The sequence below is a fragment of the Nicotiana tabacum genome, chromosome 10 (assembly GCF_000715075.1).
Source record: "Nicotiana tabacum cultivar K326 chromosome 10, ASM71507v2, whole genome shotgun sequence".
Classification (NCBI taxonomy): domain Eukaryota; kingdom Viridiplantae; phylum Streptophyta; class Magnoliopsida; order Solanales; family Solanaceae; genus Nicotiana; species Nicotiana tabacum.
The window spans coordinates 84,230,913-84,303,001 of NC_134089.1; the positions used below are offsets into that span (position 1 = coordinate 84,230,913).

The 72,089-nt window shown below is 37.5% G+C and overlaps 2 protein-coding genes and 1 pseudogene across 3 annotated transcripts; all 3 read left to right on the top strand.

Moving 5' to 3' along the window:
- The first annotated feature begins 10,248 nt into the window (after nucleotides 1–10,248).
- LOC107791183 (uncharacterized) lies at nucleotides 10,249–15,964 on the top strand (annotated as a pseudogene).
- Nucleotides 15,965–16,224: 260 nt separating this feature from the next.
- LOC142165225 (uncharacterized) lies at nucleotides 16,225–17,466 on the top strand. Its single transcript, XM_075223825.1, has 3 exons — nucleotides 16,225–16,670; nucleotides 16,818–17,177; nucleotides 17,229–17,466. The coding sequence occupies exons 1-3, from the start codon at nucleotides 16,225–16,227 to the stop codon at nucleotides 17,464–17,466; spliced, it is 1,044 nt and encodes a 347-aa protein (XP_075079926.1).
- A 31,025-nt stretch (nucleotides 17,467–48,491) lies between these two features.
- Nucleotides 48,492–52,761, top strand: LOC107800948 (putative protein phosphatase 2C 10). Of its 2 annotated transcripts, none has more exons than XM_016624219.2 (6): nucleotides 48,492–48,789; nucleotides 48,887–48,989; nucleotides 49,974–50,207; nucleotides 50,343–50,619; nucleotides 52,052–52,229; nucleotides 52,306–52,761. In XM_016624219.2, exons 2-6 carry the CDS (start codon nucleotides 48,951–48,953, stop codon nucleotides 52,307–52,309), a joined length of 732 nt encoding a protein of 243 aa, XP_016479705.2. In that variant the 5' UTR covers nucleotides 48,492–48,789; nucleotides 48,887–48,950; the 3' UTR covers nucleotides 52,310–52,761. The 2 variants fall into 2 exon arrangements, with proteins under 2 accessions (XP_016479705.2, XP_016479704.2); XM_016624218.2 differs by having other exon boundaries at nucleotides 52,052–52,206.
- Nucleotides 52,762–72,089: the final 19,328 nt, after the last annotated feature.

The following is a 72,089-nucleotide window of genomic DNA, read 5'->3' on the forward strand; positions in this document are numbered from 1 at the left end:
CGGATCCAGATATTATTATAGCACGTGAGTTGTCCGTGCAACACGTGAGTTGTCCGTGCAGTTTATAGCGCTTGGGCTGAAGGAGCCCCTCTGGCGTCTGCACACCTCCAGTGAGCGCAGTCGACTATATATATATGGATTGGGCTGCACGTCGCAGCGGTTATTATGAGGTACATGTTGAGTGTGAGTGCTGATTGATGAGAGTTGAGTCATGAGGGACTGAGAGGCTTGCTCGAGGGGCTATATATACATACATACGAGTGATGTTTTGCCCGATGTACTTGTTTTGTGAAATTTCTGTCTTCACTCATCTTTATACTGAGCCTCTATTAAAAATGTTAAACAAATATTTTGAACAACTTTCATTGGAACTGAAGTTTTTTTTACGAGATGTTTGGAATTAAATTACTGATTTGGTTTTGTTATTTCCACTGAAATTTTTAAGTTATGAGATAAGCTGAGTAACTGTTGCCTTGAGAGGCTATATTTGTTTTCAGTTAATTGCTGCACTTAGTTGCTATTTATCCTTGTAGTACATATTTATAAAATATTTGATATCTGGGTTATTTGAGTACGCACTGATGAGACTTAAACTGTTAAATTGAAAGTATGGCTATTCTTATTGAAAGTTATTGAGATAACTGTATTTGCATAGCTCGTCACTACTTCTCAGTTCCTTATTTATTTCTGTTACTTACTGAGTTGGTGTACTTACATTACCCCATGTACCTCGTGTACAGATCTAGACACTTCTGGTCACGGTGGTTGCTGATTGAGGAGTCAGACTCAGGAAACTATTGAGGTAGCTGCATGGCGTTCGCTAACCTTGACTCTCCTTTCCTTTCATATTCTACTGTTCTATATTTTCAGACAATATTTTATCAGTCAGATGTTGTTTTCATTTAGATGCTCATGCACTCAGTGACACCAGGTTTTGGGGATGGATTGTATAGTAATTTTGGAGTTATATTCTATTTTTTTAAAAAGGATTTCTTTAATATTAACTGCTTCCGCCTTTATTTAAATGTTCTACTGTGTTGAGATGTCGAGTTGAGGCTTGCCTAGTTCCACGATAGGCGCCATCACGATATGTGATATTTTGGGTCGTGACAGGTTGGTATCAGAGCACTAGGTTACATAGGTCTCACGAGTCATGAGCAGGTTTAGTAGAGTCTTGCGGATCGGTACGGAGACGTCTGTACTTATCTTCGAGAGGCTGCAGAACCCTTTAGGAAATTCCACATTCTTGAATTCTTATCGTGTGACATTGATTAAACTTGAAGCGTAATTCCTTGAATTCCTTCCACGTATTCGTGTGCGTACATGAGCGCTCGGTATCTGTTGTGCATCGACAGCTTGTGATTCCCTGGATGAGGAGCGAGATGTGATTTTTGTGTGTGATGTTGGGCCAGTCTGGAGGACTTGAGGCCAGGTTTTGTCTATGACTTGAGTACTGAGATTTTGATTGTGTGAGCACGTGCATTTGGGACTTATATGTCCATTTGTGTCCTTACTAGTGGGATTTGTGACTGGATGACTAGGGGTGAGTATGATTTGATTGCGAGATGTGTTCAAATTGTTCGAATGTGACGGGAAGAGTTTGCTGAGGATGTAGCAAGGATTATTAGGTGTTTGACTTCTGTCTTGAGTTGGCATATGGCTTCGAGCTATGGGTGTATTGAACGACCTCTCGTGTAGTTTAGTTGTGGAGCGGAGTAAATCTTCATGTTGTGTTATGAGTTCAGACTCATAGGGGGGGTTAAGTGATTGTGCAATAGTTATGATTATGGAAAAGTATGGAGAGATACCAGTTTGAGGCTAAGCAAGTGGATTATCTCCTGCGGGATGTTCTGAAGTTTGTGTGATCCTTATGTTGTTGGTTGGCAGTCCTCTTTTACCAGTGAAATATACGTGTTGCTATTTGAGTTTGGATTGCTTATGAGAGTGGGCTTGACTGTTACGAAGGTGAATGCGAGATTTGCAAATAGTTTGAGGAATTAGATGGGTTGTGTTGCATTAGCTTATGAAGGATTTAACTTAATCTCATCCAGTTGGGGCAGCTCAACCAGTTATTGCGGTACGGGCCGATGACAGACCTGCCTTGTCTTTTGAGGCTTTGCTGAGATTGGATAAGTTTACCTAGCTATTTCTAGTCCATTTCAGTGGTACACCTTCTGAGGACCCACATGATTTCCTGAACCACTGCCATGAAGTATTGCAAAATATGGGAATAGTTGAAAGAAATAGGGGTTAATTTTACTGTGTTTCAGATGACGGGTTCCGCCAAGAGGTGGTGGAAAGATTAGGTATTTACTAGACCCGTTATAGTTCCGTCTGAAGATGCGGACGTATTGAGAAGATCACCTAGTGAATCATGCATGTGTGCAACGAACCTTGACGTCTGGTTGATTTATATGAGTTAAAAGGTCAACATTGTGGATTATTGGACGTTGTGACCCATGACTTCACGCAAAATGGGGATGTCCACTATCAATGAATAAATTGAATAGTCATGTGTTATATCAGTTTTGACCTGAAATGTATATATATATATGGTACTAAAAGGCTCCCCCAATAATTTACGCATAATTAAGGCCTGAGACATGCAGGGGATAAGGTTGGGACTTAGGTATGTCTGCCTCTTTAATTATCCAATACTTCAGTATCAAAGGAGTTAGAAAAACAACTATAAATTTATAGAAGGTCTGCTCAGTTTGGAAGTGATGGTTGCAGATTTTGGGTGCTTCAAAGGAAGTACAGTGGTTGACGATCTTCTGGACTATGTAGTTCGTGCCAAGATTTATCTTGATGGAGCTATAATTTTGTGATCGTTGTGCATAATTGGGGGAAAGAGTTACCCCAAATAAGAATCGAAGAGTATACGAATAAATATGTTAGCTCAACAGTGTTGAGTCAACATAGCAAAAAAAAAAGAAATTAGTCGTCGGTGTTTGTGGCAAGCCTATGAAGAGGGCAGACTAGCCAATGCAACACCACCTACTCAACTCAGTTCTCAGAAATGTTTTTGAAGAAGTTGTCTCCCAGATTCTATGTAATATGTGGTATATGTGGTCTGAGCGGTTGTGTCAGGTCACCATGACAGTGTCAGAATATGTCATCAGATTCAATAAGTTAGCCGTCATACTCCTACTTTGGTTCCTAAGCTAGAGAGCGAGTCCACAGACTCATTAAAGGACTTAATTATGATCTGGAAATTTAGTAAAACCCGGGAAGCTACTGGTTGATGCTTCATTTCAGATAGTGGTTGAAATTACCAAAATATTAGAATGTGTTCTAGATGAGGAAAAAAAAGACCAAGAGGTCTCGAGGTTTTAAAGGATTCAGTGGATTCTACTCTACAACTACAAATCATTATGACAGGGGCTCGGGTAGCCGGCCAGCCCAGTCAATATATCTGATTACTCAGGGTGCTCCAGTAGGTTCTTTTAATGCACTACCGACACGAGCTTCGTATAATGGTTATTCCAGTTATCTAGCATAGACTCAATATGAACAGCTGAACCCTCAAAGGGATTGTTATGAATGTGATAGTACTACACATATCATGGGAAAATTATCCTAGACTTGGGAGAAACATACTTTATCAAAGCACTCAGGCTACGTGCCCCATTGCAGTTACTACTCCACTTAAATGACCATCCAGAGGTAGGGCTCAGGATGTTAGAGGTGGTGGTGAGACTCCTAGAGGTGGAGACCCAGCCCATTGATATATGTTATATGGTATGGCTGAGGTCACAACACCAGATGGTGTCGTTACAAGTACAGTCTCGAATTATTATAAAGTAACAATTTTCTTAACTTGATTCGGTTCTGAGTATCGAGGCAAGTCCTCCTATTGCGCTCCACTTATGAGTGAATTTCGTAATTCTGAAATCTACTTATGTGAATACTCCTGTTAGGAGATTCGATGGAGATATCTATGTCTATCATTATGTGTTGTGATTTTGTTAAGCGGAAAATTATTCAAAGGAAGAAAATGGAATGTTCCAATTTGGCACGATGTGCATATTACTTGTGGTACAAAGTTGAGGATGAGATCTTTGTGTTTTATATTATGTGAAATATTTAAATCTGGCTACAAGCTGACGAGGTCCTTGTGGTGAAAGAAAAAAAAATTATGTGTTTAAATGCCCCCTTTGTGATGTTAAAAATTTGTACTATAGTACTTATAGGGAGTCATGCCTATTACACTTATTTGGAAAAAAATAAAAAAAATTCTTGTATGAATATCTTTGTGCATAATTTCCAGATTTGTATTGTAATTATTGAGTTTTAGACTACGAGGTGAGTGCTCGGGGGATGTAAATTGTTACTCGTTAATTCGGGTAAGTAATTATGAGATCTTCATGCCTCGTTGTTAGTAAACTAGAGGTTTTAAACGAGATTTTGTTAACATGAGGTTAATTGGTGATGTTGTAATCTTTTATGAACAACTATTAAGACCAGAGACGTAGTTATGGTTATACATATGATGTGTTTCATGTCAAGATATCATTGTGATAATACCGTGCTTGTAAAGCGGAGATTAGTATTATTAATATATACTTTGTGGTGCTTTGTTGGGTTGTGGACATGTTGTTAGGAGTTATTTTGGTGTTACTCTGGTAGGTGGATAGGCCCAATTATAGGGGAGACTCTGCCAAAATTTCTGAAAAATTTGGGAGTTAGAAAAATTTGGGATATTGAGATGTGCAAAGAAAGAGATAAGTTACATTATGTGTTTAAGGACATGCTCTACTTCTCATTTGAGGACGAATGACCCTAAGTGGGGGAGAATGTAATACCCTGTATTTGATGGGTACGTAGGCACGAGTTACTATAGCCAGTCGAGACTAATATCGTGTGTTGCCGTGAAAATCGGACCTTTCTGGAAATGATTGGAGTGGAAGAAATTTGGTCTTCAAGTTTACAAATATATTCAAAGGAAATAATCTCAATTGAAACGGTGTTGTCAGACTTATGTCGAATGCGGTAATGTGGGATCAATCGCGAATATTCGTGTAGAAGTAAAATCATCAATTTGGTAAACTAAGAATAATTCTTAGTACGTTCGAGGACGAGCGTTTGTTTTAGAGGTGGAGAATGTGATGACCCAAAATGTCATCTATAAATTAATAATCATCTCGGTGTTTTAAGACCATGAAAAGGGCTATCAATAATTTTTCGACTTGCGTGCGCAGTCCGTATAATTTTTCGGAAGGTTTTTATATGAAAAATGGATTAAATTGTGAATTAGAGCTTTAAAACTCAACTAAGTTGACTTCGGTCAATATTTTGAGCAAACGAACCCGGATAAAAGTTTTGACCATTCCGTTAGTTCCGTATCGTGATTTGGGACTTGGTCATATGCCCGAAATCGAATTCGGAGGTCCCTAGATCAAATTATCACCATTTAACGGAATCTAGAAATCTAAGGCTAAAGAATTCTTAAGTTTGACCGGAGATTTAAATTTTTGATACCGGGGTCGAAAACTCCAGTTCTAAAAATTTTCATAGCTTCGTTATGTCATTTTTGACTTGTGTGCAAAATTTGAAGTCAATCGGATTTGATTTGATAGGTTTTTGCATCGAATATAGAAGTTGGATATTCCTAGTTTCATTATGCTTGAATTGGGGTGTGATTCGCGGTTTTAACGTTATTTGATGTGATTTGAGGTTTCGACTAAGTTCGTATGATGTTTTAGGACTGGTTGATGCATTTTGTCGAGGTTCCGAGGGCCTCGGGTGGATTTTGGAAGGTTAACGGATATAAAAAGGCTGCTGATATTTTCTGGGCAGTTTCTGCATTTTTCGCACGTGTGAACAGTGACCGCACCTGCGTGAATAGTAGCCATGTACAGTAGCGTGTACAATATCTATGAACAGTAGTCGTGAACAGTATTCGTGACAGTAACCACGAAAATTCTGGACAGAATGTTAAGTTCTGAAAATGGGACTTCGTCCCATTTTCCATTTTTACCAAATTGGATTTTCGGGATATTTTCAGAGAAAACAATGGGGTAAGTGTTCTTAACTTAATTTTGGTTAGATTACCCGAATCTATTACTAGTTATGGCATTAAATCTGTGAATTTAGTTGGAAGAGTTTGAAAACCCTCTCGGATAGATTTAAGAATTTGAGGGCCGAAATATTATCGAAATTTAGTAATTTTGGTATGGTTAGACTCGTGGTTGGATGGGGGTTCATATTCCGTAATTTTTGCTGGGTTCCGAGACGTGGGCCCCACAAGCAAAATTTTAGCGCAATTTCATATTTTTAGTGGAAAATGTAGAATTTCATATGGAATTAATTTCTATAATTTTTATTGATTGAATCAAATTATTGTGGCTAGATTCGAGGTATTCGGAGGTCGATTTGAGAGGAAAAGGCATTGCGGAGTAGGATTTTGCTCGAATTGAGGTAAGTAACAGTTATAAATCTGGTCGAGAATATGAAACCCCGGACATTGTGTCAGATGACTATTTTGGAGGTGACACACATGCTATGTGACGGGCGTGTGGGCGTGCACCGTTGGGATTGTGACTTGGTCCATCCCGCGAGACTGTGGAATTAATTGGCCTACTGTTTAATATATGTTCCCTCTGTTTTCATAAAAATTAACTGTACTTCATGTTAGAAATCATGTTTAGGCCTTATGTGATCACTGTTGAGACCTACGAGGTAGTGTACTTGCTGAATTAGCTGCTAATTGTTGTTTTGTACTCAGTCATAACTTTTCTTGCTTATTATGCCTCCGTCTGTTATTGTTCATTGTTGATATATGATATTACTTATGTTTGAGCCGTTTAAACGATTTTTTGAGAGCCCAAGAAACTGGAGAGATTGATGACTGAGTGAGGCTGAGGGCTTAAGTGTGAGGTTATTGATACTATAGCACGTGAGTTATCAGTGCGGATCCAGATATTATATTATAGCACGTGAGTTGTCCGTGCGGATCTAGATATTATTATAGCACGTGAGTTGTCCGTGCGGATCCAGATATTATTATAGCATGTGAGTTGTCCGTGCAACACATGAGTTGTCCGTGCGGATCCAGATATTATTATAGCATGTGAGTTGTTCGTGCAACACATGAGTTGTCCGTGCGGATCCAGATATTATTATAGCACGTGAGTTGTCCGTGCAACACGTGAGTTGTTCGTGCAGTTTGTAGCGCTTGGGCTGAAGGAGCCCCTCCGGAGTCTGCACACCCCAGTGAGCGCAGTCGACTATATATATATGGATCGGGCTGCACGCTGCAGCGGTTATTATGGGGTACCTGCTGAGTGTGAGTGCTGATTGATGAGAGTTGAGTCATGAGGGACTAAGAGCTTGCCCGAGGGGCTATATATACATACATACGAGTGATGTTTTGCCCGATGGGCTTGTTTTGTGAAATTTCTGTCTTCACTATCTTTATACTAAGCCTCTATTAAAAATGTTAAACAAATATTTTGAACAACTTTCATTGGAACTGAAGTTTTTTTTACTAGATGTTTGGAATTAAATTATTGATTTGGTTTTGTTATTTCCACTGAAAATTTTAAGTTATGAGATGAGCTTAGTAACTGTTGCCTTGAGAGGCTATATTTGTTTTCAGTTAATTGCTGCACTTAGATGCTATTTATCCTTGTAGTACATATTTATGGAATATTTGATATCTAGGTTATTTGAGTACGCACTGATGAGACTTAAACTGTTAAATTGAAAGTATGGCTATTCTTATTGAAAGTTATTGAGATAATTGTATTTGCATAGATCGTCACTACTTCTCAGTTCCTTATTTATTTCTGTTACTTACTGAATTGGTGTACTCACGTTACCCCCTGTACCTCGTGTACAGATCTAGACACTTCTGGTCACGGTGGTTGCTGATTGAGGAGTCAGACTCAGTAGACTATTGAGGTAGCTGCATGACGTTCGCTAACCTTGACTCTCCTTTCCTTTCATATTCTACTGTTCTATATTTTCAGACAGTGTTTTATCAGTCAGATGTTGTTATCATTTAGATGCTCATGCACTCAGTGACACCGGGTTTTGAGGATGGATTGTATAGTATTTTTGGAGTTATATTCTATTTTTTTAAAAAAGGATTTCTTTAATATTAACTGCTTCCGTCTTTATTTAAAAGTTCTACTGTGTTGAGATGTCTAGTTGAGGCTTGCCTAGTTCCACAATAGGCGCCATCACGACAGGTGAGATTTTGGGCCGTGACAAAACTAAACCAAATGTCTTGGTGTACGACAAATATTTGCCCAATGCCCTTTTCCACCGCGACGATAACATTCAGTTTCTGAACCATTTGCCTTTGGCTTCTCATCTTTCCCTTTCCACTTTTGGTAGTTATCTACTTCAGGCAATGGTGTGGACCCAGTGGGTCGATTTTCGTGATTTCTCATGAGCAAGCCATTATTTAGTTTAGCCACAAGGAGAAGAGAAATCAACTCAGAGTACTTTTTGAAACCTTTCTCTCTGTACTGCTTTTGCAGGACAATATTGGAGGCATGAAATGTTGTAAACATTTTTACAAGCATATCATAGTCAGTGATAGTTTCTCCATAGAGTTTCAATTTAGAAGTAATTCTGAACATCGCAGAATTATATTCAGAAACAGACTTAAAGTCTTGAAGCCTCAGATGAGCCCAATCATATCGTGTTTGTGGAAGAGTGACCAACTTTAAGTTGTCATATCTTTCCTTTAAGTCATTCCACAAAACAAGTGGATCTTTGACTTGAGATATTCTATTTTCAACCCTTCATCAAGGTGATGGCGCAAGAAAATCAAGGCCTTAGCGCAGTCTTAGGTGGATGCTTTAGTTTTGTCTTTAATGGCGTCTCTAATATGGGTGGGCATATTTCGGTCGGAACCGAATAAACCGACCGAACCAAAAAAATTTTTATTTCGGTTTCGGTTATTCAGTTTGTTCGGTCAATTTCGATTTAAAATTTCAAAATTTTGGTTTTTCGGTTCGGTTTTTGGTTATTAAGTTTTTTAGTTTGGTTAACCGAAAAACCGAATTATTAGCATATATGTTCTTTAAGTTATATATAGGCTAAACCCATAGGTAATAAATTAATACTATTAGGTCCAATCTATCAAAGACTCAACCCAATTAAGTAAGTTCATCAACTTTCCAATCTTAAAGACTTTCAGTCTATTAAAATTTCCATAACATATGTGATAGATACTGAGAGAATTTCACACAGAGTTATAATTTACACTATGTTTGAATTTTATGATCCATAATAGTGTGCAAAGTTTAGCCAACAATTTTGAAGTTTTGTGAAAAATCAACAAATTCGCCGGTCGTATTATTACATAGAAGGAGTCCAATATGATAATGTTCAAACCGAAAACCGAACCGAAATTAGGAAAACCAAACTTATTTCAGTTCGGTTTCGGTTACTACTTTTACAAAACCGAAAACCGAATAACCGAACCGAATTTCTTCAAACCGAACCGAACCGACCGAATTCCCACCCCTAGTCTCTAAGACCTATTGCATCTAAATGGATTTCAGCATCCAACACCCATGTCATATAGTTCTTGCCCGAAATTTCAAGGGCAACGAACTTTCTTTTCATAATATCAGTCATAATTAAAAGAGGAGAAAAGTTGTACCTTAATCTTCTTGAGACGGTAGAATCTCGTGCTGATAACGTGTAATAAAACAATAAAAGTAGAAGAATAATATTGCAGAGAAAGAGATTAATTCTTATTGAATTTATAGATGATTTACAATAGGGTAAAACCCTCTATTTATAGGGGAAAAATGACTTAGACACAAAGTAAAACTTTCTAAAAGATAGACATTCACTCTATCTTTTTTTTTATATATATATATACTCCTTCCGTTTCATATTATATGATGTAGTTTGACTCGGCACAGAGTTTAAGAAAAAAGAATAAGACTTTTGAAACTTGTGGTCTTAAAAGTTTAAGGGGTAAAAAGTTTACGGGGCCATGACATTTGTGTGGCTATAAAAGCTTCTCATTAAGGGTAAATTAGTAAAATGAAAGAGTTTAAAGTTGAATTATTTATAAATTTAGAAATGTATCATTTATTGTAAAACAGACTAAAAAGAAAAGTATCTCGTTTAATTTCTCATTTAATTTGAAACAGACGAACTATATATATATATATATATATATATATATATATATATATATATATATATATATATATGAGAATGGACCAACGAGTAATTAGTAGTTGATTTAGGAAGAGCCCAGTTATGACTAGACAAGAAATGCCATCGATTCAAAAGCTGAAGCTCTGAAAAGGCACCAAGTCCACCGAAACTCTCCAATTTATTGTTCCATTCAAGGTAATTTCATGCCTCAAATCATAGATAATTTGTAGAATTTGTGACGAGTAAGATTTTGACCTAGGTATTGATATTGGGCATTTCAAAAATTGCAGCAGTTTCTTTTGTGTTTATTGACAGAGTTTCCTTTGGGTTAGTGATGTTCAAGTTATTTTCTCTTCTGGAAAATTTTAATGGAAATGCCGAATTCTTCCTACCTAAATTTTTATTTTCTCTCTCTGGTTTCAAAAAAGTTTAGGCTGGAATCCTTTTACTGGACATACAGAGAACATCGAAAACATGTACTTAAAGAAATAAGACATTTTTTTGTAACAGCAAACAGGGATAGGAAGAAGGATCTTATTTATTGACTTGGAGAAAGCATATGGCAAGGTTCCTAGGGAGATTCTCTGGAAATGCCTGGAGGCAAAATGTATGCCGGTAGCTTACATTAGAGCGATCAAGGACATGTATGATGGATCTAAGACTCGGGTTAGGACTGTGGGAGGCGACTCGGAGCATTTCCCGGTTGTTATGGGGTTACATAAAGGATCTGCGTTCAGCCCGTTCTTATTTGCCCTGGTGATGGATGCACTGACACACCATATTCAAGGGGAGGTGTTATGGTGTATGTTATTCGCTGACGACATAGTTCTGATTGATGAGACGCGAGTCAGTGTAAATGACAGGCTGGAAGTTTGGAGACATACCCTTGAGTCTAAGGGTTTCAAGTTGAGCAGGACTAAGATAGAATACCTGGAATGCAAGTTCAGCGTCGAGTCGGGAGAAGTGGGCGTGGACGTGAGGCTTGGATCACAGGTCATCCCCAAGAGTAGTAGCTTTAAGTACCTGGGGTCGATTATCCAGAGGGACGAAGAGATTGATGGGGACGTCACTCACCGTATAGGGGTGGGGTGGATAAAATGGAGGTTAGCATCAGCAGTCCTGTGTGACAAGAGAGTGCCACCGTTAATCAAAGGTAAGTTCTATAGAGCTGTGGTTAGACCGACCATGTTGTATGGTGCAGAGTGTTGGCCGGTTAAGAACTCTCATATACAGAAGATGAAAGTGGCAAAGATGAGGATGTTGAGGTGGATATGGGGGCATACTAGGTTTGATAAGATTAAAAATGAAGTTGTTCGAGAGAAGGTGAACGTGGCGCCTATGGATGACAAAATGCGGGAAGCGAGGCTCAGATGGTTCGGGCACGTGCGGAGGAGGAGCCCTGATGCTCCGGTGAGGAGGTGCGAGAGTTTGGCCTTGGCGGGAACGAGAAGAGGTAGAGGGCGACTTAAGAAGTATTGGGGAGAGATGATTAGACAAGACATGACGCTGCTGCGGATTTCCGAGGACATGGCCCTTGATAGGAATGTGTAGAGGTCGAGCATTAGGGTTGTAGGTTAGGACGTAGTCGAGCTCGTGGGTGAGGCTAATTGATAGGGGTGGCCTTAGACTGCTAGAGGTTTATGTTGTGTTCTCGCTATCCTTACGTTTTCATAGCATCAAGGCTTATTTTTTGGTTTTGTTATTGCATTTCAACTATTTTCTAGTTCTTATGATGTTGTTGTTATTTCTTTGGTTTCTGTCTGATGGTACTAATATATTGTCCCTTCTCTTCTCGTCTTTTCCGTCTTCTTGAGCTGAGGGTCTTTCAGAAATAACCTCTCTACTCTTTCGGGGTAGGAGTAAGGTCTGCGTATACACTACCCTCCCCAGACCCTACTTGTAGGATTGTACTGGGTCGTTGTTGTTGTTTGTAACAACAATACTAAACTTGTGGTTTTACAGGTATGCCTAAGAGAAAGAGGTATCCTCCTAAGAGTCGTTCTAGGCCAACTCAAATTCAACGTGATGCTCAAAATCAACCTGAAGGACAAAGTCTTTCACAAACTCAGGCTGAAGCCGAAAATCCTCTGTCCACTTACAAGAGAAAGTCCAATAAGTATTGGATAGTTGATGTGATTGGTATATAGTTTTAAATTTTAATATATTGGATACTAATATATTGGATGCTAATAATAGATTGATTGACTTTGCATGTTAGATGAGGAGGGAGTTGTAAAGGAAACAAATTTGCGGGTGCAAGACATGTTTGTACTTCCTATGGGAAAGAAGGTTGTCTTGGAGTGGAATAATCGCAACCAACCAGTTGGAGAGTCAGCTGGCCTTTTGGGAGGATTTCTAGGTTCAATTGCAAGCAACTTTGAATATTTTCCTATTGGTTTTGAGAAATGGCCTAAGATTCCTAAAACATACAAGGAGCACGTTTGGACTAACACTATAAAGGTAGTATGATATATAGTTAACTAACTAGATATGATTTATTATTTGTTTTATTTACTAACCTTTAATTTATTATGTTTGTCTTGAAGCCAAAATTTCAAGTAAATGATGAGATGAACAAGAAGTATATACTCGGAAATATTGGGAGGAAATGGAGGGACAAGCGCATTAAGTTATTTGATGAAAATTATGACCCATCACTTGGTAAGGATGCCAATATCGACTTGCCACCGGCTGGGATCAGTAAAGACCAATGGGCACTTTTCTTAAACTACAGATTGAATGAGAAAACTATGGTAAATAAGCATAAATTGAAAATGTTCTAGTAATAGGTACAACTTTTTTGATCTTTCTTGTTTTTTGTTAATAATGCAGGAGATTTCTTGTAAAAATCGTGTAAATCGACAAAAACAAACTGTTCCTCATATTCTTGGGTCGAGGTCAATAGCTAGAACGATGCATGAACTGGTATAGTTAATCTATCGTTGACCTTTGCTAATTTTACAATTAAGTTTATTTCATGACCTTACTAATTCGATACAAAATGCTAGGAAATTAAAGCCGAGAGACCTTATACTAGAGGGCAAATGTATTCTATTGCCCACAAGAAAAAAGATGGGTCTTTTGTTAATGATGAGGCTAGGCAAAGGAATGTAAGTACAACATCTTATTTATGAGTTTGTATAGTCATTGGAATATTATTAGTTAATTTGCAAGGACGATTACATTATTAATGGTATATGCAGGAACAATTAAATATGCAGGCAGATGGGACTTCTTCTAAAGCAGATACCTATATAAATGTCTTTGGGAAAGAACACCCAGGACGGGTTTGAGGTATGGGATTTGGTGTATGCCCATCTCAGCTCTTCAGATCCACTTGTAGTTCTGGGGGATCGACAGTGTCTTCATCCAGTGGTGTCCCGTCAAATACTGAATGGCAAGCAATGAAATTAGAGTTGCAAGACAGTAATTCAAAGGTTAAAGCATTGGAGTCAGAATTGCAAAAGAATAAATCAAGATTTAAAGTTTTGGAGGATCAAATGTCTTATATTTATCAAAACTTTGTGGGTCAAAGGCCGTTTGGTTTTCCTAACTCTATTGCCAATCAGGTAAACTCATGTTTTGACTTGTTGGATGATTAAACTCTTTAAGTTATTCCTTGTAAATGTTCACTAGTTTTGCTTTAGACTTTTGAGTTATGTGAACTTATGTTGTGTTGAAGTTCGTATTACAATGAACCCATTGGAAGAAGACTCTCAATAAATTGATCTTGAGAAATTATCAGCTCCAGTTAAACTACTAACTTAATTTCATCATCTTACAGATTAGGACTAAGAAAATTTACTTCAGTATAAAAAAAGTTACTAGATCAGATTAGTTGTTGGCTATTCTCTCTCTCTCTTTTTTTTTTTTTTTTTGTTGGGTTTGGGGTGGGGGGCAGGGATGGTGTCTGGACTAATTTTTGCGCACTTCGACTATTCCACCGGGCACCTTGTACCTCCCAACCAGCACAAGTACTAGGTTGGTCTGCCCACTAAGACTTAGGTAGATGGGGAAAAAAATCACCTAACATATTTTTTTTCTTTGTTGGGATTTGAACCACGATCTCCAAGGTTTGCAATCACTTCATTGACCACTAGGCCATACCCTTGGGTGCTTAATTCCCGGCTGTTCTTCTTGAGTAATGAACAATTGATCAGTTTGGCTGCATTTGCGATTTACTGGATGCTATGAACTTTCTGCCGAAACTCCTTGTATATTTGTGCTGTCATGGGTTGATGAGATATGGAGTTTCCAGTCCTATGCGTACTGTAGCAGTGATTTTTGCTGATAGATACCAAATTGGTCTCTGACGAACAGGATTCTTGCTAAAGGTTAATTTATCTGAACCTTTTTTCTTTCAAACACTTCTGTTTTATCTTTTCATACTGGGGGAGGATAGGGAGGATTACCAAATTAGATTGAATATCCAGCAGAATGATGTTCTTTAGGTTTTGAGTACAATTTTCTTCCTCTTTTAAACGTCAACCCGAAGTTCCTGTCAACTGAATTGTCTTCTACCATTTTCAATCACATGAAACTCCAAAGGTGGCTGTCAAAATAGCATAGAGGTAAAATAACTTGAATACAGGAATACATTTTTGTTTAGGGTTTTCAAGGCCTCTCTCGAAATCGCAGAAATTATTCTGATCCTTTTTTCTGTTGACGTTGCTGATAAGAGAAATAAGGTTATGCAAGGTTATATGTGGGCATCTTGGATTATGTACTAAATACTTTTATTCTTGTTGACAGTCTGCAGGTTGAGCTTACTTTTGACATTATTGGTAGCTATAGAGATTTAATGCACTTGCTCTTTTAGTTACGGTTTGCATTTGTGTTATTTTGAGATCTATTTGTCTTATTGGGAGAGAGTGCATTAAGGTTATATTCAATCCGGTGCTTACATGATAATTTACATGTATTGATCTATGGACGAAGTAGTAGGAGAAGAGGTCTAGGCACCAAGTGCACAGTGTTTTTGTTAATAAAGTCTTCATTTGGTCTAGGAAAGTTCCTTGTAAACTGATACTCACGGCTAGCTGCCTGAAATATCATCAGTGCCTTTGTTATATGTAACCCGAAATGAACAAAGGGGAAAGCTTCCATGTTTGCCGGTAGCCCAATTTTATTTGATTATCTCCCTTTCATGGTTTCTTCTGGCTGGTTATGCAATCTCGGTCTATGCAAGGTTTTCTTATTAGAGAAGTCAAAACATGCTTCTGACCTATTATGAAAGTTATTCAGGATAACGGGAATGATATTATTCTACATGAATATATTTTGTCTTTGTTTAATTACTTCCTTGGTAAGCACCACCTCTCTGTTATGTGTGATCAGTATTAAGTGAGGGCATTTAAAGAGTTAAAACACTGTACCATACATGGTTTAATTTGCTAGACACCTTCTCTGCAGAGCAAATTTGGCATGTCACACTGAAACCTTTTTTGAACAAAAATTCAATTCCTTCCCATCTTTTTGCGGGGTCTAACTTGACTAAGGTTAAGGTACAATGAGTTGCTAATCATGATTAGTTCTTGCTGTGAATTTACTAGCTTTATTATTGTTTAATTTCAGGTTGCAGACTTAAGTTCACCAGTAGAAAGACAACATTCATCATCTGCTAGTCACGAACCGCAAGGTTGAGGCACTTCAGCTGCTGCCTGGTTCTCTGTTCAGGAACAAGTGAATTGATGCCTTAGTACTTTTAGCAGTATTAGAATTACACTATGTGTAATGATATCTGATAATGAATTTATGTCAACATAATTAGCCTAAGCAACAAATTTGTGGTAAATTTTAAAGGTTGTGAAAAAGAGGCTTTTGCTCTTTTTATGAAAATTGATAGTAGAAGGAAGAATAGCAGAGCTGAACTAGCTGAATCAGCATTGGAGACTCGTTCAACTCCAAGATGGAAGGTACAAAGGAACTCAAAGGTTTAGTTAATTTTGATGTCAAATTCAAAAGCAATTGGGAGAGAAATATGGGGAAGTTACAATCAATTGGTGCTCCATGAAGATAAACATAATCTCATGGAACGTTAGGGGGATAAACAATAGGGGGGAAAGGAGCACTTTGAAGAGTCTAATACACATGTGGAAAACAGATATCTACTGTCTGCAAGAAATCAAGGTAGAAGGGGATATAGAGGAGTTTGTGAAGCAGTTATGGGCAAATAGATGGGTAAAATATGAATGTTTACAGGCTAGTGATACTAGAGGGGGAATTTTAATGATGTGGGATAGTAGAATTTGGGCAAATAGATGGGTAAAATATGAATGTTTACAGGCTAGTGATACTAGAGGGGGAATTTTAATGATGTGGGATAGTAGAATTTGGAAGGGGGAAGTTACATGTACAGGATTACATTCCTTGACATGTAACTTCATGGCTATGACTCATGATTTTTCTTGGCATCTAACAGGGGTGTATGATCCAAACAGCAAGAAGGAAAGGCAAGGGATGTGGGAAGAAATTGGAGCAGCTAGAGGGCTTTGTGGAGATCTCTGGGTAGTATGTGGAGATTTTATCACCCCTAGGTATATTTCAGAAAAGAAGAATTGTACCACCCTAACTAGAGTGTGATTGATTTCTCAAATTTCATTGATGATATGGAATTGGTAGACCTTCCTTTAATTGGAGGCATGTACACAAGGAACTGGGGGCACTCAAGATTCTTCTTCCAGGATTGATAGATTCCTCATCTCCACAAGTTGGAATGAGGAATTCAGGAGTATTAAGCAGTCTATCCAACAGAGGGTAGATTCAGATCATTTTCCTCTCTCCTTGCAACGTGGTGACTGGAAATACAACAAATCGTATTGCAAGTTTGAAAACTGGTGGCTAGGTGTAGAGGGTTTTAATGATCAAGTGAAGACATGGTGGGATTCTTTTGTAATTGTAGGTAGACCAGATTACATCTTGGCAAGCAAATTGAAAGCTCTGAAAGGAAAATTAAAGGAATGGAATCTAACTAAGCATGAGAATCTGGAGGCCACCAAGTCCAATATCCTTAATCAGATCTCAGAGTTGGACATAATTCAGGAGTAGAGAAATTTGAATGAAGAGGAAGTTTTACTGAAAGCAAACCTATTCAGGGCATTTGAAGAGGTTGCAAAAAATGAGGAGATAGCTTGGAGACAAAGGTCCAGAGCCTTGTGGCTGAAAGAGGGTGACAAAAATACTAAATTCTTTCAAAGGACTGCAAATGCACATAATAGATACAACAATATAGATCAGCTAGTGGCAAATGGTGTAACATTGGAAGATCCACTAGCAATTAAAGAGGAGGTAGTGAGGTTTTATCAGCAACTTTTTACTGAGTCTGAACATTGAAGACCAATTTTCAACATGATAGATGGTCCACAAATCACTGATCAAGAGCAAGATTGGCTCCAAAGACCTTTTGGAGAACAGGAGGTGCGTGAATGCATTAAACTTTGTGCTATTGATAAAAGCCCAGGGCCCGATGGTTTTAACATGGGTTTCTATTCTCAAAGTTGGGACATCATCAAGGGTGACATAATGCAAGCTATCCAAAATTTTCACAGTCGAGAGTACTTTGAAAAGAGTCTAAATGCAAGCTACATAGCCTTGATACCAAAGAGAAATGGGGCAAAGGAGTTAAAAGATTATATACCTATAAGTTTAATCGGCAGCGTGTATAAGATCATCTCCAAACTTCTGACGGAAAGATTAAAATCAGTGATCTCTAAATTGATTGGCAAACATCAAATGACTTTCATCAAAGGAAGACAAATAATGGATGCTGCTCTTGTTGCTAATGAATGTGTGAATTCTAGATTAAAGGGGAAAAAGCCAGGAATATTGTGCAAATTAGACATAGAAAAAGCTTTTGACCATGTGAATTGGGATTTTCTCATAAATATGCTGAAGCAGATGGGTTTTGGCACAAAATGGAATAACTGGATTAAATTTTGTGTCAGTACAACTAGATTCTCAGTGTTGATTAACGAGTCACCTGAAGGTTTCTTTCCTGCTCAAAGGGGATTGAGGCAGGGAGATCCTTTATCTCCTTTCCTCTTCATTATAGCCATTGAGGGACTGAACAACATGCTCTATACAGCCCAGTAGAATAATTGGATTAGAGGATTCAAGGTTAACAACAGACAAGGAGGCAGCACGGAGATCACTCATCTACTTTATGCAGATGATGCTATCATCCTATGTGATGCAGAGGTAGATCAAATGAGGATGTTAAGAGTTATCTTAACAATTTTTGAACGGATATCTGGGCTTCACATTAATTGGAGAAAGAGCCTAATTTATCCGGTTAATGAAGCTCAGCAAATCTAGCAACTCGCTGGGATCCTTGGTGGTGAAATTGGTGTTTTTCCAACAATATACCTTGGAATGCCTTTGGGGGCCAAATGCAGATCCATTGATATATGGAATGGGGTCCTGGAGAAATGTAAAAAGAAACCAGCAAGGTGGAAAAGTCAATACCTCTCTCTAGGAGGCAGGTTAGTCCTCATCAACAGTGTACTTGATGCTCTTCCTACATATATGATGTCCTTATTCCCTATCCCACCAAAGATAGAGAGGAGAATGATGCTTTAAGGAGGAACTTTCTATGGCAAGGCAACAAATAAAAAAGAGGGTACCATTTAAAACAGGGAGGCTTGGGAATCAAAAACTTGAACATAACTAAAGTCTTCTTATCAAATGGCTGTGGAAATAAACTAATGAAGAACATTCACTATGGAGGATGGTAATTAAAGATAAAAATGGGGAAGAGGGGCCTTGGAAAACAAAGAAAGTAACCTCTCAATATGGGGTAAGTGTTTGGAAGGCAATTAGAGCACTTTGAAAAATTTTCAGGAACAAAATTAGCTTTAGAGTGGGGACACCTCTTTTTGGGAAGACAACTGGCTGGGGCATGAGCCTTTGAAGACAATGTATCCTGATATTTTTTTCATAAATCAACAGCAAAAGGCCACTATCAACGATGTTTGGTCAGCTCAAGGATGAAATCTCACTTATAGAAGATTTTTAAATGATTGGGAGATCACCAGAATCACAGACTTCTACAACACACTCAATCAGTTTACGGGGGTGAATTTGAATGTTGATAAGGCATGGTGGCTGGGGCACAGTTCAGGAAGGTTCTCTGTTAAATCTTCTTATCAAGTGCTTAATCAAACAAACATAATGACTGATCTTTGGCCATGGAAACACATATGGAAAGTCAAAATCCCTTACAAAGTGGCATGTTTTGTTTGGTTGGTAGTTAAACAGGCATGTTTAACACAGGACAATTTAAAGAAAAGAGGTGTGCAATTGTGCTCAAGATGTCATCTATGTGGAAGAAAAGCAGAAACTAATAGTCACCTATTCTTACACTGCATAGTGACTGCACAAATTTGGAACATATTCCTAGATCTAACATGGATATACTGGGTCATGCCAAATAGCACCAAGGACCTGCTGTCATGCTGGAATAAGGTGAGAAGAAGTGCAAGTGAGAAGAATAGTTAGGATCTGATTCGTGCCTGCATATGGTGGACTATCTGGAAAGAGAGAAATTCAAGATGTTTTGAAGACAATGCCAGCTCAACTCAGAAGATAAAAATGAACTGCCTACTATTATTTCATTTTTGGTGTAAACAAGAATACACAATGGACACAGAAGCTTTAATAGATGTTCTAGGGACTCTATAAGAAGATAGGAATTTTTGTTGTATATTTTGGTCCATTTCTCTGTAATTATGGCCAGCACAGCCTTTGTGCTTCTGAATATAAAATTTTTTACCATCTCAAAAAAAAAAAGATTTCCATTTTAAAATTTAGAGCATTGATTGATCTGACTTTGTTATTATTTATTATTAATGTTTGTGAATGTATTGATGGATTAAAAAAACAAGGAAATGGGCCTTCCATTTACAGTGTTGAAATTTAAGAAGTATCTTTTTCAATTATCTTAGGTATAAAAGATAGATCTCTTATACGTAAAAGCAGATTTCCCATATATAAAAAAAGAGATGTGGTCTTAAAACTAAAAACAAGTTTTGTAATGACCCGCAAAACCATTTGACCTATTTCAGTGGTTTGAAAATTGCCTAACAAATACAAGCAAAATATTAGAAAAAACTGAATATATCGCATCGTTTCTTGGGATGATCCATGGCTTCCTAGTAATATGTGATGCCCATGACGGAGGGCAGGCTGATGAAGGTGGGTCAAGCAGAACTGACAAGCTTCTAGGCTGGCAAAATTCTGAAGAAGGTGCACATGTCACCTTACGCAATCTCACATCGGAATGAGAAGAGGAAAGCAAAGAATCTTATAAGGCATGACACAAGTTCACATGGTACACGTGCTTTTAGGGCCCGAGGTGGTGTAGCCCGAAAGACAAATCCGTACGGGCCACGGCCTTAAGCGGACAATACATGACATAGGCTTGGGCTTCTTCATACATTATTTTGTCAAGCGGATTGCGTGGGAAAGAATATTTGACTCATTTGAGATTATACGAGTTCAGGGAAGTATGAAGTCAGATATGGATATCATCTTGCTAAGCTTATGTTGTCAAATCCTAAGAATTGTATTAATAATCCTGTTAGCAACAAACATGTTTTCTCAAAAGCTTTCTGGATTCATCTTAATTTGGTCACTGATGATTAAAAACAAGCTGAAATGATTTTGAAAGCTAGAAATGATTGTGTCTTTAATTATACTATGTTGAGTGAAGCTGAGATTGTAAAAACAGCACTGTATGATTTTAATAACTGTATGTCTTTAATATACCTGGAAGAAGATTCATACTATAAGCTATGTTCGATGGAAAAAAAAGGTACTGTAAATTGTTTGCGGTGGTTGTTCTGGAGATTAGTTCGCTCAAATGACCTCTCCACGATTCTAATTGCAGTGATTGTCAAACCTTTTTTTTATAGCGATTTTAACTGTCGCTAAACTCTTTTTAAACCGTCACTAATCACCAAACTTTTATAGTGGATGCACACATGTGGGTTGGATGGAATTTTGAGTTTGAACCTTGAGATTGGAGAAATTTTTAATAAGGAGCATTTAACCTTTTTTTTTTGCTTATATTCTGTAAAGGGGTAGTGGGAGATGTAGGAGACTATAAGGTACAGTTGGGGTATTGTTTAACCCAAATAATGTTTTTCAAGGTCAAAGTAATAAATTTTATGCGAGGGGCCACAAGCAATCGATTCGATCCAAAAGATATAAATTTTGCGTTAATACAATATGATAGAAAAGTGAAAAATAAATTCAATGACAGATAATATAATAAAAATAAAGCAGAGAAGAAATAATTCTTATTGAATGATCCTTGATAGGATGTTGAGCCGAACAAAGCTTGAAAGGTCGAACTATGGCTAACTTGGGAGCAAGATGCTATGAATTACAATGCATAGAATTGTAGAGAAGAAAATTAAATTCCCTTGATGGTGATAAAAGTGTGTCTATTTATAGGGCTAAATCTAAGTAACCATTCTCCTTGAATTATGAGTCCATTATGAGCATTTACTCAATTCATCTGTTACTTTTGGAAGACTTGTAACAACTATGTAAATGCTAGAATTCCATAACTGATGAGTTAATTCTGAAGCTGATGAGTTAATTCCATAACTGATGAGTCAATCCCGTGCATGTTGAGTCAATCTCGTAATTTATTGCCTTGTTCTAACCGTTACAATAATTTATTGCATTTATTGTACATTACATAATTGATTTGTAACTGATGACATAATGATGATAAATCCCATGTAATCCGGGAATTGATTCTTTCTTCATTTGTAATTATGAGCTATTCTACCGTAACTGATCCGGAGCTATTCTATGATGGCCAATTCCGAGACAAACAGTTACATTACGAATATGCTTGGTTCTGAGGGGGTTTCACATGTCATCTTTACATGTCATTCTTCACTTTTCTCATAATTTTGCTGATATGTGTCGCCATTTAATAGACCCACGTGGCGAATCTATTTTTCACTAATACAGATAGTCCCCCCACTTTCCAGTTACTCTTGTAATGTGACCGGAAAGTGGAAAATTTTATCTTTTTCACTCTTGCCTCTGCCTCTTTAAAAATCTTACCGGAAAACCCAATAGGGACAAAAACCGGCGAAGGAAAAAAAGCAGTGCAGAACTTAGGAATTCAGACGACAATGTCGTCACTTATTTTCCTTTTGTCAATGACCGGTCGGTGCTGAAAAAGTATCACTACTACAGAATTAAATCTCGGATTTTTAACATTCATCCGGAAGTTTAATCTTTGAGTTTTGACTCTTGGATTTTTAGTTGTACCTGAAACTTTTATAACCTCACAGCCTTAGAGACCGAGAATTTTAATAAGCAGGACTTTTTTTACTTCTGATTTTGATAAAGTCCAGAAATTTTATACATCTGGTTAACTTTACGATCAAGACATCCGCTCGTTAGTCATTTGATTGGTTGACTTTAGAAGAAGATTACTATGGGTACTGATTCTAGAGAGTGTCCTTGCACTTCTTCCAAATAAAAATTTTACAAGGGGAGGAAAGAGCATTCCTAGGATAGTCAGAGTAATCCCCGAACCAATCCCTAGCCTACTCAGTTTCATCTCCAAGCTAGATGATATTTCCATTATTATGGCAGATGATAGAGAGAATTCTTTGATTTGAGAAAGATAGAAGTACTATAATCACGCTTGTCTAGATATTATTTGGTACTGCAGGGAATTTATCCGGGTACTAACGTTTCTTGGCACGATGAATTCATTTGAGTGCTCATATTTAGTCTTATAGACTATATATGTGTGCATGGTTTCATATGCGATGTCTAAAAGTTGCACCTTTGGGTGTTTGACTTTTAAATAAAAGAGGGCCCTTTTATATATTTTAAAAGGACGTCTCCTTTTTACTTAGGTGTAAAATTGGATTGATTAATCCGAGTAAACTTTTAGTTTGAGGGAATATTAATCCCGATAGAATTTATGGGAGTATTGACCCCATTAAGATTTATGGGAGTATTGATCCCGGTATGACATTGAGCCTGAGGGAATATTGATCCTGAATATATGTATATCTTAGTAGATGTAATGAGCCGGCCGATTGTTTTGAGTGTTGCAGTCCCATTTCCCCATTTACTGCTTATTTTATGCTCCATTGTTGTTATGTGACTTGTCGGGGTAGTCGATTTGGTTCCAGGAATATTTCAGAATAAGTTGATACACTTAGTCTCAAGGTTGGAAGCTTAAGTCGAAAAAGTTGATCGAATATTGACTTATGTATAAATGACTCCAGAATGGAGTTTTGATGGTTCTGATAGCTCCGTATGGTGATTTTCGACTTAGGAGTGTGTCCGAATAATGATTTGGAGGTCCGCAGTTGATTTTGGCTTGAAATAGCGAAAGTTGGAAATTGAGAAGTTTGATCGAGAGATGACTTTGTGGTTACCGGGCTCGAATTTCGGTTCTGGAAGTTGTAATAGGTCCGTTGCATCACTTATGACTTGTGTGCAAAATTTGAGGTTAATCGGAGTTAATTTGATAGGTTTCGGCATCGATTGTATAAGTTGAAATTTCTTAGTTTTTATTAGGCTTGAATTGAGGTGCGATTCGTATTTTTTATGTTGTTTGATGTAATTTGAGGCCTCTAATAAGTTCGTATCGTGTTTAGGACTTGTTGCTTTGTTTGGTTGAGGTCTCGGAGGCCTCGGGTGGAGTTCGGATGGTTAACGGATCAAAGTTTGGACTCGAGGGAATGCTGGATTTTGAGTTTTGGTGCTATCACACCTGCGATTGAATTGGTCGTAGGTGCGTGACTGTAGAAGTGATAGAATGAGCGTAGAAGCGTACAGGAAGGAATCTGGGCAGTGATCGCAGGTGCGATGATTTGGTCCGCACCTGTGAGATCACAGATGCGGAATAAGGTCGCAGGTGCGAAGGGGCGTGTGGCAACAGACTCCGTAGAAGCGGACGATGCCTCGTAGAAGTGCACCCGCAGATGCGGAGAATTGGCCGCATATGCGCATGGTCGGGGGTTGAGTGGGCATCGCTGAAGCAAAATTTTGTCGTGCATGTAAGACCGCAGGGTAAATGGTCCGCGGAAGTGAATACCTCTGGGCAGAATATTAATTCGAGGGTTCAGAGAGTTTTTAATCATTTTGGACGTTTTAAGCTCGGACTAAGGTAATTTTTAGAGGGATTTCTTGAGGTAAGTCAATTATGATCATTTTTATTCAATAATATTGTTTTCCCGTTAAATTTCTCCACCTAGTTTGTGTGTTTTTTAGGTGGAATTTCTGGAGTTTTAAGCTAGGGATTGAAGAGTTAAATTTGGGGATTTGAGTAATGATTTGGTACTGGAATTTGGTAAATTTAGTATGTCTGGCCTCGTGGTTGAATAGGCTTCCGGATTTTGTAACTTTTATCCCATATTCGAGACGTGAGCCCAGGGGTTGAATTTTGAGTTGACTTTTTGACTTTTGATTAAGAACTTATCGTTTTCATATGGCATTGATTCCTATAGCTTGAGTTGATTGTATCGAATTATTTGAGGCTAGATTCGAGGCATTCTGGAGCCGATTCACAAGGCAAGGGCTTGTTGGAATAGAGATTTTGGGTTTGAGGTAAGTAACACTTCTAAAATTAGTTCTGAGGGTATAAATTCCTAAAATTACGTGCTATGTGGTTGGTATTGAGGTGACACGCATTCTAGGTGATAAACGTATGGGCGTGCACCATTGTAATTGTGATTCTGTCAATTCCGTGGAACTGTGTGGTTGTCTTATCTGAATATTATCACTGTACCCAATGTGTTAGAGAACTTGAGCTGTGATTTATATTAGAAATCATGTTTACGCTATGTGTTGGTGCTATTGGGACCCATAGTGGTCATTTTTGCTGTTGAGTTATTTGCTTAATTGCAGTTATGTACTTAGTCGCATTCTTCATTGCATATCATATCTCAGTCTCTGTTATCATACCTTGTCACATCATCATTGATCTGGGCGGGTTAGCATGAGTATTATGAGCCCGAGAGACTGGAGAGATTGATGATTGAGTGAGGCTGAGGGTCTATTTGTGAGTGATATTTGTGGGATCGGGTTGCACGTCGCAACAAGCTTTATATTGATTCATGTCGTGATTGGATTATTATAGCGCTTGGGCTGGATCTGCCCCTCCAGATTCTGCACACCCACAATGAGCGCAATTGCTATTGATCTACGATGGGATCGGGTTGTGTGCCGCAACAGGATTTATTAGCGTTTTGGCGTGAACTACCTGGGCTGAATTTGCCAAGTATAGTGCTAAGTGATTGAGTGTGATGAGTGAGAATTGAGACTGTCACACCTCCTTTTTACCTACACCCGAAGGTGATATAAGGGAGTTTTTCCAATTAAAGGACAATCGAAACAGGATTTATTATTAAAGATTTAGAGTCGCCATTTGGGAGATTTATGGTGTCCCAAGTCACCGGTTGAATCCCGAATCAAGGAAAAAATTTGACTCTGTATTACAGTCCGCGAACCAGAAATCTGAGTAAGGAATTCTGTTAACCCAGGAGAAGGTGTTAGGCATTCCCGAGTTCCGTGGTTCTAGCACGGTTGCTCAACTGTTACATTTGGCTTAAATTATCTGATTTTAACAATTATGTACTTATGCGCAAATTTTAAGCTTAACCGCTTTTATTCATTTTTAAAGAAAATTGCAACGTCATTAAAACAAGTCTTGAACCACGTCACATAAATGCGCCCGTGGTTGTTGGACATACTTTAACATCGTTGGGATTTGGATTTGGGTCACATAAATGCGCACCCGAGTTTAGGGAGGTAATGTTATTAAAATACGCGCCTAAAGAGACTAACGCGTTATTATTTTGAGGAAGGCCGTGAAATTCGCTAAACGGCCCATCCCGAAATCTAAGTATTTTAATATATACAATTATCGAGGGCCCCGCAATCTAGGTGCTTTATTTGAGAGGCTCATCTCGTTCATTATTTAAAGGGCAAACCTAAGAGCAACTATGATTCTCTACTTTATTTGTCTCAAAAATAAAAGAAAGAGTCCTAGTTAATTATGTATTGACTTATAATACGTTGAACTTTGAATTGAATTCTTCCAGCCAAGTCCAAATAATTAATTTGCTTGTTCACGATTGTAGCAACCAGGCATTTCAGCCACCAGCGTTTGGGCTCAAAGTCGTGGATCAGTTCTAGAGCCCAACGTTCTTTTAATCTCCCCTAGGAGACCTTTCTGTGGGTTGGAAATCTTTGGGTTTGTTTGCCACGCATTCAAGCCCAATCTCCATGGTCCAAAAATTTCAGACTTTAACCAAACGAACTTACACTAATGCCTCAATCCTTTCCTTCAATATGCAATTAGTGGGCGAATCATAATAACTCAATATCGAAGCTAGAAGAGATGCAACTTCTGAACTATGACTACATGATATCCAGGCTAGGGTTATTGACACTAAACAATGAAGTATAAACCATTTCTACTATCTATTATACATAGAATTAATGGTACGAGCATAGACATTCTTCCTAACCTTTTAGGCTTCAACATATTCCAGTTTTAATACTTTATAGAACAGGGTGCCATACTTGGACTATACTAAAATTGAACCACACTAAAGTCGATTCTATTGAAGAGAATATGCATAGGTTAATAGTCCATATACACAGTATCTCAAGTATTCAATTAACTTTACATACCTCAAATATTCAGATAAGAAAGAAAGAGCAACATGGTTCCCAGAATACACTACTTGTACTAGGATGAAACAGACTAAACTAACTACTTTCACATTATGCTACTGGATTCCAAACAAGTTGTTATTGAAGACTGAAGGCCAAAGATCATTCATTCATCAAGCTTCATGTAATTACAACTTTACATATTTCTGTATCTCATCTTCTATGGATTCAAGGGATACATGGAAATGGCAATACAATGAGAAGAGAAGGAGGTCAGCAACAGGCTAGTAGCAGTCAATACAACAGCAATACACCAGCAGCAGCGACTCAATCAATACTCCAGAAAAACCCAGAAAGGTTGTAAACCAACAACAACAGCAAATACCAAGACAAACAGATTCAACCAAGCTTGTATTAAACCCAAAACTGAACCAGTAGACCACTGAACCACTTAAGCAATCAAAAGGAATGAGAATCACTGTCCAAAATTTGAATTACACCTACGGATGCAATGAAACAGTATCTTTCTTTTGGTTTTCTGTTCTTAAACTCTCCAGCATTCTCTAAAAGAAACTGATTATTTAAAACTCTCAAAAACTGGCCTCAACTCTCCTCAAAGATTCTTTTAAATTTAACCTCTGAAAACTGATCCTAAAAGCCCTCAAATAAAACTGATCTTTTGGACCCTCAAAACTGCTCTCTAAGACTGATTAGAGAGGAACCAAAAGCAGAACCTCTCTCAAACTCCTAAGGTCTCAAAATGCAGAACCTTTTGAACTCTTTTAACTCTCTAAAAAAACTGATCAAAGACTGATCTCCCTTCTCTCAAAAATCAGCCCCTAACTCTGTCCTAAGTCCCTCCATTTATACCCAAGCACTGACCCTGCCAGCTCGTAAGAGCACTCAGGCAGAATTAAGAAACTAATTCTGCCCATGATATTCTTTAGAACTCCACTAAAGTATGTTTTGTTCCCCATTAACCCTTCTCTTTTCTTTATTTAATTCACTTGTTCCCCACTAACCCTTGTCTTTTCTTTATTTAAAGTTCAAGCAGGTATGGGCAGCATATTTTAATCAATTCCTTTTAAGACTCCCCATACCATTATGTTTTGTTCCCCACTAACACATTAGATTAATGGTTAATTAAGTACTTTACTGAAAGCTCACTTAGCAAGACCATTTGCCAAACTTTTAAACCCCCAAAATACCCTTGAAGACCCTGTGGCTGCAGCTATAACCAATTCTCCTAAGTTCTGAATGCAACCTTATAACTCACTACTATCTAATTAACATTATCATACCAACACTGAATTCAAACCAATGTCAGATTCATTTCAGACCCTAAACAGTAGGATTCAATTCATCAAACTCAACAACAGCTTAAGCTTGAACCAGGTTGAATCAAATAGCAACAAAATAAAGGCCAAGGATTTTAATGATTCAGAACACCCTTACAGGGAATGACACAGTAGGTTCAGGTGACAACCAAAACAACAGTTCATGTATTTTCAAAGCATTTCAACTGACCAAGCAATTCAAAACAATGTGACGACCGACTAAGCGATTCAAACATTGTGATGAACTAATCTTTAATTTTAGCAAAAGGACAAACTTAGTTTATCGATTGCAAAATCAGAAATGTTCTAACAAATCGACAAACTGACTAGCTTCAACAATTGACTAAAATTAACGAGTCAACACCAATTACCAAACCAAAACAAATTGACGTGACAGGAAATTAATCCGAAAAGACACATATAGAATGAAGCCTAAAAACTGAGATGAAACAGAGAATAGAGAAAAAAAAGAGAAAATGAGGAAAATGAAAGCTAAATGACAAACTCCAAATGGAAATGGGAAATACCTAAGATGAACATCCAGCTCGGCTTGAACAAAATCCGGCATCTTTTGATTTTGGTCGGAATAGGTCTTAATCATGAGTTCTCAAATGAGAACACACGAATAAAACCTATTTCGGCCTCAAATCTTCAATACAGGCTCTTGATTTGAAAACTCAACGTTCCTTCATTCGAAGTGAGATTCGACAAACTCCGGTTTGATTCGAGGGGAAGTAGGGGTGGTTTAGGGACGAGGGAAGTTAGGTGGACGTTAGGTGTTCGCCTAGAATCGATTGAATTAGTTAGGGTTTTTTGGTCGATCTTTGATTGAAGATTCGAAGGCCCTGATCAGGATTCGAGGGGAATGGTTAGAGGGGTTAGGTTTAGGAGGTTATGGGGAGGCTGGGGTGTGAATTTGGTGGTGAACGGAGCACTGGCCGTCGGGTTTCATGCGGTGGAGTATGGTGGCAGCTATTAGGGTTTTTGGTTGTTTGGTCTCTCTGAAAGAGGCGACTGAACGAGGGGGGGTGTTTGGAAATAAGAGGGGGTAATGGGTCTGTGGTATTTTGGTATATTAGATTGAAGGGATTAATGTGAGCCGTTGGATTACAAAAAATCCAACGGCTGTGATCAAGCCCAAGCAAAACGGGGTCATTTTGTTTAAGTGCTGGGGCGGGTTTGGGCTGGACCGGGTACAGGGACGGGATTGGGCTGGATTTGGTGTGTTCTGGTTTGGGCCTAAAGAAATTTGGCCTGGTTCCGATTCCTCCTCTCTTTCTTTCATTTTTTTTTCTTTTATTTCCTTTTTTTTAATTCCTAATTACAAAAAATTCTAAATTAAATTGTACAACCAAAATAAACTTAAAAATACTAATTAACCCTTAATAATAATTATCACACAAAATTAAATATCAATTAAAAATAAAATCACACAATTTGACATTAAATGCTAAAAATGCAAAGTAAATTATTTTTTTGTGATTTTTTCATTTTTGTAAAACAAACTTGATTACTTCTAATTGTAAAATTAAATCCTAAATGCAAATGCGACATATTTTTGTATTTTTTATTAATTTAACGGATAAAACATGCTCAGACAAATGCAAACAATACAAGAAAAATAACACAAAATTCACAAAAATTGCAAACAACACAAAACTATTTTATTTTGAATTTTGGGAGTAATTCTCATATAGGGCAAAAATCACGTGCTCACAGCTGCCCCTCTTTGTCTGAAAACACGAAGAGTTTTCGTGCAAAGATAAAGTGAGCGGATACGAGCGATTTTTGCCCGTTTGAGTACTCCGTGTGAAGCATTTTTTGAAAGATTTGACTGAACCTCTGCTTCAAAGGTTTCCTACATATCCCTGGCTAAAAGGGAATCAGGTCAATGTAGTTCAGGAAGTTTTGGTAGCTGGGACTACCATGGGACTGTGATTTTGCTGTTACTGCTGTTGCATGCTGCTGCTACTGCTTACCGACCTCCTTATTACACCATGCTATAAGAAAACAAGAAGGTAGACTAAACTATGAATTACAAACTCCAATATCTTCAGCTTGATCTTGCATCTCTTGTTGCCTTGCTGTCTTGTTGATTTGTGTTTCCTCCATTGTTTCTTTACTTCTGGCTCGACTTGTGGTCTTCCTTCTGATTTCTGCTGGGGATTTTTGTTGTAACCCTCTGCTTTACTGACTTCAAACTTCAATGTATTCCTCTGTTATATGGGCGGGCTCCCAACTTCAAAACTTGAAATGTAAAGACTGAAATGTATTCCTCGGCTCCCAACTTCAAAACTTGAAATGTAAAGACTGAAATGTATTCCTCTGTTATATGGGCGGGCCCCCAACTTCAAAACTTGAAATGTAAAGACTGAAATGTATTCCTCTGTTATATGGGCGGACTCCCAACTTCAAAACTCGAAATGTACATACTGAAATGTATTCCTCTGTTATATGGGCGGGCTCCCAACTTCAAAACTTGAAATGTATTCCCTGCTCTCCAGGCGGGCTCCTGAATGCTAGACTTGAAATGTATTCCCTGCTCTCCAGGCGGGCTCCTGACCGCTAAAAATTGACTTGCTTCTCCCTGTTCTCCAAGCGGGTCCCTGATTTCAACAAAAGTAGACAAAACAAAGAAAATTTTCTGCCCCAGTTTGGTAGCTGGGCGCATATGTGAGTGTTAAACTGAATCATATTACCAAATATTACTAAGAATTTGAAAGCTATGTCCCATTATCCAGGGGGGTCCGGACAACTCTTAACTAAACGACAATTTTAAATCTAAGCTATATCTTTTAATGGTATGACTTCCGCTAAATCTTGTTATCTAAGAGGGTCTTAAACTACTCCCCATTATCCAGGAGGGTCCTGACAACTCTTAACTAAACGACAATTTTAAATCTAAGTTATATCTTCTAAAGGTGTTACTTCCGCTAAATCTTGTTATCTAAAAGGGTCGGTCGTAAACTATTCCCCATTATCCAGGAGGGTCCTGACAACTCTTAATTGAACAACAATTTTAAAGCTAAATTATATCTACTGAAGGTTTGTCTTATGCTAAATCTTGTTATCCAAGCCAGTTTTAAACTACGTCCCATTATCCAGGAGGGTCCTAACAATAAAAAATCAAGTCTTATCTTAAGAGTGACAATTTTACGGCTAAACTATATTACCCTACAACAGAACTTATGCTAAATCTTATTATCTAATGGAAATCTTAAAGCTAGGTCCTATTATTCAGGAGGGTACTGAAAACTCCTAATTGAATCCTATCTTAAACATGCAATCTTTGAAACCAACTTATATTCCTTTGAGGTACATTTATGCTAGATTTTTCTATTTATGATTGTTTCATTTTTTTAAACTAGGTCCGATTTTCTAGGAGGGTCCTGACAACTCCTAGCTGAATTCTATCTACAGAAAAAATTTTTGAAACCAACTTATATTCTTTTGGGGTACATTTATGCTAGATGTTACTACTCATGATTGTTTTGAATTTTAAACTAAGTCCCATTTTCCAGGAGGGTCCTGAAAATTTCAAATTAAATCTCACCTTAAGAGTGACAACTTCAAAGCTAAATCATATTTCCTAAAGGTAAAACTTACGCTAAATCTTATTTTCTATGAAGGTCTTAGAACTAAATCCCATTATCCAGGAGGGTCCTGAAGAGCCGAGAATGAACTTACCCGAGCCATGCTTTCTTTCTGGAGGATCTCTGCAGAACGAATAAAATTCCTTGCCTCTGAACCATGCTTTTCCTCATTGAGGGTTCCTACAGATCGAACAAATTTTCCTTTCCCCTTCTCCAACCGCCTTTGTGCTGACAAAATTTGGGCATGACACTTGAAAAAAAAATTCAAACTTCCAAGCTTTGATTTGGACACAATTTTCGTCCCTGTTTCAAACAAAGAAAATGTGTGAGTTTATAAATATGGTGGTTGGTTTGTGGCCTTGACTTTGAGGGCGATTGCTCCTTCACTTCCTATGATAACTTTGGTTTCAACTTGAAAGACCTTGCCTGTTTATTAACTGACCACTTTCTCTGACACCCTTATCACAGAAAATACCTCTGATCCATTCAGACCCAATACCTTCTATCTGTTGCATTGCTCATGAACCGACATCTACCAAACCTTTGTGTTTCACATGATCCCCACGGTATATTGATTATTACCAACTTCAATGCACACATTGTTCTTTCCCGATTTAAATCACTGGCCTTGGTCTTGAGGTCTATTGCTCCATTGCTTGCCATGATAGCTTTGATTTCTGTATGGAAGATCTTGCTTGTCACTGGTTTACCACCTTTTTTTCCTTGTATTTCACATGGATCCCAATGTATGTTGATTGTTACCAACTCAGTGTATATGTTGTTCTTCCTTGACTTAAACCACTGGCCCTGGCCTTGAGGTCTACTGCTCCCTCGCTTGCCATGATAACTTTGATTTCTGCTTGGAAGACCTCGCTTGCCACTAGTTAACCACTTTTGTCAATCTTAACACAGAAGATACATTTGATCCGTTCACCTAACACCCTCTATTTGTTGCATTGTCTATGGATTGATATGTACCAAAGCTTTGTATTTCACAAGGATCCCAAAGCAAGTTGATTGTTACCAGTTCAGTGTGCTTGTTGTTCTTTACTGACTTATGATGCTTTGATGTGCTAGCCAGATCTTATTTTGTGCACTTGGAAAGCTGGTGGTAAATTTTGAAGTCATTTCTCACTTGTTTGGACCAAACAGACTCAGAAAAAGGAAGTAAACATGACAAAAGAAACAAAGTAAAGGACAAGGGAAAGAGATGATTCCTAAAAAGAAAACTACAAATGAGAAACCTATCAGATTGGATACCAACTTTAACGACCATGACATGCACCTGTGGCATATTCTGTCAAGCAAGTCTGATGTTTAACTATTGTTGTACCCTCTAAGCCGTGAAACTGGGCTTCAATGCTCCGATTATCCAATCTGATTTACAATCCTTATTCGACTTGTAGTGCCCAAAGGGTTTTCATCATCAAGCCTCTCTCATTTGATTCTTTCTATCAACTTCCGTCGCCTCAAGGTGCCCGTGAAGGTTTTCACCAATAAGACTCTCTCATTTTTATTTCTCTCAACTCCCATAGCCTTACGGTGCCTGTGAGGGTTTTCACCGATAAGACTCTCTCATTTTCATTACTTTTCCTGCTTGGACCAGAGTGTTACCCTGATATGAATCACTCCATTTGCTCGACTTGGCATCTCTCGAAGACTGATCGGAAGGTCTTTATTTGGACTGTAATGTGGGATTTTGGATGGGGTTAGAAATAAAGGGTATCAAAGGCTCAAAACAATTCGACATGAGTTTAAAATTACAACTTTTGGAATCAGATTTCTTACAGCAAACACAACTTCTGCCCCAGTTTCTTTGCTTGGGGACTTTTGGATTTTATTTTGATGGGACCGAAGCGTGAGGCTGCCTACGTATCCTTAAAAGGAATCAGGTCGAACGTAGTTCATGACATAGGAATTGCTCTGTTGTTGTGATTTTTCTTTTCTCTTTCTCTTTTCTTTTCTTTTCTTTCTGCTTTTTTCTTTTTTTTGGTTTTGTTGTTTTTTTCTTTCTTCTTTTTCCTCTTTTTTTTCTTTTTCTTCTTTTCTCTTCTTTTTTTTTTGTTCAATTTTCATTTTTCTTCTCTCCCTTTTCGTTCTATTCTTTTCTCCTTTTCCTTTACTTATCTTCACGCTTGTGTTTCTGATCTTTGCTACTGATTCCGAAAGAGGGGTATGAAAGAAAATAAATGAGGCTCAAAGGGGTAACGAAGGATAAGATGTTTAAATAGCAAAACAAAATGTCTTCGTCATTCCAAACTTCAAAACATGCCAAGTACAAACAACACAATTATACAAACCAAGGAAAACAATCGTAACATCTTTTGATTGTACCAGACTTGATAACCATATCTACACATTCGCCTTCTACATCTGTTAAATATAAAGCACCATTGGACAACACTCTCACCCTCATTACCACGAACGACTCATGTCAATTTGGGCAAACTTGACTTTAGCTTCAACCCAATGCGGCATGATGCATTTTAGTAGGGTTTTCTTGACGTTCTACCTGCCCCAGTTTCACACAATTCGGGCTAGAAGTGATCTCAAAATGCCTTTACTTATTTCCCTCAAATGTCCCTATCATCTTCAAAATTGTTCCATTGCTTCATAACTAAACTGACTTTAAGACCAGGCCTAGAATTTTGCATGCATGTCATGTCACTAGAACCAGCATTAGACAAAAGACAAAATGAAAGGATAGAAAAGAACTAAACAAAGAAAACGATTGGAAATAACAAAAGACAAGACATTGCATTAGACAGACGGTGAAACGGTTCGAATAACAAAACAAGTAAAACAAACTGGGATACAACCCTGGAACAAACCTAGACAACACTAAATGAGATATTACGACTAAAGGAACTAGACAAAATAAAAGGATAGAAGGGTTTGAGTCACAAGACAATATCCGGATTACAACCCTGAAATAACCCGGACAACAGAAATGATAAACAAACTAAGCCACCAAAGCTCCTCCCTGGCTCACCAAGAAAAGAGCATCTTTCCAATCCTCAAACTCAACATCTTAGCCACTGACTTCTGCATCAATAATACTAGGAACTTCACACGTCTTCATCACATTGTTCTTAACAAATTGCTTTTGGGTTCCTTCCGCCGGCTCATTCTTAAGATCAACCCCTGACAGCGTTGAAAGCTTAGTAGCATGTGATCCTCCAAGGCTCCCAGAAGAATTCTCACATTCCTTTTCAAAATAAATCATACCCACCATATGCGTCTCATTATGCACAGACGATGGACTTTGGCTGGTGTCTGCTGCATCTGGATTTTGCACAACAATGTCGCCTGCATCAATAAGCTTCTGAATCGCATTCTTCAGATTCAAACACTTCTCTATGTCATGCCCCGGGGCATCTGAGCAATATGCGCACCTTTGAAAAAAATCAAACTTCTTTGACAGGAGGTTCGACATTTTTATCTGGATCGACTTCAACATGTCCAATTGCTTCAACTTTTGGAACAAACTTGCATATGACACTCCCAATGGGGTGAAAGCCTATTCTTTTTTCATCAACCTCTCATTCTTAAATGTTTGATTGGGCCGGAAACCTGATCCAGGGGGTTTTCGATAGGCTCGTGGGGGTGGATAGGCATTTTGTGGAGCTGGGTACTGAGAGAGTGATGTACGATTTTGGGAGTTCCGTGGAGAGAAGTGGCATTGGGGATGATCACCAGGTGCATCAGGATATCCATGGGGACGATGTCGAGGCTGGAAGTGTTGATCGGGAAAGCCCATGGGATCATCTTTTTTGTTTCTCTTTCTTCCACCCAAGCTACTGGGATGTTCTGAATGTCTTTCGAACAACTCATGATTTTGCCTGACTTGATTCCCTCTTCTACTAGCTCCCCCATTTTTAACACATCTTTGAAAGGCTTTCCCAAGGCCGGGATCAAATGACTGAAGTAGGTGGGCCCTTGGGCTCGTAGGAAAAGCTCAACCATTTCTTCTTCACCAATCAGGGTATTGACTCGAGAAGCCTGTTCCCTCCATCTGAGCCCAAACTCTCTAAAGCTTTCCTCCGGCTTCTTTTCCATTTTAGATAGGGAGGAGCGGTCTGGGGTAACGCCTGATCTATACTGAAAGTATCAAACAAAATCTTGAGCCATGTATCCCAATGTAGGCCACTTACCAACATCTTGACGAATATGCCAGTCCAAAGCTGCCCCAGTTAGGCTCTTACTGAAATATGCCCTCAATAGGACATCTTTATCTCCAACGCTTCTCATTTCACTGCAATAGACCCTCAGGTGAGCTACCGGATCTCCACACCCATCATACAAGTTAAATTTTGGCACTTTGAACCCCGCGGGCAGGCGAACGTCAGGGGACACAGACAGTTCTTTGTAAGCCATGCTACCCTGGTCTTCCCTTCCTTGTTTGTTCTTCAAGAATTTTTCTATGCCTTTCAGCCTCCTAGGTATCCCTTCTTTCCCTTCTCTTCCTGTGAACCTTTCATTTTCAACATGAAGCTTATCCCGAGGGCTCTTCTTGTATGAGTCAGGAACCTTGTAGACAACCTCTACGGGGTAGTTTTGGTCATGAGCTTTGAGTGGATATTCATTGTTGGGAATAGTGGATATGACAGGAGGGCACTTTTGGGAAAAGATAGTTGGAGGACGAGTGATGGAGCTACTAGGGTGGTTGGGAAAGTTGTGATAATCGGGTAGATCTGGATAGTATGGAGGATCATCTGACATTGTGTCTGGAGTTTGGGTAAGGGCATCATCTAGGAAGCTAGTTGGTGGCGGGGGTGGTGCCTTCCCAGTCATCCAAGCCTGATACATGTCCGCCATGTGTTGTCTTAACATCTCTACCTCTTCAACCAACCCATTGTCCTGTTCAACCAACTGCTTTCGGGCACCGGTATCAACCAACTCAGTTCTGTTGTTGTCTGCCATTGCCTTTTGACTTTGTGTTGTAGAAAAGAGTTACCACTTTAAAAACCACAAACCAACCGCCCTTCTGCTATGAATATAACAAAATGAGGCCATCACGTTAGCGTTAGGGCATTTAACAACAAAATATCATATTGCGTGAAATGCACCTAGCCACAATTAACGGTTCTAGAATGACTTCGAGGGTCATAAGGTCACTTGGCATCATCCCAATTTGTTCATTTCAACCTCCCTTTTCTTTGCTTTTCTAGCACTTGCTTGATCATTTTCCTTCCTTTTTTTTTCTAATTATCACTCTTTTCTTTCCTCTTATTTCTCACGTCCTATAATTTCACCCTTTTTTCTTTTCTTTTCCCCCTTTTTTTCCTTCTTTTTTTCTTTTTAAAAAAAATAAAATGATTCGATCGAACCCTATGTAGGTTGCGTACGTATCATGACGCCGCATGAATCAGATCTTTGCGTAGTTTTGGAAGAACGAAAATAAAGTAAACAAACTGACATTCTCCTTTTTTGTTACCTCCACAACTACTCTGATGAGAAAAGATAAATAAAACTAGCAAATCCTTTTTTTCGAATTTCTAGACTTAACGTTCTATGATCTATTCTAAACTCAAGCTTAACGGGCATGTTTTTTTTTATCCTTTTGAAACAAATATTCTATTAAGGAAATATCCTAGAAGAGAAAAATATTTTTTTTTGATTCTTGTTTTTTAGGAAGAAAATCTAAAGAATAAACCACAGAAAATTATTTTGAATTTTCCTTTGATATCTTGACGCAAGATTTTGAAACAAGCAAAAAAAATAATATTTTTGGGTTTCAATTTTGATTGCCTAAAAGAGAAACTCTGAAAATAAATCAAAGATAAAGTATGTTATCTTTTTTTTTTCTTCTATGTACAATATCCTAAAGTTCTAATGAAAAGAATTTTTTTTCATTTTTCACTAATTTCCCTAAGAAACTTCTCAAAAGAAAATCTTTTTGGATTTTGAATTAACACCTTAAATAAAGCTTTTAAAGAAATATTAAAAGAAAATTCTCTTTTTTTTTTGAATTTTGGTCCTACTATACTTAAAGGAAACATAAAAACAATTCATTTTAAGTCCTAGATATTTATTTGCCTAAAGGAAAAACAACCTCAGAAATTTTTCTTTTTTTTTCATTTCTAGAATTAGTAATCTAAAGAAAACTTATAACAGAAATATAAAATACAATATCTCTTTTTTTTGGATTTTTGAGTTACAACACATTTTTTCAAATATAAAGAAAAAATACAATAACAAAAGACTTGACATTACTGTACAAAACTAGAAAGTAAAAGACGACATAAAATGAAGAACGGACTCAAAACATAAAAATAAAACAAATCTCCTTAAGCAACTCCTGATTGAGCGATCCTGACTGGATGGTCACGGGGTGTCTGTCATGCTCAAACTCCGGTAAATAAATCCACACCTTTATGAGAAAATTTTAAACCAACACTATGTGAGACAATAACACTCCCTACTGGACACATGCAAGACATGATTGAGGCTATTTTTGCAAAATAACTTATTTGGCCAAAAGGTGGCTAGAAGTGCAAAATTTGGCTAAGACCCCGCAAAGCCAAGAACATAATATTTACTAGTAAGACCGGACCCTATGTGGGTTGCCTACGTATCCCGCCCCGAGAGAAGTGAATCAGGTTCGCGTAGTTCGGGCTGATAGGATACGGGCGAGAAGTAAAAATAACAACTAATTTAGAGAAAATATGTTTTTTTTTGAAAAAATGATGAAACATGTAAACTCTTTTTTTTCTCCTTTTTTTTTTTTTTTGAAAAATGATGAAAAAGTATAAAAATCTTTTGAATTTTCCAAGCTCTTTTTTTTTCTTTTCTCTTAACAAAATGTAACAGAAAACATAATTAGTCCCCACTAGTTTTATTTTCACACTTCACCCTCTATTTTTTTTCTTTTTATTTATTTATTTTTCATTTTTTTTCATTTGCCCTCAACTATCATTAGTCCGCCAAATGACCCTTTTACCCTCGAAGAAATGCAACATGTAGCACATAGGATGCATCAAGATGGTCTGCTATTTTGGGTACACTTGTCCTAGACGGACCCAACCCCTGTGTTGAGTCCCCAATGTCAAAATGCACATGATGCAAACAAGCGTTCCTACTAGGGATCCGGCATGAAGTATTGTTATACTAGGTTTAAAACCTAGGTTTATTTGTTCTAGACCTGGCTTACCCGAGCGGACAACTCGAGCCAAGGAGGGGCTGCGTACCGGTAACCAAAAGATCATCTGATTTTGCAACTTGTCCGAACCTCGTTCTATTTGGAATAGGACACTAACAGAAAGAAGTCAAGACCATCGTGCACTCCTCAAGAAAGAGAAGAGAGGGATTTCGTAGCAGTTTATATATACAGTTCAGATAATATCAAAGCGATAAAAGCAACATTTAGCACATTAGGCCCAAACATGTAATAAAATCAGATAATAAACAAAGCCAGATATAACAGTTATTATAAGCTCGAATTCTGAACCCTGAACCAAAAGTTCTGGGTTCTTGGTTCCCAGCAGAGTCGCCAGAGCTGTCACACCTCCTTTTTACCTACACCCGAAGGTGATATAAGAGAGTTTTTCCAATTAAAGGACAATCGAAACGGGATTTATTATTAAAGATTTAGAGTCGCCACTTGGGAGATTTATGGTGTCCCAAGTCACCGGTTGAATCCCGAATCGAGGAAACGATTTGAGTCTGTATTACAGTCCGCGAACCAGAAATCTGAGTAAGGAATTCTGTTAACCCGGGAGAAGGTGTTAGGCATTCCCGGGTTCCGTGGTTCTAGCACGGTCGCTCAACTATTATATTTGGCTTAAATTATCTGATTTTAACAATTATGAGCCTATGTGCAAATTTTAACTTTAACCGCTTTTATTCATTTTTAAAGAAAATTGCAACGTCATTAAAACAAGTCTTGAACCACGTCACATAAATGCACTCATGGTTTTTGGACATACTTTAACATCGTTGGGATTTGGATTTGGGTCACATAAATGTGCACCCGAGTTTAGGGAGGTAATGTTATTAAAATACGCGTCTAAATAGACTATGCGTTATTATTTTGGGGAAGGCCGTGAAATTCGCTAAACGGCCCATCCCGAAATCTAAGTATTTTAATATATACAATTATCGAGGGCCCCGCAATCTAGGTGCTTTATTTGGGAGGCTCATCTCGTTCATTATTTAAAGGGCAAACCTAAGAGCAACTATGATTCTCTACTTTATTTGTCTCTAAAATAAAAGAAAGAGTCCTAGTTAATTATGTATTGAATTATAATACGTTGAACTATGAATTGAATTCTTCCAGCCAAGTCCAAATAATTAATTTGCTTGTGCACGATTGCAGCAACCCGGCATTTCAGCCACCAGCGTTTGGGCTCAAAGTCGTAGATCAGTTCTAGAGCCCAACGTTCTTTTAATCTCACCTAGGAGACCTTTCTGTGGGTTGGAAATCTTTGGGTTTGTTTGCCACGCATTCAAGCCCAATCTCCATGGTCCAAAAATTTCAGACTTTAACCAAACGAACTTACACTAATGCCTCAATCCTTTCCTTCAATATGCAATTAGTGGGCGAATCATAATAACTCAATATCGAAGCTAGAAGAGATGCAACTTCTGAACTATAACTACATGATATCCAGGCTAGGGTTATTGACACTAAACAATGAAGTATAAACCATTTCTACTATCTATTATACATGAAATTACTTGTACGAACATAGACATTCTTCCTAACCTTTTAGGCTCCATCATATTCCAGTTTTAATACTTTATAGAACAGGGTGCCATACTTGGACTATACTAAAATTGAACCACACTAAAGTCGATTCTATTGAAGAGAATAAGCATAGGTTAATAGTCCATATACACAGTATCTCAAGTATTCAATTAACTTTACATACCACAAATATTCAGATAAGAAAGAAAGAGCAACATGGTTCCCAGAATACACTACTTGTACTAGGATAAAACAGACTAAACTAACTACTTTCACATTATGCTACTGGATTCCAAACAAGTTGTTATTGAAGACTGAAGGCCAAAGATCATTCATCAAGCTTCATGTAATTACAACTTTACATATTTCTGTATCTCATCTTCTATGGATTCAAGGGATCCTGGAAATGGCAATACAATGAGAAGAGAAGGAGGCCAGCAACAGGCTAGTAGCAGTCAATACAACAGCAATACACCAGCAGCAGCGACTCAATCAATACTCCAGAAAAACCCAGAAAGGTTGTAAACCAACAGCAACAACAAATACCAAGACAAACATATTCAACCAAGCTTGTATTAAACCCAAAACTGAACCAGTAGACCACTGAACCACTTAAGCAATCAAAAGGAATAAGAATCACTATCCAAAATTCGAATTACACCTACGGATGCAATGAAACAGTATCTTTCTTTTGGTTTTCTGTTCTTAAACTCTCCAGCACTCTCTAAAAGAAACTGATTGTTTAAAACTCTCAAAAACTGGCCTCAACTCTCCTCAAAGATTCTTTTAAATTTAACCTCTGAAAACTGATCCTAAAAGCCCTCAAATAAAATTGATCTTTTGGACCCTCAAAACTGCTCTCTAAGACTGATTAGAGAGGAACCAAAAGCAGAACCTCTCTCAAATTCCTAAGGTCTCAAAATTCATAACCTTTTGAACTCTTTTAACTCTCTAAAAAAACTGATCAAAGACTGATCTCCCTTCTCTAAAAAATCAGCCCCTAACTCTGTCCTAAGTCCCTCCATTTATACCCAAACATTGACCATGCCAGCTCGTAAGAGCACTCAGGTAGAATTAAGAAACTAATTCTGCCCATGATATTCTTTAGAACTCCACTAGAGTATGTTTTGTTCCCCATTAACCCTTGTCTTTTCTTTATTTAATTCACTTGTTCCCCACTAACCCTTATCTTTTCTTTATTTAAAGTTCAAGCAGGTATGTGCAACATATTTTAATCAATTACTTTTAAGTCTCCCCATACCATTATGTTTTGTTCCCCCACTAACACATTAGATTAATGGTTAATTAAGTACTTTACTGAAAGCCCACTTAGCAAGACCATTTGCCAAACTTTTAAACCCCCAAAATACCCCTGAAGACCCTGTGACTGCAGCTATAGCCAATTCTCCTAAGTTCTGAATGCAACCTTATAACTCACTACTATCTAATTAACATTATCATAGCAACACTGAATTCAAACCAATGTCAGATTCATTTCAGACCTTAAACAGTAGGATTCAATTCATCAAACTCAACAACAGTTTAAGCTTGAACCAGGTTGAATCAAATAGCAACAAAATAAAGGCCAAGGATTTTAATGATTCAGAACACCCTTACAGGGAATGACACAGTAGGTTCAGGTGACAACCAAAATAACAGTTCATGTATTTTCAAAGCATGTCAACTGACCAAGCAATTCAAAACAATGTGACGACCGACTAAGCGATTCAAACATTGTGATGAACTAATCTTTAATTTTAGCAAAAGGACAAACTTAGTTTATTGATTGCAAAATCGGAAATGTTCTAACAAATCGACAAACTGACTAGCTTCAACAATTGACTAAAATTAACGAGTCAACACCAATTACCAAACCAAAACAAATTGACATGACAGGAAATTAATCCGAAAAGACACATATCGAATGAATCCAAAAAAATGAGATGAAACAGAGAATAGAGAAAAAAAAAGAGAAAATGAGGAAGATGAAAGCTAAATGACAAACTCCAAATGGAAATGAGAAATACCTAAGATGAACGACCAGCTCGGCTTGAACAAAATCCGGCATCTTTTGATTTTGGTCGGAATAGGTCTTAATCACGAGTTCTCAAACGAGAACACACGAATAAAACCTATTTCGGCCTCAAATCTTCAATACAGGCTCTTGATTTGAAAACTCAGCGTTCGTTCATTCGAATTGAGATTCGACAAACTCCGATTTGATTCGAGGGGAAGTAGGGGTGGTTTAGGGACGAGGGAAGTCAGGTGGACGTTAGGTGTTAGCCTAGAATCGATTGGATTAGTTAGGGTTTTTTGGTCGATCTTTGATTGAAGATTCGAAGGCCCTGATCAGGATTCGAGGGGAATGGTTAGAGGGGTTAGGTTTAGGAGGTCGTGGGGAGGCTGGGGTGTGAATTTGGTGGTGAACGGAGCATTGGCCGCCGGGTTTCAGGCGGTAGAGTATGGTGGCGGCTATTAGGGTTTTTGGTTGTTTGGTCTCTCTGAAAGAGATGATTGAATGGGGGGGGGGGGGTGTTTGGAAATGAGAGGGGGTAATGGGTCTGTGGTATTTTGGTATATTAGATTGAAGGGATTAATGTGAACCGTTGGATTACAAAAAATCCAACGGCTGTGATCAAGCCCAAGCGAAACGGGGTCATTTTGTTTAAGTGCTGGGGCGGGTTTGGGCTGGACCGAGTACAAGGACAGGATTGGGCTGGATTTGGTGTGTTCTGGTTTGGGCCTAAAGAAATTTGGCCTGGTTCCGATTCCTCCTCTCTTTCTTTCATTTTTTTTCTTTTATTTCCTTTTTTTAATTCCTAATTACCAAAAATTCTAAATTAAATTGTAAAACCAAAATAAACTTAAAAATACTAATTAACCCTTAATAATAATTATCACACAAAATTAAATATCAATTAAAAATAAAATCACATAATTTGACATTAAATGCTAAAAATGCAAAGTAAATTATTTTTTTGTGATTTTTTCATTTTTGTAAAACAAACTTGATTACTTCTAATTGTAAAATTAAATCCTAAATGCAAATGCGATATATTTTTTTATTTTTTTATTAATTTAACGGATAAAACATGCTCAGACAAATGCAAACAATACAAGAAAAATAACACAAAATTCACAAAAATTGCAAACAACACTAAACTATTTTATTTTGAATTTTGGGAATAATTCTCATATAGGGCAAAAATCACGTGCTCACAGAGATAGTCAGGTTGAGTACTCTAAGAGTATGAGTATGCGAGGCTTTCATTATGTTGCATCACATACGACATGTATATTGACATGTAGATATAGAGATGTCATATTTCTCATATCATTCAGACTTGGCATATTTTTCCTGTATTGAGCTTAACTGTTTAGCCTGAAAGCATGTCTACATTCATGTACTGTTACCTGCAAATTATGAATTCTCTGAGATATTACTATAATTTTTCTGTAAATTTCCGTACCGTAAATTCTGTATGTGGACTGTATTGTTCGAGCCTGTCACTACTTTCAATCCAAAGATTAGACTTGTTACTTATTGAGTTGGTTGTACTCACGCTACACTCTGCACTTCATGTGTAGATCTAGGTGATTTTGGGCACGACGGTTGCTAATCTTGGAGTTTCAGCCGTTCAGAGATTATCAAGATAGCTGCATTGGCGTTCTGCAGTCCTTGACTCTCCTCCTTTATCATCTAGTTCTATTTGTACTGTTCTACTCTCTTAGACAGTGTTTTTCAGACTTTGTTATTATATAGATGCTCATGTACTCAGTGACACTCGGGTTTTGGGAAATTCTGTATTGAGTTGTGACGTTTTCATCCAATTTTATGAGATTTTCACTTATTTAAACTTGTTTTAGTATATTTTGAATTTGAAAGTGTTGGTATGTGTGAGTTGTCGGCTTGCCTAGTATCATGGTAGGCACCATCACAACACTTGTGATTTTGGGTCGTGACAGTAGATTTGTCCCAAAGAGACATTAATATGATTGGATGTTGAATCCAAATTGGAGTATATGAATATACTTCCAAGTAGAGAGGGACACATGTTCGAAATAATATTTGAGATTTTTATTAATATATACGGGATAATCAATCCGAGTCATAATATAATCAGCTGTTAAGAAAGTCTTATATATTTAACTTGAATGGTCGTTGTTGGATCGAATATAAGCCACGTGTTTGTTCAAAGTGAACTTTATTCTGGTAGCATATTTGCGTATATTTATCTTGACTTGAATATAAATCTTTCATTTTTATTGTGGGATTCTTGACTCTGACATGGAGTTCTCGATCCTTTTTGTGTACATGTAATATATATATATATATATATATATATATATATATATATATATATATATATATATATATATATATTTGAATTTTCTTGCTTGATATGAGCAAGACAACTAACTGAGTTGAGATGGTGGTAAATAATGTCGGAATACTCTTAGGAATTTTATCTCCCAAGGCAATCAACTGTTTTATCACTTCTTAAAATGTCAGGTCAAATTGACTAATATTCAAGTATAAGTAATCTCCCTATTCTTCGAGTTTTGAGGTATGAGAACTGAAATACTAGAATCATAATTGGACAGTCCCCAATTTAATAGTCCCGATATGATAGCTAGTTTCGATGTTGATGGACTTTTAAATGGTCCAGTTCCAACATAGGGATGGTACCAGAGCTCTTTTTATCAAATATTTTTTTCTTTGGCGGGGAACTATGGAGGTTCCAAAATGTTGTCGAGGATCATGCCGTATCTTGATTTGAGCTATTCATACTGGCTTTGATGAGTTTTCAATTTAAAGCCTTATTATCAGAGTAATTTTCACTGCTCTCTTTATAAATTTCTCGCATCATATATTCTGTTTGCCTGGGTCCATATGACATTTTAGCTTTGAGACACTTGAATATTCTCAAATATAATTCTCCTTCAACAAGGCAGTACAGGATGAGACGTAGTCAGAATTATCGAGAGCAGGCTTGCATTTGAGTAAAGTCCCATTCTGCAAGTAATCAATGAATTTATTAGCCAATTTCAAATTAAATTATTCGAGCTTACCTCATATTCATTCTAATTGATAATAGATCAGGAATCACCCAAATAAGGGATGACTCGATCTCGAGAATGTTTAATCCGGAAACGATATGTCTCAATAAGAGTCCGGAGTTGCTTCCAAAGTCAGTGATATCAGCAGTAGATCCGAGACTAGCACATCTGGCTCAGTTTTCTCTGGCTGCATAGATGTCTTTGATTTGATCAATCGTTACAACATTTTTTCTTTGAGCTCCCCCACTCCCACTAATTCAAGCCCTATAACATATCATACTTGGCTTCATTATTAGTAATGAAATAACTTTTATGAATTGTCCAACAATTTCTCCTATAGGTGCATTAAGCATTGTCCCTAACCTGAGACTTTTAATACGTGCGGACCTAATTGTGTAGAAGGTCCAAATCCGATTCCTAGAAATAAAATGTACTTCCTTTTTAGCTTCGGATAATATGTTCGAGCTAAAATTAATCATGAAATCTATTAAACTTTTGATTTTATAGCCGTACATAGCTGATAAATAATATCATATTCACTAAGTTAGACTACCCATTTAGCTAGCCTTCCTGACATTTCGTACTTAAGTAAAATATTGCGTAATAAAAATATAGTGACTACGGGAATTAGATGACATAAAAAATAAAGCCTTAGATTTAGGGCAACTATTATCAATGCCAACTTCTCAAAACATAGATAGGAGATTGTGTACATTTATCTTGTTGAATTAAGATTGTATTTACTGAGACCTCCGAGATAATTTGGTGTACCAACAACCATCTTTCTCCTTGAAATTTTGAAAGTAATGATAGACTGATGTTAGCTAGTGAGTCCGGGTAATTCGATTTTACGGTCTAAACCAATATTTTGAAGTTTTGTAACTTTATTTTTTATTACTGACTCTGATTTCTTTCTTTTGCTTGACCAGATTATAGCGGGATTGAGCATACATGTCATTACCTCCGGTAGTAAACCTGTTATGTTAGCATGGGGCAAGCAAAGCAATTTGTTTTAACATGTAAAAATTCAATCAACTTACCTTTAAATTCGGTGTCGAGTCTCGACCAACGTAAACCATCCTATTTGGGAAGTCAATGATAGTTTTTAGTTCTTCAGCATTTGACCTCGTGTCTTCTGATTCTTTTGTCTCAATAATTATTTATGAAAATATTTGTCTAATTGTCCATGACTATTAATGAACCTTTTTTCCTTGAGGTCGTTAATTATCCACCCCACGCCTATCTTTTCTTTTTCAGTTGTCAGGTGCGATATCTTTGTAAGCAATTCTGTAGGTATTTTTACCCATGCTTTTCCTAACTTTCATTCTTCTCCTGTGAAAATTTTCAATTTAGCAAGGTGATTCCTTACCTGTTCGGGAAGATCCAGATCTTTTTCATCCCGTGAAGGAAATTTCGTATCTCTTTGCTCGGACCTGTGTTTTAGATTTCTACATTCAGATTCGGATCACCCAAGAACCACCTCAGTTTGGTCTTCGAACCTATTTTTGACTTTCGATTGGACCTCCGTGCCTTCCTCTATTTGAAGTCCGGTGCTGTAACGGTTATGCATATCATTCTCATGGGATAGTTGGAAATTTTCGGAGATGTTCTGTCCGCTCGTTCTGTTCCTCGATATGTTTCTGTAAAGTTAGAACTAAATTTTGTAAATTAAAATTACCTGAAGTATCTAAACCTCCTGTTCTGGAACTGTTTGGTGCAAAATCATTATAATCAATTTCGGTACTAATAGTTGCGATACCAATATACCGATGTATATTCTCTATTTTTCTCAGTTTGTTGCTTACCTATTATTATCATGGCTATTCTTCTATTTTCATTTTGCATGGTAAAACCATCTCCAACTTGGTTGGTCTCAACTGTGTTGATTGGCGAATTTCGGCCACAAAGGTTTAAACTGAAAACAAGCGAATATTAACAAAAATTGTTAGTATCTTTGGATGAAAAGCAAATTTGCTTGAATTCCCAGTAAAGGAACTAAACTGTTTAATCCAAAAAATAATTTTCAAGGTTAAAGTAATAAATTTTATATGATGGATCACAAGCAACTAAAAGATATAAATTTTCGTTAATACAACGTGATAGAGAAGCGAAAAATAAATTCAATGATAGATAATGTAATAAAAATAAACCAGCGAAGAAATAATTCTTATTGAATGCTCCCTTATAGGATGTTGAGCCGAACAAAGCTTGAATGGCCGAACTATGGCTAACTTGGGAGCAAGATGCTATGAATTACAATGTATAGAATTGTAGAGAAGTAAATTAAACTCTCCTAATAAAAGTGTGTCTATTTATAGGGCTAATTCTAAATAACCATTCTTCTTGAATTATGGGCTCATTAGGAACATTTACTCAATCCATCTGTTACTTTTGGAAGATTTGTAACAGTTGTGTAAAGGTTGGATTCCGTAACTGATAAGTTAATTCCAAAACTGATGAGTCAATCTCGCAATTGATTGCCTTGTTCTGACCGTTACAACTTTTTATTATATTTATTGTACGTTATATAATTTATTTGTAACTGATGGCATAATGATGGTAAATCCCATGTAATTCGGGATTAATTGATTCTTTCCCCATTTGTAATTATGAGCTACTCTACCGTAACTGATCTAGAGCTATTCTATGATGGTCAGTTCCGAGACTAATATGCACGGTGCGAGTATGCTCGGTCCTGAGAGTGTTTCACATGTCATCTTTACATATCATTCTTCATTTTTCTCATAACTTTGCTGATATGTGTCGCTAATTAATAAACCCACGTGACGAGTCCATTTTTCACTAATACATGTATGTCCAATTGTAAGGGTTTTTAAATTTTTTATGTAAATATTTTCTCAAGGTAAATCATATTTTTAATTATAAAAAGAAAAGGATGCTAAGGATTAGTCGGTTCTGAAATTTAAAAAGAAATTGATAATACCTATGAATTAGAGAAACAATGATGTACGACCAAAAAGAAGTATATAGGACAAGTTAGTCTCCTCCTACTGGCTGTAACATCAGATTAGAACAACAAACAATAAATAAAGAAATATACTCCACAAGACAGAGTCAAATTTGGGAAAGCCAAACCCAAACCCAAACCCAAACACAAAGCTTGTCGTCAGCCATTCTTGCGTGCACAGGGAATCCAATCCAGACATAAAAACACAACCTTAGAAACTCCATAAATCCCCACAACAATTCATTTCTAGCTCTGTTTAATCATAAAAGTTGGTCAACGCAAAAGTCAACTGGTAGGCATACCAACATTTATTATCATATATATATCCTTGGGCTCTTGGTAAGTACCATAAGTCGAATTTTTTGATGATTCTTGGTAAAAAAGACTGATTCTTTGGTATGTTTTGATGATCAAGATTCTGTCTTTGATGCTGTAGGTTGTCAATTTCAAGGTAGATGTTTATTGCAAGTGGAGGCCTCTGAGGAGGGACTAATTTTTTTATGGATAGTTTATGCTGCTTCAATTCTGGAAACTCACAGGTCAGGCTTTAAAAGTAGCTTCTTTTACCTTTTGTTTTTTATATACATATATTGACTTTCATGCTTACTTTTCAGCTGTATTTCAGGTTAGGCTGATGATCCTGTAGTTTTTTCTTAGATTGACTTCTTTTTATGATGCAAAATAAATAATTTGAGTTCTAAATTTTGGGGCTTGTGCAGTTCTATGAGTATTGTTTTATGGTTTTAGCTGAATTATCAATTATGTGGGTTGAATGTTGTCTTTGAGGAATAAGAAGATTTATCAAAGATTATATATGTGTATTCCAAGGATGGGGGGACAGTAGAAGTGATGATTATGTGATGCAATCGGTAATTATACTCGGAGAAAGCCTTTGGTTTCTATAGTTTTATTCAACTAAGTTGCTTGGACTCGGGTGCGTGTGTACGGGTGCGGATTTAGAGGTTGGATCCTTCGTGATCTAAATTTTAAGATTCGAGGGTATGAATTCAGGTACGGATGCAGGTGTGGGGACTCGGCTAAAAATGATTCAAATATCAAAGGGATGTTATGGGTTCGTCGAACTATACTTCCTTTAAACATTTATATTGTAAGCGGCTGGATTTTCTAAATTTATTGGACACCATTTGATTTTTTGAGGTAAATTATATGATTTTTATCATGCTGGTTAACATTGTTTAATAAACAATTAATAAAATAACCATTATAACTAAAATTATTAATATAATCTTTAGTTCAAATTATTTTTCAAATATTGAGTTAACTGAAATTAGTTTCAATTAAAAAGCCAGCAATTTTGACATCAAAAGGTCGATTCTGGTAGAGCAGAGGAAATCATTTTTAGTGAAGATGGTGAATATAGTATCAGGGATTACTACTGACGTTTCTATACTTGGTGTATTTTATAGTATAGTCTGTCAGTTCTTTCTAGGAATTTGAATGCATGATTTCTAGAATTGTTGACTTCATATCACTAGGAGATTGAAGTTTCCTTTTGCCTTTAGCTTGCAGGAGGACGGTCATCATGTGGCAAAGGAAGAAGCCATCACGGGCCTGCAAAGTATGGGTTCAGCCTCCTTAAGGGGAAAGCAAATCATCCGATGGAGGATTATCATGTTGCTAAATTCACTCAGTTGCGCGGAGGGGAACTTGGACTTTTTGCTATTTATGATGGGCATTCTGGAGATAATGTGGCTTCCTATTTACAGAAGCATTTGTTTTCCAATATCATAAACGAGGTGATTTGTGGATTCAGAAAAGCTTTCTCAGCTTATTTAACTGCTTATGACAGATGCTTGGGTTTTCTGTTTCTTCGATCGAGCCTTTATTTGTTGCTTTTAGTTACTCTTGCCGCATATTTTTGAATTTTCCAGGAGGACTTTTGGACCGACCCTCATAGCTCAATCTTAAAAGCTTATGAGAGAACAGATGAGGCTATTCTTTCACATAATCCTGATCTTGGACAAGGAGGGTCAACTGCAGTGACTGCAATGCTTATAAATGGACGAAAGCTATGGATAGCAAATGTTGGAGATTCCAGAGCAGTGCTTTCGAGGAGGGGGCAGGCGATACAGATGAGCGTTGATCACGAACCGCACACTGAGCGGAGCAGCATCGAAAACAAAGGTGGCTTTGTCACAAAAATGCCAGGTGCTTATCCCACATCTAATGGCTTATTACTATTAATGTAGTACTTCTCTTTTTAGTTCGTTTTGTAACCGAATTGTGAATGGAAGACATCAATAGTTTCTTCAAGTCCTATATTTGGTTCATTCCATTATTTTCCCATCTCTTCTCATCTCACATCACACGCCTGAATGTCCCCTCTTCAATTATTCTTAATATTGTCTGTTGACAAGGCCCTTTGTTAGGGATATTATGTGCTCTGATTCTAATTAAATCTTGTGAGAATTACTTTAACTTCTCTCACCTGACTAAATAATGCGATAGATTCGTCCCATGTCTCTTGGGGGCAACGAGGAGTCCAATGTGTCTTCATTGTAATATTTATTTTGTATAATTGTATCTTATGGAAACTAATTTTTTTTTAAAGTTTGTAGAACTTGTAAAGCTTTTTAGTAGGGATGGTGCTTTAGTCATTTACTCAGATCCTATATCTTTTAGAAGCCTTTTAGTCATGTCAGAGATTTATATCTTAGTAAAAAATATATAGAACTTCTAGTACTTTTTGTCTTGTATACTATTGGTCTGAGATGAGTTTAACTGGAGCAACATAGTCAACGAGGATTCATATTGCCTACCCCAACTTGCTTGGGATTGAGGCATAATAGTGTTATTGTTGTAAGTAAAGCTTTTTATGATCACAAACACCGGAAAAGCTTACAGAGTAGAGTTCAACATTTCTGTTTGAAAAGCTAGGATCCATGTGTTGCGACCATCTTTTCCATTAACGATGAGATTGATCTTGGGCATGAACAAGTTGAAGGTTTGTTTATAACCAGCTTGGTTGGCTTACAACTGATACTACAGTTACGATCCCATTAATGAAATCTCTAGTTAAGTCAAGCTATCCTGTTGGCAAGGACTCCACGTGCGGTATCTTGAAGCAGTCCTCAGCAGTAGGAAGTAGTAGGTTATTGAGGAATTTGGAAAACGGTTGTGTTAATTATAGACTTGAATGCATGAATGATGTGTTTAACCAGGATAAAATGAATTTTATGCGTCAAATCCTCACAAGCACATGTTTTCATGTCATTTTTTAATTTAGTGAGAGTTGTCAGCTGACTAACAGCATGCTGCAAAGATGTGCTTGTTCTTGATATATTGTTTAACCTCCATTGCTACTGTGGTCCACCATACATTAAGCTAAGTATACACACCCTTTTTAGATATCTGTTGACTGTCAGTCCAACATTTTATGTATAAGGTGTCTGAATCTGTTGTTGGCTATTAGTACCTTACTATGAAGTCAACCTTCATTTATCTCAGGCAAAATTTTATATTTGATGGGGAAATAGTTATAAGAAGAATCTTTTTCCAATATGTGGTCTAGACGTGGAGCGTGTCTTAACATTACCATATGTTGGAGACAAGCTCATTAAAATGTATACTATTATCTCAGGAGATGTTGCTAGAGTGAATGGTCAACTGGCTGTTTCTCGTGCTTTTGGAGACAAGAACCTGAAATCACACCTGCGTTCTGATCCTGATGTAAGAAACATCGATGTTGATGGAAATACAGATCTTCTCATCCTTGCAAGTGATGGTTTATGGAAGGTGTCATTTTGCTCCAACATTCAGTTTGGTCCCTTTTCCTTCTTGCACTCTGTACAGTGCAATTCTCTTTTTTCCTTTCTTTAATTGATGATTCTCCAGGTAATGTCTAATCAAGAGGCAGTTGACATCGCGAAGAAGGTTAAGGACCCACAGAAGGCAGCCAAGCAATTAGTCATCGAAGCGTTGACCAGAGAAAGTAAAGATGATATCTCATGCATTGTTGTCCGATTTAAGGGGTGAATCCACGACAAGTTATCGCAGTGTGCAGTATATACTGTCCGTGTACAAAAGTATAACTCTATAGTAAATAGAGTGATATTTGTAAGATGAGATGCAACTCCAAGATTCACAGAAGCTTGAAATATATATGCCCTCTCCCCTGCCCCTGGCCCTTCTTTCTTTGTAATAGTTTTTTACTCGGGTTGTGTGATAATTCTTTCCTATTTATAGAGATTATCAGAGTGGATTTTTCTATAATTTGCATAAATGCCTTTGTAATCATGAAAATGGTCAAGGGCTTGATGATATGGTTTATAGACAATTTGATTTTGAAGATCGCTTAGTTTCTGGATCCAAGCTTTGTTCCAAGTCCAAACCATATATAAGCTTGACTACTCTTTTTTTGCAGCTACTTTGGGAAAACCTGCACATGATTTTTAACTATTTTCTGGTTTCTTATAATGCTGTTATTATTTTTATGGTTTCTGTTGATGGTACTAATATATTATCTCTTTCGTCTTTTTTGTTTTCTTGAGCCAAAGGTCTATCGGAAATAGCCTCTCTACTCCATCGGAGTAGGGATAAGGTGTACACACTACCCTCCCTAGACCCCTTACTTTTGGGATTTTACTGGGTGGTTGTTCTTAACCTTTACAAGCTAAAGCGAATAATGCGTATCACGTTGGTGGTAAAAAGTGTATATGCAAGACATATATATAAACAGCATATGCAAGTGAATATCTTCTGGTATTGTTTATCAAGAACAACTTTATAAGACTTTGTTGGAGTGGCAAGAAAGGTGCTAAATCATTGTACTTTTTTTTAGTTTTATTCTCTAAAAATTAAGGTGTTTTTTTAAAATAAAATTTTAATGTCTGAAAAAGAAGATGCGGGGGTCGTACATCTTCTTCCATGCTTATCTTTGATACCGAAGGAACTCTTTTAAGAGAATACTAGTCTTATGGTACGCGCTTTGCGCGTGTATCTAAACCAGTGAATATAGGATCTTTTAGAAAATTATGTTTTACTATTAAATTGTGACGACCCAAGGGGTCATCACCGTAATTCTTCCTTGTTCCGTGCTCCCGAGGCCTTGAAAACCTCGCTTTTAGTTGCCTCGATTGGCGTGCGCAGTTCGGGCGCGTAGCCGGAAAGTTTTTATGTTAGAATATGTGAATTATGTGAAACATTTGATAAATTTTGGTATTAATATGCATAATGTTGACTTCGGTCAACATTTTGGGTAAACGGACCCGAACCTGTGATTCGACGGTCCCGGAGGGTTCGTAGAAAAATATGGGACTTGGGCGTGTGCCCGGAATCAAATTCTGAGGTCCCAAGCCCGAGAAATGAATTTTTGAAAGAAATTATTTTTCTGAAATTTGATATGAAAATTTGAAATGAAAAGGAGTTAGAAAATATAGGTATCGGGCTCGTATTTTGGTTCCGACGCCCGGTACAAGTCTTAAATATATGTTAAGCACTATCTGTAAAGTTTGGCTAAAAACGGACGTCATATGACGTGTTTCGGACTAAAAATGGAGAGTTTGAGTTATGAAAGTTGAAGAAAGAAAATCATGTGTTTGAAGCTTGATCCTATGTATATGATGTTATTTTGACGATTTGATCGCACGAGTAAGTCCGTAAGATGTTTTTAAGGTTGTGTGCATGTTTGGTTTGGAGCCCCGAGGGCTCGGGTGAGTTTTGAATGGGGCCCGGGAGGTCTTGGACTTAAGAAAATGCAGGTTCAGGTGTTGCAGACACCAGCGAGGCCGCTATGCATTTTTGTGCGGTCCGCGTGGCTGAGTCTGAGGGCTAGGGTTTCAGGTTAGCCAGCGCGGCCGCGCACCAAAACAGTGCGGTCCGCGCTGGAAGGGTTCAGAGAAGCCCCACTTTTCTCCCACTCGGCGCGGCCGCAACACATTTTTGTGTGGTCCGCGCCAGGTCCTCAGAAAGGTATACAAGTTCGGAAAATCTGAGTCATTTTTCACTTTTTAAAAACCTAAAACCTAATAGGCGATTTTCCAAACAACTTTTTTTCTCCAAAACGGTTGGTAAGTGATTTCTAACTTAATTCTTTATTCCTTAACATCTTTTAACATAATTTCAACTTCAAATCAAAGATTTTCATGGGGAAAATTGGGTGTTTTGGGTAGAACCTAGGTTTTCTACAAATTGAGAAGTTGGACCTCAATTTGGGGTCCGATATAAAAACAAATCATCTATTGGGATTCATGGGGGAATGGGTAACCGGGTTTTGGTCAGAACCTCGAGTTTCGACCACGTGGGTCCGGGGGTATTTTTTTACCCTTTTTGGGAAAAACCTTGAAAAATCTATTTTCATGCATTGGGATGATTCATTTAGTAATTATTAATGTGATTAAGTAACTTATGACTAGATTCAAGTGGATTGGTGGTGAAATCAAGAGGTAAAGCTATACTAGAAGCGTGAGTTGAGTTTGGAGCATTCGAGGTAAGTGTTTGTTCTAACTTTGGCTTGAGGGAATATGATTAGGATGGTATTTGCTACTTGCTAATGTGGATTACGGTGTATAGGCATGGTGACGGTTATCTATGCACCGGAGTCTCGCATGACCGTGAGTCTTGATTGCTTTTAATTCGAATAATGTGACACAAGCTCCTTGTTTATTTGATGAGTTTCATATAATGTGAACGGTTGAGGTAAAATTGTGATTGGTGTACTTTTGGAACGTTAGCTTGAACATGAATGTTTTAGTTGAGGAAGAATGGATTTAAAAAGGAGAATATGTTGTGAATACTCCCTTGCCGGGTTGTGTAGACTGATATATATACTCTCCCTTGTCGGGATATTTTGGGTTGTTAGCTGTACCCTTGCCGAGTTAAAGGTATTGAGTTGTTATTCTCCCCTGAAGGGGTCTACTATATGAAGTCAGATATTATGAACTATAATATGGGATCGTGTGGCACGCCGTCCACTTATATATGATATTATGGGATCGTGTGGCACGCCGTCCACTTATATATGATATTATGGGATCGTGTGGCACGCCGTCCACTTATATATGATATTATGGGATCGTGTGGCACGTCGTCCACTTATATATGATATTATGGGATCGTGTGGCACGCCGTCCACTTATATATGATATTATGGGATCGTGTGGCACGTCGTCCACTTATATATGATATTATGGGATCGTGTGGCATGCCGTCCACTTATATATGATATTATGGGATCGTGTGGCACGCCGTCCACTTATATATGATATTATGGGATCGTGTGGCACGCCGTCCACTATATATATATATATATATCATGAAAACCAGAGTTTCTTCTATTTATTTCCGATATTTCATTTTTATCTGTTACTCCCCGATAGCATGTCCCCTCCCAGTTTTACTTTGTATTATCTTGTTATTGTTTTCTTGCACTTGTTGTATATATATCTGTACAGGTTAATTGTGGTAGGTACTGTCTAGCCTCGTCACTACTTCGCCGGGGTTAGGCCAGGCACTTACCAGCACATGGGGTCGGTTGTGCTGATGCTACACTCTGTGCATTTTTGGTGCACAGATCAGGGAGCAGCTTACGGACCGCAGCAGTAGGATTTCTGGGAGCTATCTTCAGTCCCGGGACTCTCGAGGTAGCCTAGCTGGCGTTCGCAGGCCGAAGTCCCCCTCCATATTTTTCGTTTGTTCATCTTGTATCAGACAAACATGATGTATTTCCTTTCAGACATTGTTTGTAGTATTCTGTAGTAGTCCATGAGCTAGTGACACCAGACCTTGGGTAGTGATGTGTATTAAACTTCCGCACTTTTGGTTTTCAGTCGCTTTAGATTTAAAGTCTTCCGCTTAGATTTTGTCTCGTTTATTTATTGTTTGAAAGAAAGCAGGAAAGATGCTTACGTATTTGGCTTGCCTAGCTCCGATAGTAGGCGCCATCACGACACCCGATGGTGGGAAATCCGGGTCGTGACAAGTTGGTATCAGAGCACTAGGTTACTTAGGTCTCACAACTCACGGACAAGCTCAGTAGAGTCTGAGGGATCGGTACGGAGACATCTGTATTTATCCCGCAGAGGCTACTGAGTTAGGAAAACTTCACCTTGTTCATTCTTGTCGTGCGATTTTGTTTCTCAAGTACTGATTGTCTTTCCACTCTGTTCTTTCGAGATGGCGAGGACACGTGCTTCCTCTTCTACCGCGCAACAGCCTGAGCCCCAAGCAGCAGCCCCTATTAGGGGCAGAGGGCGAGGTCGTGCCAGAGGCCGAGGCCGGGGCAGAGCTCAGCCCCGAGCAACATTTCCAGCGACGGAGCCTCAGGTCGATTTTGAGGAGGAGGTTCCGGCCCCAGCTGTTCTAGTGGGCCCAACTCAGGTCCCTGAGGGTTTTATAGCCACTCCAGTGCTTCAGGATGCTTTGGTCCGACTGGTAGGCTTTATGGAGGGCATTTCTAGAGCGGGTTTGCTTTCCGTAGCTCCAGCCACATCTCAGGCTAGGGGAGGAGTTCAGACTCCCGATACTCGTACTCCAGAGCTAGTAGCTCCTCAGGCTCAGGTTCCAGCAGTTCAGCCAGCCGTGGCAGTTCAACCAGCTGTGGCAGCCCAGCCAGGTATTGCGGCTCAGTCCAGTGATGGTGCGGCCATGTCCGCGGATGCTTTGTGGAGGCTTGATCGTTTCACCAAGCTCTTCACAACCACATATAGTGGCACCCCCTCAGAGGATGCTCAGGATTTCATATTCAGCTGTCATGAGGTTCTACGGACTATGGGCATTGTAGAGACCAATGGGGTCGACTTCGCCACTTTTCGCCTGGCAGGATCCGCCAAGACTTGGTGGAGGGATTTCTGTTTAGCCAGGCCAGCAGGGTCGCCATCATTGACCTGGGATCAGTTTTCAGAGTTATTTCTGGGGAAGTTTCTTCCAGTTACTCAGCGAGATGCTCTTCGCAGGCAGTTTGAGTGTCTCCAGCAGGGTCCTATGACGGTCACCCAGTATGAGACCCGGTTCATTGATCTTGCTCGTCATGCCATTGTGATACTCCCCACCGATAGAGAGAGGGTGCAGAGGTTTATTGATGGGTTGGCCCAGCCGATCCGTGTTCAGATGGCCATGAGTGCCGGTAGTGAGATTTCATTTCAGGAGGCGGCAGATGGTGCCCGCCGGATAGAGATGGCACTTGCTCAGGGAGGTGGTCATGGGTCTAATAAGAGGCCCCGTCATTCTGGTAGATTCAGTGGTACCTCGTCTGGAGGTAGGGATTCTTATAGTAGAGGCCATCCTTCGAGGCCCTTTCAGTCAGCTCTCCAGGCTTCTCATGGTACACCAGGTGGTCGTGGTTCTCAGCCGTAGTATTCTGACCAACAGCTCTTCAGTTCACCATCAGCACCTATAAATGCACCACCACTTCGTTTTTCTCAGCAGCCGAGGGCTTGTTATACTTGCGGCGATGTGAGTCACATTGCTAGATATTGCCCTCGAGCTTCCAGCACCTCGCAGCAGCAGGGTTCTCGCCCGATGATCCAACCACCAGTTGCCCCACCGCCTGCCCAGCCGGCTAGAGGCGAGGGTAGATGACATAGAGGTGGAGGTAGAGGTCTTAGAGGTGGAGCTCAGACCGCTAGAGGTAGGGGTCAGCCAGCAGCAGATCGTCTCAGGGATATGATTCAGGGAGGTAGGTCCCAACCCCGTTGTTATGCTTTGCCAGCCAGGCTAGAGGCTGAGTCATCAGATGCTGTGATTACAGGTACCATTCTGGTCGGTGATAGGGATGCTTCTGTGCTATTTGATCCCGGATCTACGTATTCATATGTGTCGTCCTATTTTGCACCCTATTTGGTTATGCCTAGTGACTCGTTGAGTATTCCTGTTTATGTGTCAACACTGGTGGGTGATTCTATTGTGGTCGACCAAGTTCATCGTTCTTTTATCGTAGTGTTTGGGGGTTTTGAGACCCGTATTGATTTGTTGCTTTTGGACATGGTCGACTTCGATGTTATATTGGGGATGGATTGGTTATCCCCGTACCATGCTATCTTGGATTGCCATGCCAAGACCGTAACCTTAGCCTTACCGGATTTACCCCGTTTAGAGTGGAGGGGGACTTCTAGTCATTGTACCCGCAGTGTTATCTCGTATGTGAAAGCTCGGCGTATGGTCGAGAAGGGATGTTTGGCCTACTTGGCGTATGTTCGCGATTCTAGCGCGGAGGCCCCTTCTATTGATTCTGTGCCCGTTGTTCGGGAGTTTCCTGAGGTTTTCCCTTCAGACTTGTCGGGTATGCCGCCCGACAGGGATATCGACTTTTGTATTGATTTGGCCCTGGGCACTCAGCCCATTTCTATCCCTCCATATCGTATGGCCCCGCCGGAGTTGAAAGAGTTAAAGGAACAACTGTAGGATTTGCTTGAGAAAGGTTTCATTAGACCTAGTGTTTCGCCTTGGGGTGCGTCGGTGTTGTTTGTTAAGAAAAAGGATGGTTCGATGAGAATGTGCATCGATTACCGGCAATTGAACAAGGTTACAATTAAGAATAAGTATCCACTACCGAGGATCGACGATTTATTCGACCAACTTCAGGGTGCGAGGGTATTTTCAAAGATAGATTTGAGATCAAGCTACCACCAGTTGAGGATTAGGGCGTCTGATGTCCCTAAGACAGCATTTCGCACTCGGTATGGGCACTATGAGTTTTTGGTCATGTCATTTTGGATTGACTAATGCCCCAGCAGCGTTTATGGAGTTGATGAACCGAGTGTTCAGACCTTATTTGGACTTGTTTGTGATAGTCTTCATTGACGATATTCTTATATACTCCCGCAGTCAGGAGGAGCATGAGCAACACCTCAGAGTGGTCCTTCAGACCCTAAAGGATAGTCAGTTGTATGCTAAGTTCTCAAAGTGCGAGTTTTGGTTGAGTTCGATTGCATTCCTGAGTCATGTCGTATCAGCAGCAGGTATTCAGGTAGACCCGAAGAAGATAGAGGTAGTCAAGAACTGGCCTCGACCAGCTTCAGCTACGGATATTTAGAGTTTCCTGGGGTTAGCAGGTTACTACCGTCGGTTCGTAGAGGGGTTTTCATCCATTGCAGCCCCTATGACCAGATTGACCCAGAAGGGTGCCCAGTTCAGGTGGTCGGACGAGTGTGAAGTGAGTTTCCAGAAGCTCAAGACGGCTCTGACTACGGCACCGGTATTGGTTCTGCCCACAGGTTCAGGGCCATATACGGTCTATTGTGATGCGTCTTGTATTGGGCTTGGTGCAGTGTTGATGCAGGAAGGCAAAGTCATTGCTTATGCTTCGAGGTAGTTGAAGATCCACGAGAAGAATTATCCGGTTCATGATCTCGAGTTGGCAGCCATTGTTCATGCCTTGAAGACCTGGAGGCATTACTTATATGGTGTGACGTGTGAGGTTTACACTGATCACAAGAGTCTTCAGTATCTGTTCAAGCAGAAAGAGTTGAATTTGAGGCAGAGGAGGTGGTTAGAGTTGCTAAAGGATTATGATGTTACTATCTTATACCACCCAGGGAAGGCCAATGTGGTGGCCGATGCATTGAGCAGGAAGTCCGCCAGCATGAGTAGTCTTGTTTATATTCCAGTCAGCCAGAGATCGCTTGCTTTGGATGTTCAGGCCTTGGCCAATCGTCTTGTGAGGTTGGATATTTCTGAGCCTAGCAGAGTGTTAGATTGCACGGTTGCTCGTTCCTCACTATTAGAGCGTATCCGCGAGTGGCAGTTTGAGGATCCCCATTTGTGTGTCTTGAGAGACACGGTGCAGCGTGGAGGTGCCAATAAAGTAACCTTAGATGATGATGGTGTATTGAGATTGCAGGGGCGAGTTTGTGTGCCCAATGTTGATGGGATTCGAGAGTTGATCTTAGCAGAGGCCCACAGTTCTCGGTATTCTATTCACCCGGGCGCCGCGAAGATATATCAGGATCTGAGGCAGCACTATTGGTGGCGTAAGATGAAGAAAGACATCGTTGCGCACGTGGCTCGGTGTTTGAATTGTCAGCAGGTTAAGTACGAGCATCAAAGACCCGGTGGTCTATTTCAGAGGATTGCACTTCCCGAGTGGAAGTGGGAGAGGATTATGATGGATTTCGTTACTGGACTCCCGATGACTCGGAAAAAGTTTGATGCAGTTTGGGTCATTGTTGATAGGCTGACCAAGTCAGCGCATTTTGTTCCTGTTGCAGCCACCTATTCGTCCGAAAGGTTAGCCGAGATTTATATCAGGGAGATTTTCGCCTTCATGGGGTGCCGCTATCTATCATTTCGGATCGGGGTACGCAGTTTACCTCGCATTTCTGGAGAGCGGTTCAGCGAGAGTTGGCCACCCAGGTTGAGTTGAGTACAACATTTCATCCCCAGACGGATGGTCAGTCCAAGAGGACTATTCAGATTCTTGAGGACATGCTCCGAGCCTGTGTCATTGATTTTGGAGGCTCGTGGGACCAGTTTTTGCCTTTAGCAGAGTTCGCCTACAACAACAGCTACCAGTCCAGCATTCAGATGGCTCTGTATGAGGCGTTGTATGGTAGGCGATGTCGGTCTCCAGTTGGATGGTTTGAGCCGGGAGAGGCTCGATTATTGGGTACAGATCTGGTTCAGGAGGCCTTGGACAAGGTCAGGATTATTCAGGATAGACTTCGTACTGCTCAGTCCAGACAGAAGAGTTATGCAGACCGCAAGGTCAGAGATGTTGCTTTCATGGTCGGTGAGCGGGTATTGCTCCGTGTATCGCCTATGAAGGGCGTGATGAGATTTGGGAAGAAGGGCAAGCTCAGCCCTAGGTTCATCGGTCCATTTGAGATTCTTGATCGTGTGGGAGAGGTGGCTTATAGACTTGCCTTGCCACCTAGCTTGTCAGCTGTGCATCCCGTGTTTCATATATTTATGCTCCGGAAGTATCGCGGAGATCCATCGCACGTGTTGGATTTCAGCACTGTCCAATTGGACAAGGATCTGTCATATGAGGAGGAGCCGGTGGCTATTCTAGACCGGCAGGTTCGACAGTTGAGGTTGAAGAGTTTTCCTTCGGTGCGTGTTCCGTGGAGAGGTCAGCCTCCTGAGGCATCGACCTGGGAGTCCGAGTCCGATATGCGGAGCCGTTATCCTCATTTATTTCCAGACTCAGGTACTTCTTTCTTTTGTCCATTCGAGGACGAACAATTATTTTAGAGGTGGAGAATGTGACGACCCAAGGGGTCATCACCGTAATTCTTCCTTGTTCTATGCTCCCAAGGCCTTGAAAACCTCGCTTTTAGTTGCCTCGATTGGCGTGCGCAGTTCGGGCGCGTAGCTGGAAAGTTTTTATGTTAGAATATGTGAATTATGTGAAACATTTGATGAATTTTGGTATTAATATGCATAATGTTGACTTCGGTCAACATTTTGGGTAAACGGACCCGGACCTGTGATTCGACGATCCCGAAGGGTTCGTAGAAAAATATGGGACTTGGGCGTGTGCCCGGAATTAAATTCTGAGGTCCCAAGCCCGAGAAATGAATTTTTGAAAGAAATTGTTTTTCTGAAATTTGATATGAAAATTTGAAATGAAAAGGAGTTAGAAAATATAGGTATCGGGCTCGTATTTTGGTTCCGACGCCCGGTACAAGTCTTAAATATGTGTTAAGCACTATCTGTAAAGTTTGGCTAAAAACGGACGTCATATGACGTGTTTCGGACTAAAAATGGAGAGTTTGAGTTATGAAAGTTGAAGAAAGAAAATCATGTGTTTGAGGCTTGATCCTATGTATATGATGTTATTTTGGCGATTTGATCGCACGAGTAAGTCCCTAAGATGTTTTTAAGGTTGTGTGCATGTTTGGTTTGGAGCCCCGAGGGCTCGGGTGAGTTTTGAATGGGGCCCGGGAGGTCTTGGACTTAAGAAAATGCAGGTTCAGGTGTTGCAGACACTAGCGCGGCCGCGGTCATTTCCGCGCGGTTCGCGCTGGAGCCGCGCGGCCGCGATGCATTTTTGTGCGGTCCGCGTGGCTGAGTCTGAGGGCTAGGGTTTCAGGTTAGCCAGCGCGGCCGCGCACCAAAACAGTGCGGTCCGCGCTGGAAGGGTTCAGAGAAGCCCCACTTTTCTCCCACTCGGCGCGGCCGCAACACATTTTTGTGCGGTCCGCGCCAGGTCCTCAGAAAGGTATACATGTTCGGAAAATCTCAGTCATTTTTCACTTTTCAAAAACCCAAAACCTAAGAGGCGATTTTCCAAATAATGTTTTTCTCCAAAACGATTGGTAAGTGATTTCTAACTTAATTTCTTTATTCTTTAACATCTTTTAACATAATTTCAACTTCAAATCAAAGATTTTCATGGGGAAAATTGGGTGTTTTGGGTAGAACCTAGGTTTTCTACAAATTGAGAAGTTGGACCTCAATTTAGGGTCCGATTTAAAAACAAATCATCTATTGGGATTCATGGGGGAATGGGTAAACGGGTTTTGGTCTGAACCTCGAGTTTCGACCACGTGGGTCCGGGGGTATTTTTTACCCTTTTTGGGAAAAACCTTGAAAAATCTATTTTCATGCATTGGGGATGATTCATTTAGTAATTATTAATGTGATTAAGTAACTTATGACTAGATTCGAGTGGATTGGTGGTGGAATCAAGAGGTAAAGCTATACTAGAAGCGTGAGTTGAGTTTGGAGCATTCGAGGTAAGTGTTTGTTCTAACTTTGGCTTGAGGGAATAGGATTAGGATGATATTTGCTACTTGCTAATGTGGAGTACGGTGTATAGGCATGATGACGGTTATCTATGCACCGGAGTCTAGCATGACCGTGAGTCTTGATTGCTTTTAATTCGAATAATGTGACACAAGCTCCTTGTTTATTTGATGAGTTTCATATAATGTGAACGGTTGAGGTAAAATTGTGATTGGTGTACTTTTGGAGCGTTAGCTTGAACATAAATGTTTTAGTTGAGGAAGAATGAATTTAAAAAGGAGAATGTGTTGTGAATATTCCCTTGCCGGGATGTGTAGACTGATATATATACTCTCCCTTGTCGCGATATTTTGGGCTGTTAGCTGTACCCTTGCCGGGTTAAAGGTATTGAGTTGTTATTCTCCCCTGAAGGGGTCTACTATATGAAGTCAGATATTATGAACTATAATATGGGATCGTGTGGCACGCCGTCCACTTATATATGATATTATGGGATCGTGTGGCACGCCGTCCACTTATATATGATATTATGGGATCGTGTGGCACGCCGTCCACTTATATATGATGTTATGGGATCGTGTGGCACGCCGTCCACTTATATATGATATTATGGGATCGTGTGGCACGCCGTCCACTTATATAAGATATTATGGGATCGTGTGGCACGCCGTCCACTTATATATGACATTATGGGATCGTGTGGCATGCCGTCCACTTATATATGATATTATGGGATCGTGTGGCACGCCGTCCACTATATATATATATATATATATATATATCATGAAAACCAGAGTTTCTTCTATTTATTTCCGATATTTCATTTTTATCTGTTACTCCCCGATAGCATGTCCCCTCCCAGTTTTACTTTGTATTATCTTGTTATTGTTTTCTTGCACTTGTTGTATATATATCTGTACAGGTTAATTGTGGTAGGTACTGTCTAGCCTCGTCACTACTTCGCCGGGGTTAGGCTAGGCACTTACCAGCACATGGGGTCGGTTGTGCTGATGCTACACTCTGTGCATTTTTGGTGCACAGATCAGGGAGCAGCTTACGGACCGCAGCAGTAGGATTTCTGGGAGCTATCTTCAGTCCCGGGACTCTCGAGGTAGTCTAGCTGGCGTTTGCAGGCCGAAGTCCCTCTCCATGTTTTTCGTTTGTTCATCTTGTATCAGACAAACATGATGTATTTCCTTTCAGACATTGTTTGTAGTATTCTGTAGTAGTCTGTGAGCTAGTGACACCAGACCTTGGGTAGTGATGTGTATTAAACTTCCGCACTTTTGGTTTTCAGTCGCTTTAGATTTAAAGTCTTCCGCTTAGATTTTGTCTCGTTTATTTATTGTTTGAAAGAAAGCAGGAAAGATGTTTTACATATTTGGCTTGTCTAGCTCCGATAGTAGGCGCCATCACGACACCCGATGGTGGAAAATCCGGGTCATGACATAAATATAGTATGTTTGTATTATAAAATAAAAATTATTTTATACTCCTTAAAATATATATCGTTTTAGTTGAAAAGGCTTATCTATAAAATTTTCCACGTTAATTTTTCTATCTTATTTTTATTTTTTTCATCCAAAATACTATTCTTATGCAAACAAATTTAGGCATCCTAAGAGTTTTGTTAACTTGAAAAATAATTTTAAATATACGATGAATTTAACAAATAATTGAATTGGATTTTTTGACTTAACTATTTGGCCTTGATATTAAAAGAACTAATTTATTTTTTGTTGATTCAAATTCTTAATATTAGCTCATCCCAAGTTTTCGATATTTAATTGTAACATGAAAGGGATTACAATTATGTGTCGTTCAAATATGAAAATAATTATATAAGGTAATTAAAATTTAATTATTTAAAGTATTGTGAATGCTAAAAGTTTCTACACTCTTCAAATAAAATTTATTTTTATAAGAATATAAAAATATTACATTAAAACTTGTAATTTAGTTATAAAATAAAAAGTATAATTAAGTTCCTTAAATGATAATTATTTATCCTATTTAGTTATTCAATAAGAAGAAGAAAACTATTATGTAAGTGTTCAATAATCTTCATAAATATATAACTTAAAATTGATTCCAGTTATAATATAATTATTTCAATTTCACAAGTTATCATGCTTCTTTTAAAGTTTAAGCAAGAAAATATAATCATTAAACATTTAAGATTTTTTTTTTTTGAAAAATTGTATATTCTTAAGTTCATTCTGGAAGACAATGTTAGATAAATATAACAATTTCGAGCGTACATAGCTTAATATGTTAATTCAATCAGATATTATATTGATGGAAGAAAAAATTGAACTGCAATTGAAGAGATCTAGTTTAAATTGTTTAATAATTTATTTTTTAAAAATCGTGAAAGTGTGCTTAAAGACTGTTTCAAAGTAGAAAATGGTGAATTCCATTACCATGTCAAGGTCGGAATAAATATATTACCATGTAAAGGTGGCCGATATGCTTTAAAGTTTAAACCTTATTATTTAGATATAAATTTTAAAAAATTCTTGTGGTTCATTGTTATAATGCTTTTGCATTAAATACACGATTTTGTGGGTTAATCTATTTTTTGCCAATTTATATAAGATAAGATTCACATACAAGTTCCTAAATATTAGAAATTCTTACATAATTCAAACAATGAAAGATTTAATAACTAAAATTGTAGGATATTAGAATCCTATATATTAGGAAAACAATAATATTACTATTTTGTCCAATATAAAATGAATTTTAAAATCACACAAATATTGTTAAACTATGTGACTGAATTATAAAATAAAATTTTTAAAAAAGCACAAGCTCTTAATAATAATGAATATTGTCATATTTACCCGACGTAATAAAAAAAATTATGTCATGTAAGAGTATTTTAATGTCTTATCATAACTTCAACATATATGAGTTATGCATTTGCTTTAGTAGTTGAATAATATGTCGACTTGTATTCAAATATTATGCAACAACCATGCTCTTAAAAATTAATTATGTTAGTTTAAATACCTAATAGTATGAATTTTATCTTATTTCTAGTGAAACTCAAATTGAAAAATACGGAAAATAATGAGATATATTATTAGATTTAGTTATTGTACCAACAAAATCAATTGTATGAGTATTGTCTGTATCTAACCAAGTTTTATCTTGAAAGAAAACAATGATTGTAAAAAAAAATTAAGGTAGAGAATTAACGTTGATTACTATTTTATTTAACATGAAGTATTTTGTAGTGTAATATAATTCTCAAAAGGTGTAAAAGTTTATAATCATTACAATAGTGTTTAAAATATTTATTTTTATTTGTATACATATTTTAAGATATTTTATTGAGTTATGATATAAAATTACAGTTAATTAATTAAAATTATTTGTTAGTAATATTATACACTGACATTGCGCTTGAGTTCAACTGATGGAATCTTACTTAATTAAAAAGAAAATTGATATTCTCTTTTATAAAGTGAATTGGCGTTATCACAATCGTAATGTTGATACCGATATTTGTCACGAATTTATTGTTACAAATTAAAGAGAATAATTTAGTAAGATAAAATTTTAATTGACTTTGAAAATTTAAATATTATAATATCTTGCATAGTTTGAGTAAGAAAAGACATAATAAATAAATTTTTATTGATTTGAAAGTTAGAGATATTAGAAAAAAATTACCACAATTATTCTAATATTTTATCACATTTGAATATTTGGTATCAAAATGCTAAACTTCTTCCTCTTAAATTATTTTCTTAATTTTAATTAACAGATAAGTAAGAAAACAGTTGAAAACAATTTTCGTTATGCACGTCTTCAAACTGTGATAATATCTTGATTGACTTTACATAATCATTAACAATTAAAAATAATATATCGTCTGTTTGGATTCAATAAATAAGACACCATGTTACTTGATTATTATATTTAAAAAAATAAACGTAAACCTTCATACTATTATGGAGTAAAATATGTTCCTTTCCATTGAAAAGTAATGTCTACCTTTCTTTTATTGGTTATTAAATAAATTCTTAAATTTTAATTTATCTTTTAATTTATTTTAGTCCAAGCATTTCAAACGAAAACGGAAGAAAGAGTGAAAATTTTCTATTTAGTATGAGAATACTTAAGCCAAAGCGTGTTTGTGCATAGTTGGTTATAGTTGGAATAAGTAAAAGTTTAATATGGAAAAGTTTAGTTGATATCAAATTCTTAAATATTTAGGATTCTTACATAATTTAAATAAGGAAATAGATTCAATAGTAAAGATTATAGTTGGTTTAAAAGTCCTAAATATTAGAAAAATAACTAAAAGACTTTTTTGTCTAATGTAAATTCTATTTTTAGAGGGTAAAAAAGGCGAACGACATTTCGCTAAGGGCCTTCGTGCTTTTAATATAGTATAGATATAGATGAACCAGCATTAAGGGAAAAGAGAAGATGACTTGGCACCTCTCTTTGGCCAAAAATTCTATTTATCTTTTTTCTCCTTTTTTTGACTTCTTTCCCCTCATTTTTTCATTTATTTTATTTTTATATAGCCCAGCCTTAGGAGTTTGATCTAATCTAATAGTTCTTCCTTCAGTTGTTTCTCTTGCTTGCTTTATTGTACAAAAAAGTTATAGGAGTAGTGTTTGATTGAAAGGTAAAAAAATCATTCAATTTTACTAACTTGAGTACGTACATTGCATGTATATTTCATGCTACTTTATTAAAAAATTTATGTAAGATAGTTTACCAACAATTAATTTTTATTTATCTTTACTCATTTTACGGTACTGCTAAAGCTGTAACCTTATTCTATTAATAACTTAATAATCATATAGGCATTTCGAACTTGATTATTATTAACAATTTTTATATTATTATTTTTTGCTCAATTATTATCTTATTTTACCTATAATTTCTTTCTAAAGTACTTTTACTCGCGACCAATTACATATATATATGTTCTTTTTCTATTCCTATTTTTGTGTACAAAATATATATTGATCAACTTATTTTTGTGTCACATTTAAAAACGATTATCATTTGATTATTTCTTAATATTTAGACAATAAAAATGGACAAAACTTGTAAGTGTATTTCAAATTCTACGTCCTTATTGTTAAAAGAAAATAGAATGTCACAATTGCTTTTTAAAGTCTAAATTCATGCCACCTTAATATGAATTATCATTAATGTTTTCATTTTTTAAAAATCGAAACTATGACTTAAATGCACTATTTCTTGCATGCCTTTTTAAATATTAGGCATAAAATTGATGGATCAGTTATTTACTTTAATTTTATTTAAACCACACGTTATTTACTTTTTTTCACAGAATATATATCCATGAAAGCAACATGTAAGAATTATAATTATGTGACATATATAATTCAAATAAGGAAAATATTTAAGTTAGGTAAAGTTTTAATTGACTTTAAAGTCCTAAATTTTAGGGTTTCCTACCTAGTTCAATGGAAAATAATTTAATAACAAAAATTTTAGTCAATTTCAAAGAACTAAATATTAGGAGAATAATTAAATGACTATTTTGTCTAGTGTGAACTTTAATTTTAAAGGGTAAAAAAGGCGAACGACATTTCGCTAAGGGCCTTCGTGCTTTTAGTATAATATAGATGTATTTATTTTCTTCCTTCACTCATATTTTAATGTGATTGTCATTTAATTAGTATTAGTAATTAAACATCTTTATATATTTATCCCCAGCACCCAATCTCCCTCTATACTTTTTATTTTTCGTTCACTCATTTTTTTTGTACTCATTTCCATGATTATATATGTCTTAATTTTTTTTGTTTTTTGTTTTGTTTTATAGGATAGCATAATCTTAGTTGCACAGAATTGAAATACATATTCTAACATACTTGATTATTTTTCAGGTTCTGGAGACATAATATTTGCGACCTGAAATTTTGGATGATGTTGGTAATGTGTAATTTTTTCTTTTTAATTGAATTAACTACAATCTCACTTTTGTGGCAATACCCTACATATTTGGTTATTTTTGGTTAATGCGACATATTTATGGCCTGCAATCTTAGCCGATGTTAGTCATGTATAATCTTTCTTTTTCAATTGGTTATGTTTAATGATAATATCATTTTTGTAAAGATTGTGCATGTTTATTTATATGAAATAGTGTAGTTTGTAGATTTATTTAGGTGTTTGTCACAAAGGCAAATTATTTTTCAGTTCTGGAGACATAATATTTGCAGCCTGAAATTTTGGTGGATGTTGGTCAAGTCTAATTTTTTCTTTTCAATTGGTCAGGATTAACTACAATCTCACTTTTGTGGCAATATCCTAACATATTTGGTTATTCTTGGTTCATGAGATATATTTACGGCTTGAAATCTTAACATATGTTGGTCCTGTATAATCTTTCTTTTTCAGTTGGTTATGTTTAACAATAATCTTACCTTTGTAAAGATTGGGCATGTGTATTTATATTGTATACTGTAATTTACAGATTCATTCAGGTGTTTGTCACAAAGATAAATTAGGAGAACAAAAGAGGAGTACTTTATCTTAGTGAGGGCGGAAAACACAAATTAGAGGGAGAAAAAGAAAGGAAAGTGAAATAAAAGGGAAAAAGGAAAAGAAAAAAATCGTACATTTCTATATCAAAAACTCTAGCTGCTTTTTCATGTTTCTAATTTCCTCCCTTTTTTAATTCTTTTTTTGGTTTACCATAAATACCAAAAAAATTGAAAAATATCAATTAGAGACTGTGCATGTGATTTGTATGAAATAGTGTAGTTTGCAAGAATTTATCTTAGTGACGGAGGAAAACATAAGTTAGAGGGAGAAAAAGAAGAAAAGAAGGAACGAGAGATAAAAGGAAAAAAAAGAAAGAAAAAATTCGTACATTTCTTTTTTCTTTTTATGCAATGATCATGTAATATGACATATTTATCGCTAAGAAACACATTTATAATTATATGAAAAAGTCTTGAAGCTAATTGAAGAAATATTTGTATGTACTATAATTTTTTCAAATTATAAATTAAATTATGAAGGACTTTTTTATACATTAATTTATTTTTGTGACTGCGCGAAGCACGGCAAATTTACTAGTTATATGAATAATTTCGGAAACTATGTACTTATACAATTTTAATAGTATCTTACCAAAAATCATATTCTGCCACTTGCATAAGCATAAAAGATTGCAGTTTGGTCTTTATACTTGAACCTTGGATATTTATAGTTGATTAAGGATTTATTGTTGAAGATTGGTTTTATAGAGCTAATTATGATTAGGGGAGAAAAATTACTCAGTTAATTGATGGGAGAAATTCAAAAATAGCTAGAATTACAAGTGGTCATTCAAAAATAGCCACCGTTTTAAAAGTAATCGAAATTTAGCTACTTTTCATGTAAAGATGAATCCGAACGAAAACACTGTTCAAAATCTGGAAAATACTCCAGCATAATATAATGGAGTTCCAGCATAAGTATACAGGAATTCCGGTATATTATAATGAAGTTCCAGTATAAGTATACTAGAACTCCAGCATATTATAATGGAGTTCCAGCATAAGTATAGTGGAACTCCAACATAATATACTGGAGTTCCAGTATAATATACCGGTCCAGTATAATATGCTGGAAGTTCATACGCAGGTGCTCCAATCTCCAGTATATTATGTTGGAACTTTTCGTGTGTTGGAGTTCCATCATAATATGCTGGAAAGTCATACACAGGTGCACCGATCTCCAGTATATTATGCTGGACCAGTCCCTATTGCAGCAAAATAGTGGCTATTTTTCAATGACTTTGCAAATGCTGACTATTTTTGAATGAGCAGTTCGAAAACTGGCTATCCCGTGCTATTTTAACTTAATTGATTCGTCAAAATAAATGAATAACCTGTACCATCCTTTTTCAACATAAACCTTTGTCACATAACCATCACTCAATTAAATAAAGAGAAACTTTCAGAAACCACTATGTTTTAGTGGTTATTTGCTAGTTGTAGCTACCATTTATTATTTTACTTTTTATAACTATGTTTTCAGGTTTTAAAGAGTGTGTTAGATGTATTTAAGCTACTGTATTTATGAATACACAGTATCATTTCTAGGCGTGAAACATGGGATTACAGCTGGACAGATTTTTGTATTCGACTGTATTCACGGCGTGAAATAGAGGATTACAGCTAGACAGATTATTGTATTCGATTGTATTCACGATATGTATTTGTGAATACAATAACGTAAATAGTGCAATTCATGGTCTATTCAGCTGTTTTTAAACGGAAAGTGAATCAATTAACATAATAGACTCCTAATATAGCTCAACAAACTCAATTATAACACACAAAATTTGTATTTTCATTTATAAAAAAGATTCTCAACCGAAAAATACCCCAAAAATATAACAATCTTCAGATAAAATATGCTGAATATTTTTCCCAGCCGATAAATACAACAAAAACAGAGCAATTTGAATACATATACATCTGAATACATAAATTATATTAATTAAAAAAATATATGAATACATTCATGGAATACAACGAGACATTGAATACAATAAAATACATGGAATACAACGCGATACATTGAAATACAATGAAAAAAAGACAATGAATACAATGAAATACAGCGAGATACATTGAAATATATTAATAGAAAATTCAAGTTGCTCAACCCCAAATACATTGAAATATATTAACAGAAAATTCAAGTTGCTCAGTCCCAAACTCCGTCGTCTTTGTTCAAGAACAACCCTAATGTCATCTCGTCTAGAGGGCCGCGATTTTGACTTGAAACGCCACTGTTTATGAGATGGACCAAAAATTTGAGTTCTACCTTGTTCATTCCCACCTTTAGCTGGCGCCCATGTAGGTCTAGCTACTGTTGTCATGCTTCAAAATTCTCCTCCAGCAAATCTATCAATAAAGATAACTTCTTTACTCATTTTAAACAAAAATAAGGCAAAAAATTAAATGCAAAACAAACTAGGGCAAAAGAAATAC

Coding starts and splice junctions, on each gene's coding strand:
- LOC142165225 (XM_075223825.1), top strand. CDS start 16,225: ATGTGGAAAACAGATATCTACTGTCTGCAAGAAATCAAGGTAGAAGGG. Junction 16,671..16,817: donor GGAGATTTTATCACCCCTAG/GTATATTTCAGA, acceptor TTCTTCTTCCAG/GATTGATAGATTCCTCATCT. Junction 17,178..17,228: donor GAGTTGGACATAATTCAGGA/GTAGAGAAATTT, acceptor AAACCTATTCAG/GGCATTTGAAGAGGTTGCAA.
- LOC107800948 (XM_016624218.2), top strand. CDS start 48,951: ATGGATAGTTTATGCTGCTTCAATTCTGGAAACTCACAG. Junction 48,990..49,973: donor TCAATTCTGGAAACTCACAG/GTCAGGCTTTAA, acceptor TTTTGCCTTTAG/CTTGCAGGAGGACGGTCATC. Junction 50,620..52,051: donor CTTTGTCACAAAAATGCCAG/GTGCTTATCCCA, acceptor CTATTATCTCAG/GAGATGTTGCTAGAGTGAAT.